This window comes from Benincasa hispida, chromosome 6, assembly GCF_027475165.1.
Source record: "Benincasa hispida cultivar pf3 chromosome 6, pf3_genome.v1.1, whole genome shotgun sequence".
Taxonomy (NCBI): Eukaryota; Viridiplantae; Streptophyta; class Magnoliopsida; order Cucurbitales; family Cucurbitaceae; genus Benincasa; species Benincasa hispida.
In genome coordinates this window covers 11270270-11342358 of record NC_143483.1, presented here as the reverse complement: position 1 = coordinate 11342358, position 72089 = coordinate 11270270, and the positions used below count along the sequence as shown (strand labels likewise).

Here is a 72089-nt window from a genome sequence, read left to right as displayed (position 1 = left end):
CCAACCTTATCCATCTACTACAGACCATTTAGGTTATCACTTAAACATGATCTACCTATATGTCTCTACATACATGTATAAACTACAAGATAAACTTGGATGTTAGTTTATTGGTTTGTGGTTAATGCAACTAACTTGGAAATAAAACATCACATATTTTAGTACATCAATAAAATGTTTGTACAATACAATTACAAACTATAGGACCCTACGAGATTTAGTGCATCAACCCAACAATAACATTCTAGCTCATGGCAGATCTCGAAATCTCACAGCAACCTGGACTTTTCTACTACTTGCAAAGGAAAACATAAGAGAAAAGCATGAACCTTTAGCTCAGTGAGTGGCAACATCATAAAGAGTCTCTTTAAACTTATAAACATAAAAGAAAATTACATGTAACGACTCGAGTTCAAAAAGGGTACATGAATGAACCGATATCACATCTAAATGAGAGGGATCCTGAGGACATGAAAGAATGGTTAAGAAAGACTTAAAAGAATTGAAAGCCACTACCTATACCAACAAGGTGCACCTTCTTTTTCGGTGGCTCAATCATAAGAACTCCAAAGTTAAGCGTGCTTACTTGGAGCAATCATATGTTGGGTGACCTCCTAGGAATTTTTCTAGGATGCATGTGAGTGAGGACACGATCGTTTAGAAAAACTCGCTTTCGTAGGTGATCTTTTAGAAAAAGCTACACGATTAGCTAACTAAACTCGTTAGCCACGAGATCCACCATCACATGTATGGAACAACTTCCAGGAACTTCCTGAGCCAAAGGCAATGCACCCCTGCTTAGTGCTTCGCAACACTACAACATAGAGATGTCTGGTTTAGTACAGAGCATCACATACATCAAACTGCCAACGACATATGCATAGGGGACCCGTCTCATCTCCTTAACCTCTTGAGGCGTCTTAGGACACATTTCCTTAGACAATGTAACTCAATGCCTGAAAGGCAGTAGGCTCCTTTTGGAGTTTTGCATCGAGTACTTGAGCAACATCTTGTCAATATACGATGCCTGAGACAGTACTAGCACTTTGTTCTTCTGATCCCAAAAAATCTGAATACCAAGAACAAACTGAGTTTCTCTCAAATCTTTCATTTGGAATTGGAATACTAGCCAGTTCTTAACTGCAGTCAATAGTCCTACATCATTCCCAATGAATAGGATATCGTCTACATACAACACTATGAAAACTACTGAACTGTGGATGATTTTCTTGTACACATAAGGCTCATCAACGTTTTGGTAAAAGATGTACGATTTGATCGCAGTATCAAACCGAATGTTCCAAGATCGAGACGCCTGTTTCAGCCCGTAAATGGACTAATTCAGTTTGTAAACTTTTTACTCTTGACCTTGGGCAATGAACCCCTCAGGCTGTACCATATAAATGGTCTCTTCAGGATTACTATTCAGAAAGGTAGTCTTGACGTCCATTTTTCATATCTCATAGTCATAAAATACAGCAATAGACAGGAGGATGCGGATAGACTTCAACATGACAACAGGTGAGAAAGTCTCCTCATAGTCGACTCCTTCCCTCTGGGTATAACCTTTTGGCACATGTCTAGTCTTGAAGGTTTCCACATTCCTATTGGCACCCTGTTTCCCCTTGTAGATTCATTTGCAACCTATAGGTTTTACCCCATCAGGCTGATCTACAAGATCCCACACTGAGTTGAAGTACATCGACTCCATCTCTAGATCCATGGCTTTGACCCATTCATCCCGGTTAATGGTGCGCGAAAATTGGAAGTCAATTTTTACTCGACAACCATCCCGTGGATGCATTATGCGATGCATGTTCCTAAGATATGCGTTGATAGTCACGCGTCGATGGTTATGCGTTGGAATGAAAATTGCATTAACGAATGTATGCGATGACCATGCGTCCTGCCACAAGTTTTCTTGCGTTCACGCCAAGTATAACATGAACGCAAGTTTCTTGGGTAATCCGAGGTCGAACATAAGAACTTATAACTATATGTTTGTGGTGATGTGCATGCGGCAGTATAAATAAAATAATGAAGGGGATGTTGCTATGTTAATCCCACTCCTACTCCTATCTAACAGACAACGCAATGAGAACATGCATGAAAGGTAGAGATGCGACAAACCTTGACATGAAATAAATGTGTGGGAAAATAGATAAAATGCAGAGATGTTTTCATTGCAAAACTTAAGAGTGATCGCAAGGGTAATCCTAGTCAACGGAATCCATGCAATCATGCTACAATCATACACGGCAAGACATTTTCCAATGGAAATGCGGTGCTCCTAATTCTAGGACGCATGTGTTGAATGCAAAAGTGTCCATAGAGCTTATTCCTAAGTCTCTACTATTTTCCTATGCGATGATGTAAAATACACAAAACACTGCGGTGATCGCATTCAATCGTATCCTATCTCTAGGATTCATGCGATGCGTTAATAACAAATAGTGTTCATTCCTAAGCGCCTATCTCTTGTATTATGTGTTCTAATCTGGCTCTCCTAAGCCTAGATTCTGACCTGATCTTCCCAAGCCTAGATCCTGTTCTTAGACTACCCTCCTGAGTATCCCTAATGGACGAATGAAGCATACATAATACAAGAAATAGCATAAACTTCGCTGATCTAAGATTGTTACTATCCCTAGTGAACAATGCATATCTTGCTTAATGCGTCCAACCACCGGGCAGTTGATTGTTGTTTTCACTCATAGACAAGCAATGTGTAACCCATAGACAGGCGTTGCAGTAGCTTCACACTAAGCAAATAAGATTATTCACATACTCGTACAACGCACACCTCTCGGTGGGTTGCTACATGCTTCATATTCCTAATCCACATGACTAAGTATGCAATACCCAAGCACTCCCACTAAGTGTTGCAATGAAAGTAAAGATACTAAACAAGAAGATGGAGATGAAGTCGAAGGAATAGAGAAATGCATTGAAAAACGCATTGTATCAATTTCTTAATTCAAAATGTCATACAATACAATATAGGAAAAGAAAGGAAAAAGAAATGATCGGCTGGAAGCAAAACTTTGCTTTTGCTTCCAGCGGATGTGCGTCAAGGTTGCCGGTTGTACCATGGATGGGTGGAGGAGCTGACTCTCTCGAGATCTAGCTCCAGTCGAAGGCTCCAGTTGTCATTCGGAATGGATGAAAGAGGTGAAAAACTCTCAGCTATCTTCTCACGCAATTTTCTGGATCACAAGGATCTGCCCCAGGCGAACTTCAGGCGAAAACCTTGGATAAAATGAATTTTAGCTCATCGGCTTCTATTTATAGAGCTTGGCCGCCGACAGCATTAATTGGACTGCTCTGAGTCTGACGTTCGACGCGTTCGTCCTTTCTAAACCTCTACCACCAACGGCGTGGTAGATGAAATGTCAGCATCAGCTTTGGATTTTTTCGAGGTAGATGCGTTGATGCGTTCATTCCACCAACCTTGCATTGATCCCATTAGAATGTGTTGTCGCGTAGCCGCAATCATTCCATGGCCGCATTCACTTAATACCGCAACTCTACATGATGACTGCAATCGCTTGACGAGCGCAACTCCCATGCAATGGACGTATACGGCTGATTATCGCAACATCCGTGCGTTGATCGATGTGTTTGCCTTGCGATGGAGTGTTTCTCCGCATGCAGTCGTCTATGCGATGGTATGGTTTTTGCGTTTGCGTTCATTTCCTGCATTGGCTACAAAAATAGAACATTGAACGCATAATTAACACAAAGTAATGGGTTAGCTGAGATTCGACATGCTGATCGACACAAACTCTTTTTCTCATGAATTCCTAACACGATCGACGCAATTTCTGCCTAACAACCTTCATAATTCTAAGTAAAAGGACTAAGATAGCATGCATTTCTGCATGTCATTAGTCAACATCCTCAATTGCCTTCTAATAAGACAACGGATCCTCAATGTCGCCATCAGCTATCATAGTCAAGATTTCCGTGAAAACCATATAGCGAACAGGTGGGTTTGCACCCTCTTACTACATTGAGGTTCCCTTAACTCTTGAGGTGGAACTGACCTACCAGATGAACTATCATCAACAACTCTTGCTGATGAAGCAGGCCCTTCAACAACTCATGTTGAAGTTTCTGTAGTTTTATTAGAAAGCTCACGCAACACGATCTTACTACGTGGGCTATTCTCCCTAATATGATCCTTTTCGAGGAAGGTAGCATTCGTAGACACAAACACTCCGTTTTCAATAGGATCATAAAAGTAACCCCCTCGTGTACCTTTGAGGTAGCCTACAAAAAGGAACAACCTCGACCGTGGTTCCAATTTCTTTGGATTAGCCTCAAGCACATGTGCTAGGCAACCCCATATGCGGAAGTGGCACAAATTAGCTTTACGCCCATTCCACAACTCCAAAGGTATTCTCGCAACACTCTTGGAAGGAACACAGTTGAGGATATACACTACAGTTTCCACTGCAAAACCCCAAAATGAGTTCGGTAAGAAAGGGTAACTCATCATCGATCGAACCATGTCCAATAAGGTTTTGTTTCTTTTCTCTGCTATACCATTCTGCTGAGGTGTACTCGACGCTGAGAGTTGGAAAACGATTCCATGTTCTATCAAATAGTTCTAGAACTTCAAATCCAAGAACTTTCCACTCTGATCCGATCAAAGTGTTTTAATCCGTCTATCCAATGCATTTTCAACTTTAGCCTTAAACTCTCTGAATATTTCAAAGGATTCAGACTTTCGTTGCATCAAATAAACATACCCATATTGAGAGTAATCATCAGTAAAAGTGATGAAATACTTATAGCCTCCCTTGTCTCTCATATTCATTGGACCACAAAGTTCAGAATGCACTAACTCTATAGGCTCTTTGGCTCGATAACCTTTTCCAGTAAAAGGTCTTTTAGTTCTCTTGCCCTCAAGGCAAGATTCACACACCGGTAAAGAATTTTCCTCTAACTTGCTTAGAAGTCCATTCTTCACCAACCTCTCAATCTTATTGAGATTGATGTGCCCTAATCGAAGGTGCCAAAGTTGGGTATTTTCTTTTGGAGAAACCTTTTGTCGTTTATTTTGAGTTACAACAGTTTTAAACATCTCTATGTTATGGAGGGAACTCGTTGCTAGCGGCCTTAGCACATACAAGTTATTTTCCAGATTTGCTGAACATAGTTCAACTTCATCTTTATGAATAAACACTTTATTCAAATTAAAATTTAGAGTATAATTACACTATATCAGACACTTTATAGAAATCAAGTTTCTCTTTAACTCAGGAACTACATAAACATCATTCAAAATGATAAACTTCTTCTGTAAAGTCAACTGAATCCTTCCAACTGCCACAACTGAGATGACGTGCCCGGTGTCTACTCACATTGTCATCTCTCCAGCCTTTAGTTGCCACCAGGATCTGATCCATTGAAAAGAAAAACAAACATGAATAGTGGCCCCAGAGTCAATAATCCAGGCAGAAACATCATTCTCCACTAAACAAGTTTCCAAAACTAGTAAATCATATTTACTTTGTTTGACCTTGGCCTTGGTCTTCTTCTTCTCCTTGATCTAGCAAGGACAATTCCTCTTCCAGTGCCCATCCTGGTTGTAGTGAAAACATTTTCCCTTGTCAACCGACGTTGGACACTTACCCCGTTGGCCGACAGGCTATGGGTTAGCGAGTGCCTTCCCCTTCCCCTTACCACTCTTCCTCTTCTTCCACTTGGAAATGTTAGAAGTAGAAGGTGCAGACTTCGTTCTTGAGGTTGAACCCTCATGGAACTTCTTTGATGACGAGGCAACATTTTCCTCACCAACCTTTTTCTCCTTACTTTTCAGTAAGGATTAGAAAGTATGCAACTCGTTGAGGAGAGTTGTAAGGGTATAGTCCACTTTGTTCAGAATCGCATTACTGACTAAGTGTAGAAAGCTATCTGACAACGAATATAGGATTATGCTAATCCGGTTGCCCTCATTGATTCGAGACACATTCATCTCCGTCACATTGAAGTGGACCATCATGTTGAACACATGTTCGCGAATAGAGGTGCCTTCCTCCATTTTGGAGTTGAAGATGCATTTTAGAGCCTCATGCTTGAGCTATTCAAATGGTTGTCCGAACATTCTCCGTAGAGACTCCATGATCTCATACCTGAGATCATAGGCTCATGCTTCTTGGCTAAAATGTCATTAAGACTAGCCAAGATATAGGCTCGGGCCTTCTCGTTCACCTGTGTCCAGTGCTCATAGGCCTTCCGAAAATTTCAAGTGGCGTTTTGAGGTGGAATAGGAGGACACTCCTCTGTAAGGAAAAACATCAAGTCATCGATGATTAATATAGTTGTGATCATATATTTCCAATTAGCGTAGTTTTTGCCAGTCAGTTTTTCAGCGCTTAAAAGAGCTAATGTGACTGTAGCCATAATTACGTTGCTGAAAAACGAACAAACTTAATAAGTCTACGCAATACCACATTTTAACACCAATTTTAATTTTAGTAAAATAGTTTCCAAGTTCCCTAAGTGAAAAGACTTCTATTTCGCAATGATGCCCCAGCAAGGCAGGATAAACATCATTAGGATGAGACACTCTCAACCATTAGGAAGAAACAACTCTTGTAACTGACCCTAACAGTCATCATTTGTTCGATCTAGAACTGTTAATCCTTAACAATTCCACGTAAGTGTAACCTCTCATTTTCGACCCTAGAGTCCCGCCCTAATGCTCCCACTGTAAAGAAAAAGCAAATTAGGACAAGAGACTAAAGCGACCTTATCCTATACAAAAGACCAGATAAAGAATCGTGCAAAACTGTCATCCTATAGGGGGACATTCCCAGGGTGCCTCGAGACGATGCACAGAAACGTTATCCAACCTAACGAGAGAGACCGTGGGATATGTTGTCATACGTCCCGCTCCCACTTACTATGAACATTCTCTCTGTCCACCTTGGTATTGACCTACCCAAACACTATCCTTTAGGGGGACACTCCCAGGGTGTCACGAGGTCGAGGATAGATCTCACATTGTGAACATAAATGGAGAAACGCTAAGAGGTTTAAATGAAGTATCATATACCCCAAGTACCTCCCATTGAATGTTCTACCTAGAGATTCATTAACTTAGACCATTCGGCTACTGATTTTATCTAAGTCAATTTAATTTGCTCAAAACCAACTCTTGTCTTTGAAATTAAACAAGTTCAAGTAGTCTTATTAAACTCTTTAACGAATTGTCCTCAAATTTGAATGCATGCATCAAATCTATTTAATTCATCTTTTCAGGTAGGAGTGTTCCATTTTCGTCAGCTTAAATACCCCAGCCTAGATAGAATCTGCCTTAGACAAAAGGTCCCTTATAGATAGATTTGCTACATATTTAATATTTTATTAGTCAATTTAATCCTATTATACTAATTAAAAGATTAAACCTTAGGTTGTTAATCTTATTAGAACCGTGATCTTAGGTCTATCTTCACCAAGTTTTAAAACACTCTTAAAACCATGATTCAAACCTAAGTTCACATGTGTGTCTTTCTTATAGATTTTAGGTCTAATTTCCTTATAACTCTTATAAAAGAAACAACTAAAAACCCATACATATTACCATGCACAACTAGGTATTTATAACACGTATAAATTTAATCTATGTGTCATGCTTCATGCAATGTCCATTCATTACTATATATAACTTTTATATACTTGGTAATGAACATAGCAAACATGCTTCCATACACCCTTAAACTATAACACTTATAATATAAAGATGATGCATGTTTATGCTTAATGCATGCATAAATATAACTCTTATATTATATGATGCATGAGCATGCTCTTATGTAATTTAAATCATGCAAACTCTAAATCATAACACTTACAATATAGAGATGATGCATGACCAATGCATAACCTAAGGTGGGATTTCAACTATATGGCATACCATGTGACATATAATCAAAACATACATCCTATGTACATTCACCAAATACTAATGGACTGAGAAGATTAAGCCTAAAAAATGGAAATAAAATTCTATTTATTACATTAACTCCATCAAGTAAATCGGTTTACAGGCAAACCGGGTCTTGAACCGCCCGGACAAAGCCTCCCCGATCGTTTAACAAACTGGTCGGGTATCCACAATCGTTTAGCTATGATTGAGTACCATTTACAATGCGATGAAGCATGAGGCACTCGATCGTTTAAAGCACCAAATACAAACACGCAAGTCTAAACGATTGTTTAGACGATGATGTTGCTGTGAAGCATGATCGTTTAGACGATCATAGAATAGGCGCTTAAGCAATAATTTACTCCGCGATATGTAGTCAATAACTAAGGAATGAAGCTTGCTGAGCTACATGTCATCTAGTGCACACGCGTTAACATGTTGTTGAGTATCCCATACTTAACGATTGCTTACCCCATCGTTTACACGACCTGACCAATGCTTGGTCGTGTTCATCCTCGAAGTACAATGCAACTCCTTACCTTGAAGCCTCATCACGAGTGGCTCACAGTGACTCAAACTCTTTGAATTACAGACTTGATAGTAAGTTAATATGCCCAGAAATGCAAAGGGCCTTACAATTAACTTTAAATGTAAAACAATTAAATAACCAAAGGCATCATCCCAGAAAACTCCATTAATCCACATCCATAAAACTATTTAACATTTAAACAGAGTGCAGACATGTTATACCCACTTAGAAAGTAAATGTTATTCTATACAACAATGGATTTGGAATATCATAACCTAGCTTTGATACCAATTGAAGGAACTCTTATCAAAGAGGACCTATGAGCGGAAGCAAGATCGTTCTAAATTCATTGTGACAGAAATATCGCATTCACAAATATACAACAAGTTATGCATCTAAGAATAAATTATGACATTATTTGAAAACTTAAATGCAAAGAACCGAAAGACTCACCTTTGAAGAACCTTTCTTCTGTGTATCTCTCGCTCTCGTCAAGATCAACAACTCACGTTGTCGCTGTGCAAGCTAAGCCAATCGTCAACCAAATCTTGCTGTCGCTTACCACCGAATGGTCTTCTACACGAACAAGTAGCAAGGAGGACACCACCACTCAGTAACCTCAGTATTCTCGGAGTGAGAATCCAGGAGGTGTGAGCTTTGTTGGATTTGGTAGAGAGAAGGAGGAAAGAACGATCACACACAACGACCAACCAAGTGGGAGAGGTTTGGAATCTATCGTATAGATGGGTGCTTGATCGTTAGAAACAGGTGCACGATCATTTAGTAAACAGGGCCGATCGTTTAGGAAAACTCGATCTCGCACGTGATCATTTAGAAAAAGCTACACGATCGTTTAGTTCGACTGCACATGTACACGATTGTTTAGGAAAACTTGAGCTATCATGTATGCTCTTATTAGCTAGACGATGGGCAGTATACAAATCAATGAAGCGATTAACCGATCTCTTTTCAAAATGAAAACTATTTTCATTTTATCCTTCAGTTACGAAAACTAAATACAACCTCCCATTATCACGTATGGTTATGGAGAAAAACCACCAACAATTATCTCATAATTGTTTAATTAAAAATAATATAATCATATTGTATTTATAACCTATAGTTTTAATATCACATCATATGCAACATATAAACTATAGTCCTTTTTGTCCTCCACTAGATATAAATAATATTTATATCATTTTTCTCTAATTAATGTATCTCATACATCATGTCAACTAGATCATATATAATTGACCAGTTTAAACATATCATATATAAACAAACTCCCTCTTGTCAATTTGAACACTTCAAATTGACCCAAAAACTGATTCTCAACTTGAATCCATTGAGCTACCAAGGGAACCTTATGGACTTGTGGCTTAAAGCTCCAACTGTATGTGAATAGTTGACTAAACTCTTTAGCCACGAGATCCACCATCCGTTAACTGCCAGACACTCCACTAAAGATCGACAGTTGTACTCTTTTCACCACATATATATTTTTATGTCCATTGGATATAACCAATCAATAGTACAATAATCTTTCACAAATGCTCGTAAATACAGTTGGGCCAATTTACCATTTTGCCCCTATAGTTACATCTAACTCCTTAAGTATCACTGATCCCTCTAATGAACAATACAACATAGTCCTACTATGAGTGAACACCTTTCGAGCCATGAGAAGGTATGTGGCGCCACATCGTTTAAGCCCCAGAATCAACCCTTAACGAAGCAATCTATCTAATTACCCCTACTTCGAGGAAGGAGTGAATTCCATCTTATGTAGCTGAGTTTCCAACTCCCAAATCAGATGAATCCCCAAAGTGGTAGGTTTGAGTCGAAAATCTGGCCACTCGCACCCATGCAAATCACAGGACCACCCTCAAAGGAAAGAGTTCCCAACTCACTCAGGATTGAGGTCATGTTACCTATGGTCATCCTAGTGAAGTGAAGTCTCTATCATGAACAACGATATATAACGAGACAAAAACACTTCATGGTCTGGTCTTATACAAACTCCTTTTTATAGAACGCCCCCGCTCGTATGTCTCTACATGAATGATCAGGATTAGACCATCTGTAGCAAGTTACAATACTTTAATTATCCTACAAAGCGGGCCGCATCCGTAGTGTCACTAGGATATGATTTCCCTCCTATATCCATATACTACAGACCATTTTGGTTATCATGTAAGGCATGATCCACCTATATGTCTCCACATACATGCTTAAGTTACAACGAAAACCAGGGATCTTAGTTTATTGGTTTGTGGTAAAGCAATTAAAACATCCTATGTTTCATAGACAATAGTGAAGAAAATATCATATATTATTATATCACAAGGGTTTGTTTAATACAGTGTTTACAAACTACAGGACCCAACGAGAGTTTAGGGCATCAACCCCAACACTCCCGACCATCCCTAGCCTCACATTCTCATTCTCGTTTAAGCTACTCATGTTATAACATAAACATAGAATCTAAAGGATATGCTTAAATTCCTTAAAAGAATACAGCTCACAGTTTAATCATATGAACCTTCTTCTTCTTGTAAGTTCCCTAGTTTCCCCTGGTTCTTTCTTAACTCTTGAGCTCGAACCAATTCATTTAGTTAGCTCAGAATCTCATGGTTAGGTTTAGAATAACCTTAGAATACCTTATTGGCCTTAAACTTAGCTTACCAACTCATATTGATATGAAACCAGGCTCTTGGACACCTTTGGACAACAGTTGGACGCAAGGCAAGCTTTTCTTAAGCTGTTAGATGCATGACAACACCTTCAGGAACCTTGGACAACACTTGATTAACGCATGGACAGTGTTAGGCACATGGCCTGCTTCTGATCAATGCAACCCTTTTATGGGCAACACATGATCTTCCCCCAAAAACTCTAATTTTCCCTCAAACACTCTCTTTTGAGTCCCTTTTGAAGGAAAATGTGTTATGAGCTGAAGTGAAACCTTGTTAGGGTATTTATATGCTTTAAGGAAGCTTCTTGGTCATCAACTACAAGCCTTCAATGCATGCCACATGTAATGCATGAAAATCCTAAGTGTCAATATCATGCAATGTCCTGCATAAGGGGTCTCCTTGACACTACCTCCTTACATGAGCTTGAGATGTCCTTCCCATGCCATGTCCAACGTATAGGTCTCCATTTGGTTTAGCTACGTACTATTAGGTTTGTCCGGTGCTACATTTGGTTGAGCCACGTACTCCATTGTGCTGTCAACCCGACCTTGTCCTCCAAGACTCCTCTTATCAATGCATATGACCTAGGTTGGGCGCATGGTTTCATCAACAGCTAACCTCCATGCATCCAACACCTTCCTCATGCATCTATGGTAGTACTTTCAACGTATGGCTTAATACCACCTTACTAATACATAGCAATCATCATTGCACAGTCCACCAGCCTTGGGATCGCATAGCCCACCGGCCTTGGCATCGCATAGGTTACCTTAAACACGTACACTACTCGACCGACGCATGCCTCAGCGCCTAACACACATCCTCGCCCGACCATCGCATACCATTGCACACTCAAGTCACATCGCCTATAGCATCTTTGTCTATGTGCATGTCCTTGTCCTACTATTAACGCATAGGCCAACGCTCACCGCATGGCATCCCTCTCGACCCTTGCTAACTCGTGCACGCATAAACCTTGCTCCCATCAACGCATGCCTTGCACCATACCTTTCCACCGTAGCTGCACATGGTTGTCGCGCTGACCTTAGTCCTCAACGCATCAAGGCTTCAACGAAAGGTTCACACTTAGGCAAATTTCCTTCTTCCTTCCAGGCGCACAAGCAAGTTCTTACCCGAGAGATCTATGCTTCAACCCTTAGAATATTTCCCTTTTCCTTATCATTCTCAAACCTTTTCCTTACCACATAATACTCTCTTAAACTTAGTCTTCATTATTCTACTTATTATCGTATCTAAGTAGGGAAAATAAGGTTCGGGGTTTACATACCATCACTTGACATCACTCATAAATTTACTAATGAATTAAAAATGTAAGGTTTCACTAGACATAAAATTCAATTTTATATTATAACAAAATAAAAAAAATAAAAAATTCAGTGGATTTGGATAAAAAAACCAAACCAAACCAAATTGAATTTAAATCGTTTAGTCCAAGATGGAGGGAGCGAAAATGGAAGTTCGGCGTCATATCAGATGATGTCGCTCGCAACTTTTTTCACCTGTTGATGAATTTCCCGCAGTAGGGACATTCCAACGACATTGATTCAACCTCTACACCATCCCACTTCCCATCAACAACTTCAACAACTCTTCTATTGTTTATCTTATTGTTTCTTAATCCAACCAATTCATATTCACAATCCCCAATTCGAATCTGGCCAAAGATTTTTTTATTCTCTGTTTCCATGATCCAAACGCTTCTTCACTTCACCCCCACATACCCTTTTCTTCATTTCACACTCTCTTTCTCTCTTCCTTAGCTTCCCTTTTCGACCCTTAACTCATTGCCCTCAGTTTCTCCGATGTATTACCGTCCGTCCGGTAATCGAGAGGAAGGGATTGATGAAAAGACGATGACCCTTTTCCCCCTTTGACTCCGTTCTTATCTGAACGATGAATAAATGGTAATTGAATTTATTAATTGTGTTTTATTAATATTACTCAGCTGCATCTAAGAAAAGATGGAGAATAACGAACCCGTCTTTCTTTGTTGCCGTTGTATAGGGAACTGGGAAATTAGATGTCTTATGGAATGAATTCATAGTTCGACCGGGGAATCAGCTAGACAGTGAAAAGGGTTGTGATTAGAATGTAAATGTATAAGAAACTGCTACCTAATCTGAAGCGAAATTCAAATTAGTAAATAGAACGCAATATTGTTTTAAGTAAATTGGAATTTTCTGGTTGTTTTTATGTGTTACCTTTGTTTTAGAGAAGGGATTAGTATTTCCTGAATACTTTATGCTTTTCCCTCCATTGAAATCCATAAGTCGTTTTGCAGATTGGAGAACATGAAGGTGCTGATCTCTGGTTCCCAGTCCATTGAATCTTTTGAACTGGTGAATGTGTTTTTGAGCTAGGTTGAATCCTCGAGATATTAGAGAACTTGGGGGTCATCTGGTAACCATGGTAGAAGGTGTAGATATCTTAATCTGAAAAGGATGTGTTAAACATTTCTGTCATGTAAAAACTAAAAATGTTTGTGGGTTTTGATTGGTGCTTTTGAAGGTAATGACACATTGAAAAGATCACAGACGGCCTATAAAGAGGCATTGGATGCATTATTCTCGTTGATTGTCAACCGGAGATGCTGTGATAAATCTGGGGATCGATTTTAGTTGATGTTTGAGTACGTAAAGGTATTACTGAAACTTAACACTTTATTATTGCTGGTATACTTGGGCTGATGATCATTGAGTTCATTCAATACAATAGATGCTTGATTTGGAGGAGTCCATGTCGCAAATGAAGGTCATTCATGCAGCTGGCACCAAAGGCAAGGTATCATCATTATTTATGCAAGAATTGTGAAATTACAACCCCTACTACATTATTTCCTTCACATTTCATGTTAATTATTCAATAATTCATGCAGGGGGATCTTTTGTTGATCTCTAAGGTACACATGGGGTGGAGTGTTGATAATATATTAAAAGGATTAACTTTACCTTAATATATCCATCTAAAATTTTGAACTAGGTGTAACTTAACAACTATCAGTATGTCTTCGATCATCATTAATGCTGCTTCATTGAAGTCCCTTCTTTTGCAGAGGATTTTCCTCAAACTTACTACCTTCTCTATTGTACTTTTTTTAACCTAATTTATATTGGATTGTTTTTAATTTCCTTTTTTTTTTTTACTTTAAATTGTAAATATCATTTTATTCGCTTGGATGGGTAACTAATTTGCATACTACATACTACTTCAAATGTAATTTGTTCTTCATCTATTTTAGGAAGTAAAAACCTCATATCAAGGTATAGCCATTTTCATAGATTCTAATGCCTTTCAGGTCCAGACGCCCATTGCGCTTGGTATAGCTTCTCTGGGTTATGATCACATGGAACTTCTTGGTTAGCCTTCTCTTAACCTTGAGAATTGTTTTTTTTTTTTTTTTTTTTTTTTTTTTTTTTTTTGGAAAAGAAACGTTTGTCAACCGTTTACGTTTACTTTGGCTTATGCATGAGTATAGATTGTTTGTATCATGTTTGATAATGTTAGGTATTTTCTACTTTTTGCAATCAGAAAATCCCAACAAGAGCTACAAAACAGGGGAATAGTATCCCTGATCGATATGTATATTCAACTAGGAACAAAATACACTAAATCACAATGTCTCAGGATCAACTTTAACAAGATGAAAGATAAAGAGCAAAAGAAAGAAGATAACTCCCCGGCACATTCGAGAGTGCCGGAATACTCTCCTAAACCACAGCCTTCAGCCAAAATTTCCGCCCCCACAATAGAGCCTTCAAACCCTACAAAAACCCTTGCACGGGTCCCCACTCGCCATGTAACAACTGTACAACTCCTGAGCTGATTATCAAGCACTAATTCTCCTTCCTATCTCTTCTCTCGGATGTATGGATGATAGGGGACCTCACAGATAAGTGCTTCTAGTTGGAAAGTGGACAAGAACTATGTAAGACCCCTAGTTATTGGAAATAGTAGGATTATTAGTAAATATTAGGATAGTTATTAGAAGGGGCATTTTGGTAATTAGATAGTGAACTTGTTAAGGCTTTTAGGTATAAATAGAGGGAGTGAGTTGAGAGAAAGGGCAAGAAGTATTTTGTAAGGAATTTTCTATGGGGAATTTAAGGAGAGATTAGCCCTCTCGAAAGACTAGAGGTTATCTTGTTACTTTGCTTATAAGTTGATAGTATACTTCAATACATTTTCCTATATTTCTATAATTGAACTGTTCTTGAGTTTATTCTGTATTCTTGAGTATTGTTCTTGTTAGGAGAGATCCTAACAAACTACTTGAACTTAGAAACGTTTATATCATTTATAATTGTGTTACAAGTAGAGCCTATATAATGGTTTTCATTACTTTGAAGAGGTTGCATATCCTAAACCACTCGCCTGAACAGAAAAAAAAGTATGTCAATGGCAAGGCTTCATTTGTTCCCAACACTTTCAAGCATTGTCTAGCATGTGTCAGCTAACTACCAGTTGTTGGCTCAAATAATAATCTGATTATGGAGTGCTGTGTGCATAGGGTGGGAGGTCACTCAGTGGGACTTTTGGATACTAGAAAAGCAAAAGAGAAGGACTCACTAGTTGTCTAAGTTTAATAGGAAGCAGTTATTTTGTCAACCTTGAACGAATGTAATACCAAGGGTGAAGAAATTAAGGTAATGAAGAGAAAGCTAGTATCTTTAAGGCTTCAAACGACTTTCCTCAAAGTATGACCGTCTAGGAATAATAAATTTAATGTTTGTTGTTTCTCTTTCACTTTGGTGCAGCATGAGACTCCGGCTTTTACTGTGTTTCAACCTGATGAAGCCATGCATATGCTTAGAGATAAAGCTTCCCAGTTGGATGTATGTGCAGAGATCTTCTTCATTCGTATAATCACCATAAGACCTGACCCTTCCCATAATGTTTGAATTTTATTTTATTACACTATGACATGCATTGTTCATTACTACCTTATATTTGAAACAATGTCATGTTAACTTCGTACAATCTGAATTTTCTATTACTTGCTATTATAGATGTGAGCTTAAATTATTTCTCGTAGTGATCTATGCTTTTTTGCGTCTACATGACTACATGGTTGAACCTGAAACTAGATAATGAACTGCAACAATTTTGCACATCACACATACAACTTAACTTACCGTAGTGCTGCCATTGGACCCTGAGCTACTACATGGTCGTAAACTTGGGCTTGAAGGCGAGCACCAGTATCAAAATGCTGGTCTTGCTGTTGCCCTATCCTCCACATGGCTTCACAGGGCTAGCCATTCCAAACTGCCATACGTAGAACAAAGTGTAAGTTCTACATAGAGATTTGTCTTCAGTCTTCATAACATTATCTTGTGTTTTCTGATTCTTTTTTTTAAAAAAAAGAATATATATATATATATATGTTGTCAGAGGTCTTTGCCTGAGCAGTTCATAGAAGGGCTTACCACTGCCAACTTTGAAGGACGAGCACAGATTGTTCCTGACAGATCTGTTGATATCGAATCCCGAACATCTTGTATTTTATTTGGATGGAGCCCATAGTCCTTAGAGGATGGAGGTTTGAGGTTGATGGTTTTCTGCTGCAATAAGTCATAACCAGCCAGGGATTTTAAATCATCAGTCGGCAGGATAATGGTATATCTTCAAATAAGCTTCGAGATAACGATGAAGCAAGGAAGAAATCTCTGCAGGTGGATTTCAACTTTAGTTCAACTTTTCCTAGTTCATTTATTGCTTGTCAAGGAAAGATGGATTACACATAACTAAATTAGATAATTTCATTGTGAGAACTTGTAGAAATGGCATTGTTGGCCTGCAATCAATGTATCAAAGATGAGGAACAATGAAAGTTTCCTTTGATGACATTAACAAAGCATAACTCCCCCGGCATGGTCTCCCTCGCCTTCAAAGTGTTACGACGGTCCATTTCTCACAACACAAGACTGGTTTTTTTGGGAACAAGAAACATTTTTATTGATTAACGAAATAGAGGGGGAAATTCCAAAAACAAATAGGTAAGTACAAGCAACATTCCAATTGGAGACTAAATAAAATGATTGAAAAGGTACTTATACTTGCACCCATGAAAAGCAGTAGACAAAATCAAATCCATAAATCTATAAAAAAAGGAAAAAGAATCACCGGAGATACGGCCATTGTGCTTACACTAAAAGTCCAAAAGAAAGCATGCGTAAGAGCCAATCAAATCATCTTTTTTGTACCATCAAAACGATGACCAATCAAAAGAGACGCTAAAATATATAAGATCGATGCATGTCAAAGACCAACTAAAAGCATCCAAAACAAGTGTGCCAGAAATGTGAAGCAAAAAAGCAATGCATGAAAAGGTGAGCTGGAGATTCACAATTGCATTGACACATAATACATGAAGAGGGCGAGAGAGACGTGTAAGACATTCAACGTTCCAAACAATCAACAATATTAACAGCACCAAGACTAAACTCTTAGAGGAAGATTTATCTTCCTAGTGTAAAAATCCTACTAGATAGCGGAATAAAAATCCTTAATAATAGGCTCAGCTACCACCCACCAAATCATTCAAAAGGGATTTAATAGAGAAAGACGAAGAAGCACAAGAGACTACAATTAAGAATTAAGTGTCAAAATTCAGATAGGACCAATTGTTGTCTTCCTTTTTAGTTCTACCTTTCATAAAGAGAAGGTATTTAACTCTTAATTCATTTGTGCAGTGCTTCAACTTCTTTAGATGTAGTTTAACCTAGTATTATTGGACACTGTACGTACTACTGTTCAACTGTATGTCCGTGCGAGATCTACAATTGCTTCTTCCGCCTCTGATCAAAACGTGCGCAAATATCGGTATGTATTTGTCAAATTTTTGGAACTAAATAGTCAGGTGTTCTAAAAGGGTTCATACATAGTTATTTCTACATCAACGTGTGTGTGTATTTTTTTAATGTAAAGCCAATATAAAAAAGGCTCAACCTATACATGGTTTTTGGATCAATTCTCATTCTTGTTGCTCAAGGTATTCATGTATTTAAACTTTTCATTTATTGCAAGAAGATTCTTTTCTCCAATTTGATCATCCCTGTTAACTTTCTTTATTGATTGTCAATGGTAAAGAGAAACGCCAAGCTAAAATAAAATGGATCAAGGATAAGGATTGATATTTCAGGATTTAAAAGAGTGATCTATAGTTTATGACCTTAGGTACTAAATATAACATTACTCATAGACAAATAAAATAAGTTTGCTTGTATAATTGCCAATGGCAGTTTCATGTTCGAAGGGTATGGGAAAACACCATGCAATATGACAAGGTATTGTTTTTAGTGACTATGCAGACTTATTTGGGAATAGTAAATGTAAGTCCAAGTACTAAACTTGGTTTTTGTTCCATTTGTTCTTATAGATCATTATCCCCAATATAAATTTTTTTAGGCTAAAGGTATACTTTTACTAGTCAAAGTTTAAAATGGGAATGTAATAAGTGTCTCTAAGATTTCTCTTCTTGTTTAGATGGTTTCATGGATTTGGTTCTGTCTACTAGGTTGTACGGTTGCAAAACTAAGCACCTTTTTTAGAGTTTTTATCTTTCTTATTTAGTTTCCAATTGGAAATCTTTATTGTAATCACCTATTAATGCTTGAGGTCTCCCCTTATTTTAATTTTCCAATGAAATGATTCTTCTCTAAAAAAAAGTACCTAAAACCAATTGAGAAAAAGAATGGAAGTAAACTTCGGTTTCCAAAAATTTTCAGCCATTTTAAAATGACTTTTTATATGCTTAAAATGTACTTTTTAGCACTTATAAACTCTTCTTTTAAGCACTTGGAGGGTCATTCCAACCCGACCCTTTAGCATTAAACTTAGATGCAGCCTCGTGTAATGAGGAAACTTTCGTGCTTTCTATTTTTCAGGTTCTTTTAACTGATTGCATACATCTGGTGGGAAATGTGTTGAAATTAATCAAGTGAAGGATGTGATCTGTTTGGAGTTCATTGTGATGGGGACTAGGCTTTTGCTTGAACAATGGCATTGGGGCAAGAACCTGGCTAGATTCTCTTGAACATTCATCTTCTCAGACTTGCAGCCACAAGTCCACAACACCATCTTTGTTTTATAATTAGACCACAAGACTTCAAGTAATATTGTTCAACAGGGTTACATTTGTTCTCTATTTCATTAATTATTCTTATGCTTCAGAACTGAGCAATAATGAAGATTGGCAATATTGAAACTATTCTTTATGCATCATATTCTTAGATATTATATTATCATTATAATAATTGATAAATTTATTGAAATAAATTTATAAAAGTTCACAAGATCTAAATCTGACACAACCTTGAGTTCTTTAACATCCTCAAGAATTCAGCATCTTATCAGTAAGATGACTAAATTGCCTAGGTAGTTGTGCTGGTTATTATTTTATCATTTTATTTATTATTTGTTTTTTGAGTTTGAGTAAGTGATTCGAGTATGTGATCTCTTTGATGAAGGTATGTCGTAACCAATTAGCTAATGTTGAGGTTGACCTTGAATGATTGATCTGATTGAGCTAAATATCAGACGATGTAATGTTTTACATTTATAAGTATTAAATCACCAATTGATTCAAAAGCTTAAGTTGATGGATAAACGTAAATTTAATATATAGCATAATCTAATACTCTCCGTCATTATTAGACTTGAAATATGTAGAAGACCCAACAAGTGGATATCAATATTAATTGGGAAAGAAATAACATTGTAGAAATTTGATTATATGACCTCTTGGACTTTCTATTTTGATACCATATTAAATCACTAATTGACAAAAAAAAATTGAATTAAGATATTATTTAACACCAAGAAATAGTGCAACAACTGTATGGTGATTATGACATAGTTATCGTGTTAATCTAAACATAGTTTAATAAAATAGTTTTGAGATCGTGTTATGAAAGTTCAGTTGGTAAAATTCAAATTGGTGATGTGTTCGACTCAAATCTTCAACTCTCAAAAAAAAAAAAAAGAAGAAGAACATATATTTCTATCTATAAACTATAATGTAATCAACAAAACAACCAATTTCTATATTGCTGTGTGATGTTAATTAATGGAAAATTTTGACCTTTACAAAAATTGTAAAGCATTTGTTAAGAGAGATGAGACAAGGCCCATCATTTAAACAAAAATATATCCATATCAATGAAAAAAATCGTTTTTTCCCTTCTGTTTACATATTTTTATTCAAAACTACAGAATTTGATATCTAATTATTATTGTTTTTTCTGACAAATAAACTTTGGAAATTATATTAATTTAAACCCTAAAATAATAATTGTATCAATTTAAGTCTCGAATTTTCTAAAGTGTATCAACTTAAACTCGGCATTATGTGTTATTTGGATAAACATTATGTGAAACTTGTAATTTTATCAATTAAATCTCTAAACTTATATAATCAAATAATTTAGTCTCTCGATTAATATTTATTTGAAAATTGTCCATTCAAATTATAATCATCAGTTTTGTTAAATCGACATTTGTAGAAGTCTATACACCTATAAGAATTTATGCATGGATGATTTTCACATGTAATCCTAATAAATCTTCTAAATTGATTCATTTATAAAAGTTTAATTGATAACATTAAATATTTTGCATGATATTTTTCAAACTAAATTAGAAGGAAGGTTTAAATTGATATACTTATTAAAGTTTGGAGTTCGAATTGATACACTTATGAAAGTTCAAGGTTTAAATTAACCATATTTAGTTTAAGGTTTAAATTGGTATAACTGTCAAAGTTCAAAAGTATAAATTGGTATTTACTCTTAATTTTTTTTTTATTATGATAAAATGTTGAGTTGTAATAATTAAAATATGAGATGCTAAAATAAGTTCAATTAACATCAAACATGTATTATGAATTCTAGATTTTCAATTTTTTCACACCATATATTGTTGAGATGAAGTATTTTATCACTCCCCAATTTCAAGATAAATGATTATTGTACAACAACCCTCATCAATCAACATTAATGACAAATATAATTAGAAATATACATAATAGTCTTTAATCTTTTGAAAATAGAAATTTGTAAAGAAAGAGTTTCATTGAAAACAAATTTTTTTTTTTTCATATTTTCATATATATATATATTTGGTAACATATTCAAAACTTAAATTACAATTTAAATAAATTTTCAAAATATAATTGAAAATATATTTAATTATTCACTAAATACTAAGTAAATATAAACCATTACTAATTAATTTCTGAACTTGTTTTATATTAAGCTTTTTGTATAATTGTTATTTTGTAATATCATATAATATCATATAATATATTACATACTTTAAATTTAACAAAAATAGTTGATTTTATAACATGAAATAGTATAATCATTATTGTTTTTATTATTTTTAATATAGTTCTCCATTTTAAAATTTTGAATTCAAAATTTGGATGTACCGAAAAAAAAAAAAAACTGTTTTCAAGATTTGTATAAATACGCCAACTAAACCTATTCACTAAACTCAATGAATATGAAAGCATAAAACAAAATTGAGTTTCCTATTAAATAGACCCTAATATCAACTTTTAATGTACTAAAAATTCATACTCTGATAATTTCATAAACATAAATATAATTTTGTTGTCATATTCAAACACGGAGAAAAATTATTAAAATACTAATGAATACAAGAGTCCCTACGAGAATAATAATAAAATAATGGATACAAGAAATTCAACTGACCCATCAACAAAATTATTTTTATTTCACCTAGCACGTTCAAATATGTTAAATAAAACTATAATTTTATGAGTTCTTTTTCAAATATAAGAAAACAAGGGAAAAATTAAAAGGATATTGTCCATTTAGAAACTATTTAGGAAAATATTGTTGTTTTCAAACTATTTGTAAAAATATTATTGTTTATTTTTTTTAAATAAGTCGAGGGTAGAAAATTCGACTTAGATAGGTCGAATTTTGAACCCTCGACCTTCCTTTCATTTGTACGTCGAACTTTGAACATTCGACCTTGCCCTTCCTAACATTATTATTGAGTCGGTTTAATTATCATTCCGGAAACCTTCTTCTATCAAAAGATCATATTTCTAAATTTTCATAAGATCCCCTGGAATTCCTTCCAAAGTTTGTTGAATAATTTTTACGAATTCTGTCATCTCAGCAAGTCTGACTAAATAACGAGCTAATGAATCTCTTTCTTTTTGCCACTGAACTTCCCTATCAAATTCGAGAGCGAGATTTTGATAGCGAGAGTTTGAGAGAGCAAGATTTTGAGAGCGAGAGCGAGAATACCGTACAAATTTTTCTTTTTTTTCTTTTTTAATTATTACACATTCCACCTTCTTCTTTCTTTTTTTCTTTTTTTTTTTTTAAATTTTCTATTTTATAAAAACAATTTCTAAAAATATTTTATTATTTTATTTAAACTCTAAAAAGAATAAATTAAAAAAATAATAACTCATAAAAATAAAAATAAAAATGTAAATTAAATATCTCATTTATATAAAAATCAATGTGTCCCACAAGGCGGACGTCGTCGATTTCAAACTGGTTGTCGTCGTCGACTTCGAACTTGAGGTTGCTTGGGTTCTTCTTGATATTGCTCTGGTACCACTGTAGGCGCTTCATAATATAAATATTCATTATGCTCTCCACGATCCCGACCATGTCCATGCACGTATGAAGACAAAGGACCAACCTCTGAGTCATAATGTCCTGAACCAAATGCTGACATCATCATCATCGGACTATACATAATCAGTTTGACTCTGCGTCTGCATCATAGGGGGCAACTCTTCCACATTATGTGTAACCTCATCAAACTCATCCTCTTCTCGAACAGGTCCTCTACGTCCAGGAGCTGGTGGAGGAACAACAAGTATATCGTACATATAATGAATTTCCTCTATATAGCTTTGGTTGTCACTACATATAGCAAGAACTTGGTTCGGATCATTCGCAACCTCACGGAGTCTACTATTGTTCGATCTCTATGAATTATAAAACAATTAGACAATTTTAAAATAAATTTAAATTAAAAATAATTAGATAATATTCATTCATTTACCAGATGACCCACAGCTACTCCCGGACGAGTGACGTAACGTCTTGTGATATTATTATATCAATGAATATATTCTGGAGTGACATCTGTGTCAAACTGTTTAAAAAAAACCCCACTGCAATAAACCTTGCACGATAGTGTCATTGCACTACCAAGTGTGCTACTTTTTCGGACCAATCTCCAGTCCTTAGGTCAATATCATGCAGTACGGGTTCAGTATTATAAGGCGATGGGACATCCTGCTGAAAACCGAATTGTCTCATCACCCTGTCAGCCACTCACCAATGTGAAAATATATGAGAGGAACTCATCGTCCGCCATATGTTTTGACCATTCATACAAAAATTAGACAAAGTATGCATAATAATTTTGTACGACTCCCAAATAACCTGAAACACAAAATATTATATTAGAGAATATTAAAGACAAATACAATAAAAATGTGAATAAAATAATCAATTAGGTTTAGTGTAATGTACCTGTTCAGGTTGAAGCAGATCAAACATGTATCTATATTGGTTGATTGCATGTGTGGCTGTCCTAGTCACACAAAATTTGTCTCTCCACCTAAATTTTTAAATTGATAATTTAGAATTTAAATTAACTAGATCAATGATATAAAAATTAAATTGAATTAAAACAACATACCGAGAACCGTAGGCTCGTCCAACTAACTGAGCGTCATTAACATGATGTAGCTGTGGAACCATTGTTGGAAATCACTCCCAAGCCCATAGTTGCAAAAGTATGAGAGACCCAGCTATCTCTTGAACCTCAGGTCTGGTTGCTTTGCGTAGTTGTCTACAACCATGCCAAGCATGCTCCACCCCACGAATACCGCCCCGCATCATGGAGGTTAGCTAACAGTGGCAGGAACATCAAGTGAACAAAATGACTTGATTTATCTGAAAACAGACTTCCACCCATCATTTGTAGTATATATGCTCGCGCATATCTTATGACGGTTTCCTCGTCTGCATCATCTGTGAGCTCACGAAATTGTGTTCCTAACCATATTAAACTTAACCTCGATCCTTTAATCTTGTCAGCAGGTGGGGTCGCACCGAGGTAAAGTTGACAAACTTCTAACCAGTCATCGTACATCACTCCAGTGACCGGCTCACTGTCAACAGGTAACCCTAATAACACTTCTATGTCTTGTAGAGTGATAGTGCACTCTCCAACAAACATATAGAATGTATGCGTCTCGGGCCTCCATCTCTCGACCAAGGTTGTGATCAGATGCTAGTCCAACTGAATAAATCCTAATCTGGCAACCCCATAGAATCCAGATGTGCACAGTAGTGGTAGTATTCGAGGGTGGAGCGGGATAGTGCGCTGGAGAATTGCCTCTCGACGTCTGCAAGATATTTGTAAAAAACTCACGCATTTAAAGAATGTTATCTTCTTTTCTCAAAAAACTCACGCTCCAATGCATCCCTTATTTCTTCTCTTTTTTTCTCGAAATAGTTCACGCATTTGAAGAATGTTATCTAAGCAAGAGCATTTATAGGCAACATTCGAGCTCCTTTGAGGATTCCATTTATGCACTCTGATAGATTTGTCGTCATCCATCCATATCTGAATCCTCCATCATGTGCTTGAGTCCATTGCTCTAAACTAATGTTGTCAAAAAAACTCAGATAGCTCCGATTTATTCCTTTAATATCTTCAATTGCTTTGTTGAACTTTCGAATTTGAAATTAACACTCGGCACGATAAACATAATTTTTCAATGAATTAAATTTATACTTTTATTGAAGTTACTGACGATATGTCGTAAGCAGAAACGATGGTGACATTTTGGTCCCGTCCAACCATTTGCTGGGTTGTTCACTACTGTAATATACCAGCATGTCGATCTGAAATTAAACACACATCTTTGTGTGTTACAATTTCTCTCAGGTGTTTCATACTTAGTGATCTCAAACAAGTCATCATACCGAGCGGTACTGTTCATGTAACAAGTGACAAGCATTCGACATTCCATGCTCGCATTTTATGGCCATTTGCTCACATTTTAACATGAACTACGAATATTTTATTGAGGACTACTACAAATTGTCAACGTATGCTGAATGTTACTCTCCTTAATTTCAACCTGTACCGCATGAAGATTACTGGATCACGCACCTTAATATGCCCGTCTTACATCTTGATCTATCGTTGTTGAGAAGACCTGGCAGACTGAAAAGTTCACGTTATCACAACGAGATGGATTGAACATAATCAGCCACTCGACAACGATGTGGATTTTGTAACCAGTTAGGACATAATCGAAGGACATAATCGAAGGAAGTGTCCTTCGTTATTAAGACGGGCTCCAGATAGTTAGGGATTGAATAATAAATAACTTTTTTATTATATATTCATTTTATTGTATATTCAATTTTTTTATTATAATTTATTGCATATTCAATTTTTTTATAATAATTTATGGTATATTCAATATTTTTTTTTTTTTGTAATCAATACATTATAATAATCTAATATATTCAATTTATTGTCTAATGATTATTCAATTATAGTATAATAATCTAATATATTCAATTTGTTGTCTAATGATAATTCAATTATAGTATAATAATCTAATATATTCAATTTGTTGTCTAATGATAATTCAATTATAGTATAATAATCTAATATATTCAATTTATTGTCTAATGATTATTCAATTATAGTCTAATATATTCAATTTGTTGTCTAATGATATTCAATTATAGTATAATAATCTAATATAATTCTAATTTGTTGTCTAATATATTCAATTTGTTGTCTAATGATATTCAATTATAGTATAATAATCTAATATATTCAATTTATTGTCTAATGATTATTCAATTATAGTATAATAATCTAATATATTCAATTATAGTCTAATGATTATTCAATTATAGTATGATTATTAGCTTTTTTTTTCTCTTTTTTTTTTATATATATTTATATGGAAAGTTCAAATAAAGTGAACTCTCGCTCTCTTAGTCTCGCTCTCTCAATCTCGCTCTCTCCTAAGATCTGGCTCTCTCACTCTCACTCTCTTAGTATCGCTCTCTCCTAAGATCTCGCTCTCGCTCTCTCTCAATATCTCACTCTCTCTGTTATTGTTGTTATTTTTCCATTAATGATTACTAGCTTTCATTTCTTCTGGAACAATCACAAACACTTTGATTATGGATCTACTACCAGAAACTAAATACGTAATCTTAGCATTCAATGTGTATTCCTGAATAATCTCATTTTTCAATTATTCAACCATTTCATTTTAGCAAGTTCAATGTTAGTCAGATTAGTCAATATAAACTAAATCTCGCTCTCTCCAACATTCTCGCTTTGAATCTCGCTCTCTCCTAAAATCTCACTTTGAATCTCGCTCCCTCTTAAAATCTCGTTTAACATCTCGCTCTCTCCTACTATCTCGCTTTGAATCTTGCTCTCTCAGCCCACTTATCTCCTTAATCGCTTTGAAGTTTCGACATGTGTGTAACCTTTGACAACCTAATATACAAAATTTTGTTCGTAGACAAAGCTAATTCGGAATTGTCTTTCATTCCAAGGCATAACTTGTATCCATGTGCTTCATATTCGCCTGGAGTTAGCTCCCAGAAATATAGTCATCCCCACCCCCTCACGTCAATCCCACAAACCTCCGTCTAATTCGAAATGATAACAAAATGCATAGGTTCGAAATGATAACAAAATGCATAGGTTGTTAGAAGCAGCTTGAGTACACAGACACATATAGTATACCATCTCATTACTTTATTTCCTCTATGAGGGAAAAAAAATGTAATAAACCTGCAATCTCGATGGTGGATGTGTGTCGAAACTTCAACCTTCGACAACCTAAGTGAGATTCGCGAGATTTTCCTTGTCGAGGGTTGAAGTTTCGTCTATGTATTGTTTCCAAGTTTTTCTTTGTTCGTCGAGTTCTCAACGTTCGACCTCCACATTAGTCAAGTTCTCAACGTTCGACCTCTAGCCTCAAACTCTCAAAACAACAATATTTCTCTATTGTAAATTTTTCCAATAAATTCTAACCCATTGATTTTTTTTTAATTTTACAAAATAAGAATTCTTAATAAATAAAAAATCTCAAAAAACAATCAACAATTTCAAATCCCTAACCTAGATTATGCAATTGGATTTGTAAAACGAAAAGGCCATTTCTTTTCTTTTCTTTTCCTTTTTAACTAAAATAGAGCAATTTAGACCTAAAAACAATAAAAAGACAGAAAAAAAACATCTGGCAGAGTGGCATTTAGCGTAATAAGGATTCATTTTCCAGCGTATTTTCCGTTTCTATTTTCCCTTAATTCTCTCATTTTGCACATATAATTATAATTATATAATTACCGAATGACACCCTCTCCCAAAAAAAAAAAAAAAGAAAAGAAAAAAAAAACCCCAGAAGGGAGAATCTCTGTGTAAATTGATTTGCAGAAAAGTTGAAACTTTTCTGCAAATCAATTCCAACAGAATCGAATTACCTCTTTTTTGATGTCTCTTGCTCAATCTCCCGATCTCTCTTCCGACGAAAATGCCTTCCACGGCGATGATCTTCACGACGCCGCCTTCGTCAGCCGCGGCTGTTGCCTCTGGCTCCCTTGCCTGAGATCCAATCCCTCGCAGTCTTGGTGGGAGCGGATTAGGGCAGCCGATAACGACGATGAATGGTGGCTTAGAGGCTGGAAGAGATTTCGCGAATGGTCAGAAATCATCGCTGGCCCTAAATGGAAGACATTCATTCGTCAATTCAATAAGAATCGCAATCGTCAATCTACTTTCCGTTACGATCCTCTCAGTTATTCTCTTAATTTCGACGAAGGTCCAGCTCACGACGATCCTTTCAGCGACGATTTAGTCCGCCGTGATTTCTCCACTCGATTCGCTGCCATTCCGGCCTCCGCTAAATCGTCAATGGATCTAGGTAAGGACGGTCCGCCTTTCATTTGATTCCGGAGCTACGGCGGAGTAGATGGATGCAGAGTCGTGTGGCTCCGGAATCTCGGTTGCCGATCGCCGGAGCCCCCCTACGCGGTGGTTGTCGGTAGTGATTCCGGCGAAGGAGGAGCGGAGGGGAGATTAGCGTTTTGGGGACGATGGAAACGGTGAATCTGAATCGGTTTAATTTCTAGCCAGCGTTAAAAATTAAAAAGTCGTTTTTTCTATTTTTTTTCCCCTTATGTTTTTCAATTTTTTTGAAGATTATTTTATTTTTTTATATAAATATATATATTTTTCAAATGAAGATTATAATGATTTTGTAAAATTTGGGATTGTAATTTGTTGTATATGATTATTGATTATTGTGTCTGGTGAATCCTTTGGTAGAAAGTTTAGTAGAAGCCTTAGGCTCACAATTTTTGGATTCTGTATTTTCCAATTGCAAATTTTGAGTTCCATTATAAATTTAATCATCTCGTAGTTGACACATATATATTCAATATATCTCGAACATACACAATTTACGAAATTTAAAGACCTAAAATAAGTCTCCAAATTATTAATTTCGTGTCTAATAGGTATGACATATTTTAAATTATTGTAATAAACTTGCAATATTAATATTGTTGTTTTCAAAATTTATTAGATAAATATTGTTGTTTTGAAACTTATTAGAGAAATATTGTTGTTTTAGGAGTTTTAGGCTAGAAGTCGAGAGTTGAGGATTCGACTAATGTAGAGGTCGAACAACAAACAAAGAAAAATTTGGAAACAGTACGTAAATTAGGGTTGTCGGAAATCTGACAAGGAAGATAAGTAGGTGAAACAGATTCTAAGAGAGAGCGAGATTGTAAGAGAGAGCGAGATTGAAAGCGAGATTGTAAGAGAGAGCGAGATTGAAAGCGAGATTTTAGGAGAGAGCGAGATTGTAGGATGGGACAATCTCCAACATCTATGGAATGTATGCGTCTCGCTCTCTCCTATAATCTCACTCTCAATCTCGCTTTCTCTTACAATCTCGCTCAGAATCTCGCTCTCTCTTACAATTCAAAATTCTGTTATTGTTGTTATTTTTTCATTAATGATTACTAGCTTTTTTTCTCATTGGTCATGTATGTATATATATATATATATATATCTATGGAAAATAAATAAATTTATTGTATATTCAATTTTTTTTATTATAAAGTTGTACATTATTCTTTTAATTAAGTTGTACATTATTCTTTTAATTAAGTTGTAAATTATTCTTCTAATTAAGTTGTACATTATTCTTCTAATTAAGTTGTACATTATTCTTTTAATTGAGAAACATAAGTATTTTTTTAATTGAGAAATAAATATTTTTTTTTTTTCAGATCATGGCTTTAAACCCAGGACCTGTTGATCCCGATGTTTTGTACGACCAGTCCATTCATCGATCATCTGTTGTATGGCGAGATCGTACTACTGGAGAAATATCTTGCAGGCGTCAAGAGGCAGTTCTCCAGGGCACTATCCCGCTCCACCCTCGAATACTACCACTACAGTGCACATCTGGACTCAAATACTACCACTACTGCGCACATCTGGATTCTATGAGATTGCCAGATTAGGATTTATTCAGTTGGACTGGCATCTGATCACAGATGGAGGCCCAAGACGCATACATTCTATATGTCTGTTGGCATACATTCTATATGTCTGTTGGAGAGTGCACTATCACTCTATAAGACATAGAAGTGTTGTTAGGGTTACCTGTTGACAGTGAGTCGGTCACCGGAGTGATGTACGATTTCCAACAATGGCTCCACAGCTATAACATGTTAATGACGCTCAATTGGTTGGATGAGCCTCCGGTTCTCGGTATGTTGTTTTAATTCAATTTAATTTTTATATCACTGATCTAGTTAATTTAAATTATAAATTATCAATTTAAAAATTTAGGTGGAGAGACGAATTTTGTGTGACTAGGACAGCCACACATGTAGTTAGCTTTGATCTGCTTCAACCTGAACAAATACATTACACTAAACCTAATTGATTATTTTATACACGTTTTTATTGTATTTGTCTTTAATATTCTCTAATATAATATTTTGTGTTTCAGGTTATTTGGGAACCGTACAAAATTATTATGCATACTTTGCCTAATTTTTGTACGAATGATTAAAACATATGGTGGACGATGAGTCCTCTCATATGTTTTCACATTGGTGAGTGGCATCTTCTTGACAGGGTGATGAGACAATTCGATTTTCAGCAGAATGTCCCATCGCCTTGTAATACTGAACCCGTACTACATGATATTGACCTAAAGACTGAAGATTGGTCTGAAAAAGTTGCACATTTGGTCGTACAAGGTTTATTGTAATGGGGATTTCTCTTGAACAGTCCAAAATATATTCATTGGTATAATATTATATCACAAGACGCTATGTCACTCGTCCGGGAGCAGTTGTGGGTCATCTGGTAAATTAATATTATCTAATTATTTTTAATTTAAATTTATTTTAAATATTGTCTAATTGTTTTATAATTCACAGAGATCAACAACCGTAGACTCCGTGAGGTTGCGAATGATCCGAACCAGGTTCTTACTATATGTAGTGACAACCAAAGCTATATGGAGGAAATTCATTATATGTACGATATACCTATTGTTCCTCCACCAGCTCCTAGACGTAGAGGACCTGTTCGGGAATAGGATGAGTTTGATGAGGTTGCACATAATATGGAAGAGTTGCCCCCTATGATGCAGACGCAGAGTCAAACTGATTATGTTAGTCCGATGATGATGATGCCAGCATTTGGTTCAGAACATTATGACTCAAAGGCTGGTCCTTCGTCTTCATACGTGCATGGACATGGTCGGGGTCGTGGAGAGCATAATGAATATTTATATTATAAAGCGCCTGCAGAGGTACCAGAGCAACATCAAGAAGAACCCGAGCAATCTCAAGTTCGAAATCGACGACGACAACCAGCTCGAAATCGACAACGTCTACCTTGTGGGACACATTGATTTTTGTAATTATTTTTATATAAATGTGATATTTAATTTACATTTTTTTATTTTTATGAGATATTATTTTTTTAATTTATTCTTTTTATATATTATGAATATTAATTATTTTAATATAGAAGCTTTTAAATGTCATTGACATAAATAATAACATCAGATAGTCTAAATCTAAAAAGTTAGGTAAAAAAAACTTCAAAATCAACACTCAAAACTTTCACATGAAAGTCTATAAATAAGACTTTATTATTGATATAAAGAACAGAAATTTTAATCCCAGTAGTGAGGTCAATAGTTTAAAAGATTTTACAATAATGATCTTGAATTTCTTTTGTACATTTGGTACCAAGATTTTGATGAAGTTTTTTTTTCTTTTTTCTTTTTTAAATTATAAATAATAATAAAAATTTTTTAGAATTTTTTTTATAACATGAAAAATTAAAAAAAAAAAAAAAGAAAGGAAGGAAGAAAGAAAGAAGTGGAATGTGTAATAATTAAAAAAAGAAAAAAAAAAGAAATTTGTACGGATATCTCGCTCTCGCTCTTTAAATCTCATTCTCTCAAACTATCGCTCTCTCAAAATCTCTCTCTCTTAAAATCTCGCTCTCTCTCTTACTCTTTCCTCTTCCGTTCTCTCCCAATACAAAATTATTTTTAACACATCAAATAATTATGAGTGTTATGAGGAAGGTCTTCGGAATGAGAAAGATCTTTCGTTCTCTCCACATCAAATAATTATGTGGAAGGTCTCCAGAATGATAATTAAACAGACTCAATAATAATGTTAGGGCAAGGTCGAGGGTTCAAAGTTCGACATTCAAATGTAAAGTGAAAGGGGAAGGTCGAGGGTTCAAAATTTGACCTATCTAGGTCAAATTTTTAACCCTCGACTTATTTAAAAAAATATATATATATTTTTACAAATAGTTTGAAAACAATAATATTTTCCTAAATAGTTTCTAAAAGGACAATATCCTTTTAATTTTTCCTCTTAAAACACTAAATCCCAAAAAAATTAAATAGATTCATTTCAAGCATGTGGGTAAAAAAAAAAAAAAAAACTAGGTTTGTTCACTTTCAATTACTTTAAGGCCAATGTATAGTTTGAAGACATTTTAAACATACAACTCTACAAATTTTAGCAATATATCATAAAATCAGTTAGATTCACTTTGAGAAAATAATAATAATAAACTTGACTCAGTTCAAATACGTGGTTAAAAAAACTCGTTATGAAAAGAAAAAAAATGCTTGTTTGAATAATATGAACCAATTTTTTGAGTTTTTTTTTTTTTTTTTTCAAAGAAAGAAAGAAAGAAAGAAATTGTGTATCTATTATTTGAAGAATTTCAGAAAATGGTCATATTGGTTTAAAAGTTCCTTTTTTCTTTATAATATCCTAAAACTCTAATCCCAAAAAATTATAGTTGGTTGAAAAAATTGTTAAGTTCACGATTGGTTAATGCTAAGGAAGAAAATGTGCACGTTTCATTAATATGAATCTATTTGTTTGGGAAAATTTTCAAAAAAAAAAAAAAAAAAAAAAAAATCAAGTATCTAGAAACTATAAGATTATCTAAAAAGGTCAGATTGAACATTTTTCAACAAAGAAAGTTTTTCTTTTTCTTTTTCTAATTGATAGATCCTTTTTAACATATAACCCTAAGACTTACAAGTAATAAGTATGCAATTGTTGTGAAAAAATGATTGGTGACCAAATAAAGTAAAATCGTAGCTAGATTGAGAATAATAGTGATAATAATTGATGACCAAATAGGGTAAGATCACAACTAAATTAGATTGAGAATAATAATGATGAAGAAGAAAGGGGAGTGACACACAATGATTTTATATGGAAGACTTCTAAACAAATAGGGTAAAAAGTACGGGCAAAGATAGGAGAATTCCACTATATAATATAAAAGTTACAAACCTTCTTTCTTATTGAGAAATATCAAGCTCTCTTATAAGAAGAAATTCTCTCTATTTTTCTCTCACACACTTTGTTCACTTGATGGAGCTTTTGAAATGGTTTGGCAACACCGAATCCGCATCTATTAATAGCCCAAAGAAACTTGGTCACCAAGAAAATCTAATGGGTCCAAATTGGACTTGATAAATGTAAAGAATCTAATGGCTCCAATTTATCCTTAATGTGGAAGATCCAATTTGTTCGAGCTTTCATTTACAGTACTATCATTTACTACTTATTATTGCATCCCCATTGATGATAACCTTGTGGGCAGTAGGATCCCACAGACGATATCCCTTCACACCATCAACATTCCCCAATAGTAGACATCTCCTGGATTTTGGATTTGACTTTGTAGTTTCTTGGGCATTGTACACTAGACTTCTGAATATATTGAGGTTCAAATAATTAGTTGGCTTGTCAGTCCAGATTTGCATTGATGTCTTCAACTCAATTGCATTTTATTGAGTACAATTCGCAATATAACAAGCGATACTGACTGCTTCTACCCAGAAAGTCTTCTTTAGGCTTGTAGCTCTGCATTGCACTTATTTTCTCGAACGAGGTTCTATTCCTCTGCTCTGCTGCTCCATTTTGCTAAGGAGTATAACCCGTAGTGATTCACCTTTTAATGTCTTCTTGATTACAGAATTCTACCAACTCGTTGCTTGTATATTCTCCTCCATTATCTGTTTGCAAACAATTAATCTTCTTGTCAGATTGGAGTTCTACTTGCGTTTTGAATACTTTGAAGACTGACCACACATGTCTTCTTCTTGATAGGATACACCCAACACCTTTTGGAGTAATCATCTATGAAGGTTACAAAGTACCTTATCCCTCCCAAAAATGTAATTGGTGCTTGCCATACATTAGAATGAACCATTTCTAGAATCACTTTACTTCTAGATTTTGATGTGTTGAACTTTAATTTGTGTTGCTTACTTGTAACATAATGCTCACAAAAGGGAAGAGACACCTTAGTTAGCCCTACGAGTAGATTCCACTCTGCAAGAATTTTGTTCAGACACATGTCCAAGTTTTTTATGAGAGCTTTTCACATGGACTACTTGAAGCAACTGATGCTTCTCCTTTTTGCAAAGTTTCTTCCTCAGCATGTACAAGTTTGCATTCACCTTTTCTTCCTTCATATGTGTTACGAAATTGACAATTAAAGAACAGAAAAAGGAACGTAGAGATAGAGAAGATCGACACACAGATATACGTGGTTCACTAACAGTGTGTTAGCTACGTCCACGGGCAGAGGGAGAACAATATTATTAGAGAGAATGTTTTTAGAAATTACATCATAACCAATGCCTCTAAGGTTAGAGAGTTTATATAGCGCACTAATCTAAACCCTAGGGTCATAATTGTAAATAACTACAAATAAATAAATATGCTTAATACGATTCAAGACATTTCAGCGAGATCCTCGTACTTGGTTGTTCGAAGTGCGCATTTCAACAATAAGTATAAGTGCACCTCAAATCACCTTCATGATTCCATTCTCAATTACAACTTTGCTATCAAGATCTTCAAGTTGACCTAATGACAGTAAGTTCTTTTTCAAGCTTTCTACATGTTGCACTCATGCAAACTATATTATCATGGAACTTCGACTTAATAGTTCTAATATGAACGATCTTCAAGGCATGATCATCACAACTAAACACAAATCCTCCAGAGATAGGCTCATAATGATGGAACCATTCTCGACGAGAAGTCATGTGATAAGTGGCTCTTGAGTCGAAGAACCATACTTTAGTAGTTCTTTTTTTCCCTTCTATAGCTGTCACTACTTCATAAGACAAGGAACCACTTTCATTTAGGGTGTTTGCTACATTTCCCTACAAATTGGAATCTTTCTTGTTTAAATTTTGATAACATTTCTTCAAATGTCCCTTTTTTCCACAATTATAGCACTTCATGTTCTTCTTATTTCTTGATTTTGACCTTCCTTGATTTTAACTCTCACTTGAGCCACGTTCTACTGACCTGCCTCCTGTATCGCCAGTGCTTCTGCTTCTTATGAATTTACCAACTTATCTTATTTGTTCTTGCATCGATTTTCCTCTTCTAGTACAAAAAGTGTAAGATCATCAAAGCTTAGCCAATCAATGTGAACATTATTTGTCAAATTGATGATAAGTTAAATATATGAATCAGGAAAACTTCAAAGTAGAAGTTTAGCACGTTTATTTGATTCTATTTCAGAACCAAACGATGTGAATTGAGAAAATAGAGTATGCATCATGTTCATGTGCTCCGTCATTGACGTGGACTCTTAACACCTAAAAAGTATACAACTTCCTCTTAAGAAAAATCTTGTTGTGAAGTGATTTGGCTTCGTAAATTTGGTGAGATGAACCCAAATCTCCTATGTGATTTTCTTCTCCTCAATGCTTGTACATTATCTATCAATGTTAGATGAATATTTGCAATAGCATTCCCATCCATCTCGTTCCACTTGTTATCATCAGCAATCTCCATTGGCCTTTCATCAATGACTACAAAAAATTATCTTTTCTCAAGAAAACCTTCATCTTCAACTTCCATAACGAGAAATTAGTTTCGTTGAACTTCTCAATCTCGAACTTTGCCACCATTACATCCTATCATGAACTATAAACAATCATCGATCGTGCCTTTTAATTCAAGTGTAAAATATCTAACTTATTTTTTGATGTGGAGGATCCACTTATTAGTGACAACCACAAAGCATACAATAAGTAAATATTCACACTCAAAATTAAACCTTACTCTGATACCACTTGGTGCGGAAAAATGATTGGTGACCAAATAGAGTAAAATCGCAGCTAAATTAGATTGAAAATAATAATGATGAAGAAGAAGAAAGGAAAGAATAACACACAGTGATTTTACGTGAAGAAACCCCTAAACAAATTTGGGTAAAAATCATGAGTAAGGATAAAAGAATTCCACAATATAAAATAGAAGTTACAAACATTCTTTCTTACAGAGGAATTTCAAGCTCTCTTATAAGAAGAAACTCTCTATTTTTCTCTCGCACATTTTGTTCACTTGTTGGAGATTTTGGAATGGTTTATCAACTATGGGTCTCCACCTATTTATAGCCAAAAGAAACTTGATAATCAAGTAAATTCAATGGCTCCAAATTGTCCTTGATAGATGTAAAGGATCCAATAGCTCTAATTTTTCCTTAATCAATGTGAAAGATCCAAGGGCTACAAATTGGTCTTGGACAAAGTGGTGTAAGATCCAAAGCCCTAAACTGTCTTCCAAGAAACTTTTTAAATAATAAATAAACTTCTTGAAAAATCTTTATTATTTAATAACAATGTACGGAGGTCGCACAAGTATGTGCAGCATGGTACTTTTGGTCATTATGTTAATAGTGTTGGATTGGAAAACTTGAGGGGTGCTCCTCTTCAGCACCCCCAGCTCCCTCTGGTGTTGGTTCGGTCCTTACCCTTGTTAAGGGGCCAAGTCTTTCTGAAGGGGTGATTTTTAAAGTTGCTAAAAGTGATTCAAGGGTGGGAGCTTATGGTTCTACTTTTGGGTCCATTCATGCGACTGATCCTCCAGTGTTATTCACTCAAGATGATGTTTCTCCTTTGGTGGTAATTTGTCGCAATGTGGCTATTGAATCTAAACTTTTGGTAGACCTCTAAGACCCTTTTGATTTTTCAATTTTTTTATGATGTGTTTTCATTGGTTGCATCTAGCACGAGCTGTGAGCTTGTCTTTTACATCTGCTTCTTTGCTATGCTTGTTTGTTTTATTTGTGAGCTCTAACTCTTGTACTTTTATTTTGCATTATTTGTATCTTGACGTTAAGCTAATAGATTCTCCTTTTGCAATAGATTATCACCTTCATCCAAAAAAAAAAAAATGCAATGTAACATCTTACAACTCTAAAATCCAAACAAATCAGCCTATTCTAATTTCGAGCCAAAAATGAATGAGCTTGACAACTAGTTAATGTCAATGAAAAAGATTATGTATGTTTCATAAATATAAACCCATTTTGCAAGGAAAAAAATTAAAAACAAATCTAGTCTTACGATATTACATATTCTTCCATTTCATACTTGACATATATTATTTTATTTCATAGATTTCTACCATTCTTAAATACTTATTTTATGACTTTAGGAATGAAATACAATTTATATATACCCCTTTTTCACCTAAGTCACTTGGTTCACACTAATCCCACCTTTTCTCCTACCTTTAATAATGTAATCCAACAAGACCAAATCTACTTTTCCAACATCTATCAAATATACTAATTTTATTTTCAATTTCCTTTTCCCCACCAATCTTTAACTTAATTGATAAGAACTCAAAGGTTTTTTCTAAAATTATTGTTAAACAGCCCTAAGTTTTTTAATGCAAAATAATTATTAAGGGAAAAAAGGTGTCAAGAAAAAGGACAAATTCAAACTCAGCTGACTTTTTCACCCATTCAAAATTAGACACCTCAAGGTATAGCTCAACTAATCACATTTAAGACAGAGAGAAAGAAAGAGAGAGTGTGTGTGTGTTGGCATTCAATTAACTACATGAATATGTATTTAGTTATATCAACATCTTCACATGGGAAACATAGAAAAAGAAATAGGACCCCATTTACTCCTAATACTAATAAACACCCACTTTTTGAATAACAAACCTATTTCATAACAAACTCAGAGCATTGCTCAAACTAGTTTAGGCTGTATATTTTAGAGTTTAAGGTGCAATAATCATATGAGACTTAAGCACAAGGCACAAAAAAAACGTGTTTTTTTTATGTGCATTATATATAAAAGTACTACATAAGTAAGAAAAAGCATAGCTAAAGTGGAAATACGAAAGACACTAAACACAAGAAGTTTGCATTTAGGGTTAGTAAATTTGATTTTTTTTTTCAAGTTAACAAGGAAAAATCATAATTATTACTATTTTTAAAAAATATGAAAAAGCTCCAAGGCTTATTTTGTGAGCCTCGCCTTTTCAAGATAAGGCACCAGACTTGCGCCTTGAGCCTAGGCACACTCCCGAGAGAACTTTTTAAAACAATCAGTTTAGGCATATACCTTCAATCAATAAGACAAATGCTTAACTGGTTTAATCATATACTTTCGATCAATAAGACCTCTAATTGGAATCCTCGAAACCCATGTTGTTGGAGGGAAAAAAAAAAAAAAAGCTTCTTACATTCACAAGAGTGATGCATAATCATTCTATCAAACCTCAAAACTTTTATGGATCCCACCACCACTCTCCCTATCCCCTTCAAAACCACATTATTTTTCAAAGCAAGAGGGGCCTCATAAAAGAAAAGCTTCTTCCAATCAACATAAAAAAATATATGAGAGCGAAAGAGAGAAAGGGAAAGTGCTTCAAAAGCTATGAAAAAAGTAAAAGGACATGGTCCACTCATTGGCACATCTTAGACAGATGATAATGCTAAGGGCAGGGCAGTGAGAGACAAAGTGCTTTTGGAGCCTTCTCCTCCTCTGTTTTGGAAGATTTTAACAAACCTCTAAATATGCAAATGTTACAAGAAAGTTCTTTGGAGATTTGAAATAACCCAAAATAAAGAAAAAAAAAAAAAAAAAAAAAACCCAATATGTACAAATTTCAGAATCTGAAACAAAAGTGATTGAATGATGAGATGTGTTTGTACAATAAATTATAGAGACATGGAAATATCGATGGAAAAAATTAAAACGAAACGTACAAAGAAAAAGAAAAAGAACAGGTATTATGATCTTTGTAGGCCTTCAAATACAAACATCAAAATGAATGAATCAAGAGATCTACCACACTAGCGGAGTTCATATCGACTGCTCCAACTTTCTTCGAATCATGTTTATTGTATCATCATTCAAGACATCACTGCTCTTCCTATTCTAGAAATCCTATATTCACATCGTCCGAAAAGTCGAAAATAGTTCAGAAGAAAAGGATGTGATTTCTGGTTTCAACGGTAGGAGGATGGACTACTGGATTATGGATGCTAACACTTTTGTAATAGTCAATAACTCACAAATTAGCACCAAGGAAATTTCATAGACAAAAATCTAAATAGATACAACAAACATTAATAAGGATCATTTTCAACTCAAAAAAAGAGAAAAAAAACAGTTTTGAGGCCATTTTTATCATGGCCCTTGTGTTTGCCTCAACCATGGCAAGTCTGTATTTAGAGAAGAAGGCATACCTATCTGCGGTTCAGTAGAACTTGAGAACTTCCCCTTTTTAGACCAAAGCCAGATCTTCGAAACAGAATAACTCTCTCCTTTAGCTACACTACTAAGCTTCTTTCCATCCAAATCTGCTTGGATTGGAGAGATGCTGTTTGATTCCGTCTCTTTCGAGGGCTGTTTATTATCACCCTCTCGTCGAGCTTTAGACAAGGCAATTCTGAGGTCAGCATCTATAACAACATATTGATACGACCCCATCGAATAACATCTCCTAGCATCCAAATTACTACTACTGGTCTCACCAACTTCAGTCTCTACAGCCTCCGCCACATCCATCCTCCTGAATTTCCCTAATCTCACTGGAAAAACCCCCTTCTCATTCACTACCTCTTGAATTTCCATTGTTTTCTGACAATTAGGTAACCTGTGGTCTGCATTACCAGCACATTCATCTTCTTCTCCAAGATCGTCGAAATCATACATCGGATTTTCAATCGAAAAACCAGGATTGAAAAGAGTTCCTCGACAAAGAGGACATGTCGAATTCGACAGGAGCCAAGTGTCTATACAATTGACATGGAAAGCATGGCTGCACATAGGAAGTAATCTGAGTTGGTCTTTCTCAGAAAACTCACACAAACAAACAGCACAATCAAATGGCTCCTTGAGACCCACAATTTCTTTATACTGAAAAACAGGAAGTGCATCTATAAAAGCTTGATCTAAACCAGAATCATGAAGATGGAAGAGCTGCTGCAGCTGTCTCTGAAGTGCATCAGAAGGAGAAAGTTCTGGGTTTCTGTTAGATTGAGAGGAAGCTGAAGAAGATGGGTGTTTTATAAGGAATCTAACAAGAAGATGAAGCAGACCAGAGATGAAAAACAAAACAGCCAAAATAACTATGATAAAAAGAACTGCTGGACTTATCCTCGTACCAGACGAGGTTGGAGATGACACTGCTGGTGGAGTTGGTTCCTTATTGTAAATTCCATCAAAAGGGGTTGAAGAAGAAGTACCCAAAGGAGGAGGGTAACTCAAAAACCCATCATTTTGAAAGATTTGATGTCGAATCCGAGCCATTTTTCAAATGGGGTTTCTCCAAAAACCACTTTTGACATTCCACAGATCAAAATACTAAAACTCAAACCATACCCTTCGAATTCCAAAATCAGTATAACTCCAACAATGCAAAAACAAATAAACCCCCAAAACTCTCGTACCCAGATTTGCAAAAGTAGAAGTAGCAACAGCAATAGCAAAAGGAAGTGTCACAAACAACAGAACCGACCACTTTTACCGATAATAAAATGACAATAGCTCCAGGCAAAGGCCAAAGTAGCGACAGAAAAATAATGAGAAAGAAAATAATCAATAAAATATTGAAAACTCACCAAACTGAGTCCTCACCGCTTGTGTAAATTTAAAATTTGAAGCCCTTATTTCACCCAAAAGAAAGCATTTGAAATAGAAGGATGAACAAAGGAAACCCCAAAACAGAGGAGTTTGAAGAAGAAAGAGGAGAAAAGAGAAGATGGGTTTTTAGGGGGATGGAGCCTTTTTTTTCTATTGTTTCTTTTGGAGAGAATGAGAGAAACCCAGAAGAGTGAGCGTGACAAGTTCAGAAGGGCAAAAGGAAAAGAGGCGGTGGATTGAGACACACGCGCGAGAAAAGCGAGTGGGGGAGGTATTGGTCAACCATAAGAGACAAAGGGCTGTGTGAAAGAGTTGGAGAGAGAGAGAAGGGGTGAAGTAGATTCAAGTTCAACCATGTTGTCCGTTTGTAGCGTGGTGCATTTCTAGATTTTAACCAATGTCTAATAATTCCCGCTCAAGGTTTAAAATGTCGATAGAAATATTGAAGTCGGTTTATATAAAATTATTGATTAAAATATTAATTTAATATCGATAACAATAAGTATTTTTAAAAGATATTTGAGGGGAAAAAGCTTTTTGATCTTTAAATTCTAAGTTTAGTTTTTAATTGGTCTTTAAATTTTAAAATGTTATTTTTTAGGTCCCGTTTTTGTTTTTGTTTTTTTTAATTTAGTCTATTTCTTTTCCATTTTTTTAGTATGTTTTGCATCTTTTTCAAGTATAATAGTTGAATTCTTAACCAAATTTTAAACACAACAGCAAGTTTTTAAAAACTACTTTTTTTAGTTTCAAAAGTTAGTTTGATTTTTTAAACCGTTTGTTAAAAATAGATAACAAATAGATAACAAATGAAGAAATTTGGAGGTGTAAGTGAGGTCTATAGGCTTAATTTCAAAGATCAAAAACAAAAAATAAAATAGTTACCAAACGAGGCCTGAAGTTTTAACTTTGAGTTTGATTTCAATCTAGTTCTTATGTTTCCAAATGTTACACTTTTAGTCCTTAAATTTTGGATTTTGTTTCAATTTCGTCTCTAAGTTGCAAGATTTACATTTTAATATCAACTTTTCTAGTTGTGTACTCACTTTAGCCTTTGGTTTTAGTGTCTATTAATTAATTTTAAATAATTAGAAAGAGAAATTTTAAAATTAATTTTAATAGTAATGAAAAAATAATGAAACTTAATTAATTATAATTTTTTCAATTCTTTTAGAATTAATGTTTGACTGTGAGTATTTAATGAAAAATCGATGTTAAAAGTGTAAAACTTCTATTAATTAAAGTTTGTTAATTTTTTTTTTTTTTTTTTACGTTTCATAGATAATTTTTACAACAAAATAAAAAGTTCAATTCATCCTTTATATCGATGTGAAACTCAAAAAAATGTGTAAATATCGATGAAAATGTCAACATGACAACGAAAAGTTAATGCCATAGTTCTATTTGATATTTCTTTTTAATTTATAAATTAGCTAAACACAAAATTGAAAGTTATGGATTTTATTAGACATAAATTTAAATTTATACCTAATAGATTAATTAATTATTTGAAAAAGTTAATAGGTTAGGAACCAATGACAGGAGACAGAAATTTTATTTAGGGGCACTATATGTACAAGTCTAATAAAGAAATTCTAAAGGAATATATAAAAAAAAAAAGTATTCATAACTTCATATATTAACTAATTTATTACATTACAATTGTCATCTACAAGTTTTCATGTTTTGAAACCGATCCTGACTCTTCACTTACTTCTGGTTTGAATAGATAGCAACATAAACAAAATGCAACATTCTTTAAAATGCTATATTCTAACTAATTAGAATATTCACTTAACCAAGCTATATTAAATCATCTTGACTTTGTACCAAAAATCTTAAGTGGAAAATTACGATTGCGAGGTTGACAGTGGCCTTTTAGTAAATATGCTATATGAACTTGATCTAAAAAATTTTGGTTCTTAGACCAAAATGTGCAAGTAGTTTTTCTAGATTGATTTCTGTATAAGATCGATCAAAATCTAAAACATTTTTCTTCTTTGAAGATGATACCTCTACAATCTCTATTGTTATTTTTCTTTTATAATATCTCTCCATATTAATTTTGAATTAACTCTACAAAAGTACTAATAATAAGAATATTACATTCTATTATATAGATTTAAAGGCATAAAAACCTAAAGTCTAAGAAGATTTTAAAACTTACTTGTTAAGTTTGTATATCTAAACAAGTGACAGCAAATAATCCTCTTAAACTTTGAAATTAATTTTAAAAATCTATGCAAGTAAATGTGAATGTAAAAATAATATGGAAATAAACAAAAATATGTAAAGTGTAATGTAAATATGAAAATTGTATAAAAAAATGAACAATACCTTTTTAATCGAATGTTCTTAAGATTGAAAAATAAATTTCGAAAAGAAGAAAAAAAGGCTATAAACTTTCCAGTCTTGTTGTTGATAAAAAAAAAATATATCATTTGATTATTTATTAAAAAAAGGTAAAAACTCATATAAAAATCTAAAATAAAATGTTGAATGTAATAAGAGACAAACTCCTATCTACTACCATCAAACAAACCTATACACCAATAAGCCAACATTTTTATTACTCAATTCGAACTTTTATATATATATTAATATATAGTACTTTATAATTTATATTAAAAATACAAAAGATAGATAAATTAAGGGAAGTACGTGCTTCTGGCCCCTACGTAGCCCCGTCTATGTTAGGAATATATTAGATGAAAAAAAAGTTGAAAAATCTATGAAAAATTTATAAATTTTGAGAATTTATTAAACAAATTTGAAAATTTAAGAAGCATAATTGACAAGGTTGAGAGGGTAAAATTAAAATTTAACCAGGACCAATTAGTAAAGACAGAGGAAAAAAATGATATAATATTTGAAGAACAAAACTTACAGCCAAATTGAGAGAGAGATTTGTGGCCTTTATTTGAAGTTATTTATCACCTAAAATTGTCTATTGCTTTGGTTCAATACATTACTTGAAGTTTGGGTTAGTAATTGTTGCTTTCAAGGATGTAACATGTGAAAGGGTTTAAAAAAAAAGGAAATATAAGAAAATTTTGAGCTTAATGTATCTTTGACTAAATTACATTTTTAGTCCATGATTTTTAAATTTTTTTTTTTATATTTAAAAGATGTCTACTACTTATTCAAGTGTGTTCTTTTCAAATATAGCAAAATGAGACAAATTATTTACAAATATAACAAAATTGTCACTGTCTATCACTGACATTTTGCTATATTGAAAAATATTTTCAACAGTTTTATCATTTAAAATAATTATCCTATTCAAATTTTGGGTGTTTAATTCTTAAACAAAAAGTTTCTAACGTTAAAATGTGTCTAATAAATCTATCAATTTTTAGTTGTGTACCATTAATTTTTGAGCTATTCAGCATTTCTTTTTTTTTTTTTAAAAAAAAAAAAGAAATCATAGCATTTTAGTACAACAAACATGGAGGTATATGGATTTGAACTTTCGACTCCAAGAGGAGTATGCAAATCATCACAGAATTATGCTCATGTTAGCAAAATTCTTAGATCTATTGGATATAAAATTAGAAGTTTAGGACTCTATTAAACACATAATTAAATTTTATGTTTGATACATTTGTTACTCTTAAAAACTTTTTCTTTTAAAATATGAAACATATCATAACATTTTAAAATTATAAATTAACATCGAGGTTAGTGGTTCAAAATTTTCACCGAATTAATTTTATTTTCATTTTTATTGATAAGGGGTTAAAGTTTTGAAGCTTGAGTTTATATTGTTTTAATGATTTTTTTTTTTATTGATAATTACACCTTAGTTGGTTGTTTTAAAAAAGACAATCAAGGAATTTGAATGTCATCCTTCACAAGCAATCATGTGCCTTTTTTTAGGCAATTAGGCACTTTTAAAGTTGATAATATTTGTAATGCATTATGGTTTTCTTTTTTGTATGAGTTGGATACATATCCTTTTGTAATTGCCTAATTGAAAGTAAGTTGGGAGGGAAAGTAAATGAACAATAATTTGATTACAAGTTTGATTTCTTTGCTTCCTTTCAATGCAATTTTTTGTAAATGTAGTGCTTGAAAAATGTCAATAAAAGTTAAAGCCAAAAGTTTTTACTTTTTTCTTCCTTTTTTCAACAAAAAGTTTTGAACTTTTTTCTTTCATTAACATCTTCATATAGTTTTTGTTGATTGAAATATCCTTTACTTAATAAAACATTAGTCCTAAGAAAACAATCAATCTCAACTCTACCTATATTCATTATAATTTTATAAATAATTGTTTGGTGAATAGACCAAAGTTTTGAATCTATATGAGGTGTGCAATGATTGGTTTATCAACTATTATACTATACAAACTTACAAGAAAAATTATAATACAACACTTCAAAAAGTAAAACAACAGTTAACGATGATTCGTGTTCGTGGATTGGGTTTGATTGGGTTAAAGGACATTTTAGATCCAACCTAATTGTTCGGGTTATAAATTTCTTTAACCAAAATAACCCTTATTAAAAAATGAATCCAACCCAACCCAAACGTTTTATGCTTGGTTCGGGTTACTCGAGTCATTTGTTTAATTTTTTGTTCTAAATAAAAGTTAAATGTTAACACGTAAAAATTTGATTTAATTATTTTCATATATTGAATTAAGACTAGCCACTCAATTTCAATTTATATAATATAAAATATATTTTCAAAGCACTGAAAAATTACTTTTAGGAGTCATTGAAGAATAAATTTTAAAAAAACTAATGAAATTAAATAAAAGTAAAATAAATATATTCATACCTAATTGTAATAAATAAAAAAATATATATCTTTAAAGTTTATAATAAGTTAGATTGATTTGAGTTCTTTTAGTTGAATCTACGAACAAACTCAATTCATAACTTTATCATTTATTTGAACCAAATCCAACTCAAAAGAGTTGATAACCCAAACCAAATCGTACAAATTGGATTGAATTGATAGGTTTTTTCGGGTCTATCGTTTTTTTTTTAACACTCTAGTCATTAATGTAATTACTTAATGGTGGAGTTTATACTTTTGAAATATAAAAAAGAAGTTCATTAATGTAATTCCCAATTATGTCTATCATCTAAATTATAGTCAGATTTTTATTATTTATTTTTTAAGTTCAACCATAGGTTGGTTGATACAGGGAGATAAAAAATGTATTTAATTCAAATAATATAATTAAATCGTATTTAATTCAAATAATATAATTAAATCGTATTTAATTCAAATATAATTGAATCAATACCTCATTATTCTCTTTTGCCACCTCGGCCAACTATTTTATTTAGTTTTTTAAAAATGTTACACCAAAATTACTTAATTTTATTAATAGATTTCTAATTAAGAATTTCTACTTTAAAAATGAAAGAAAAAACAGCCCAAAATATGTGAGCGGGAGAAGGTATTCGATTTTCTAATAACTTTACCGTAATTACATGCCTTAATAATTTTCTAAATCGAAGGAAATAAATTGAGAAAATAATGAATAAATAACAAAGAAATTGACAATATAACGATAGAAATTGTTCTATTTTATGTGTGTGTATTATTATTATTATGTTTGGTACTTAATGTATATTTTATAGAAAAAAGTTTAGGTGTGGGAAAAATTACCACGTAGTAATTAATTATTTTAACATAATATAAAAATATATTATTATTATTATTTATAGAAAAAAGAAGAATATATATATATATATATATATATATATATAACAATTTGAATGACATGAATTTAAAATTTAGATAGTGAAGTAGATAGAAGATAAATAAACAAGTAGGCAACTTGAAAAATACAAATGAATCAAAATGTAAAGTAATTGATAGTGTCTTATACAACTGTATCACTTTTATGAATTACATGTTCGAATTGCAATTCTAAAATTTAAAATAGAGCAAATATCAATTTATATCTCTGAACTTTAGGTGTTGTATTAATTTAAACCTAAAGTAATAGTTGTATTCATTTAAACCCTAAATTTTGGGGTTGTATCAATTTAAACCTAAACTTTTATAAATGTATAAACTTAAACCATAAACTTTCATAACTATATCAACTTAAATCTTATGTTTTATTTGGATAAATCCATAAAAGTTCAGAGTTTAAATTGATATATTTATGAAAATTTAGGGTTTAAATTAATACACTTACGAAAGTTCAAGATTTAAGTTGATAGTTTGGAGTTTAAATTGATATAAGTCTCAAAGTTCAGGGTTTAGATTGATGCATCCCAAAATTTGGAGTTTAAATTAATACAGATCCTAGTTTAGGGTTTAAATTCATACAACTCAAAATTTAGGAGTGCAAATTGATATTTTTCCTTTAAAATAATAAATAATATGTCAATTTAACTAAAATTGGTTATTCATTTATATCTTTTTTTTAAGAGTCATATATTCCAATCTCAACTCCTAATCACGATTTTAATTAGCAAAATATCAACATATATTTGATAATATAGTTGGATAAAAACTTCCTACTTTTTGTCAACAATAATTAAAAAAAAAAACAAAAGGAATTATGTTTAATATAAATGAGGTAGGAAAATTTCAACCTGGAACTTTGGGTTCTCGACACATACTAATGCCAATTTAGCTAAGTTCTTTTTGGCAAATTATGCTTCTATGTGTGAGGATATGTACAAAACTTAAAAAGGAAAATTGCACAAACCACTCCTAAATTATTAGAACCTATTACAATTACATTCAAGAATTTTTATTCGATTCATCACTTCGTTGAATTTTGTAATTTTTTATGCTTACACCTCTAAATTTTTAATTTGATAAATCAACATCGTTTACTTTGTTAATTGTTGCCATCAATCCCATGTAGTTTGCTAATGTTTTAATTTATATTTTTATTGAGATAACATTGGATGAAATTTAAAATTTATAAAGAAAATAATAATAATAATAAAAAGAATTGAGCTAAAATATAAAAGCGTTGTTTTCAAAAATAAGAAAATTGGTCATTTCATTTACAAATATAGCAAAATGTCACTGTCTTTTATAGACAATAACAGACATCTGTCAAGGCTGTGTGCATAGGTGCACAAGCACACACGACAGATAGTGTGGTTGGTGAGGAGGTGTCAAGGTTGTGTGCATGGGTACACAAGCACGCACGACAGATAGTGTGGTTGGTGAGGAGGTAAATAGAACATTGTGTGGATGACGTGAACGACTGAAGCCTAATCTCTTCTCCATACTTTGTGGTCATTCTAGAGAAGGAAAATGATCAAGTATGTGGCATGCTAAGAAACTTGGAGTAAGGAAGCTTGAGTTGGAAACAAGTCAAGAGTTCCTAAGGTTTAGAAACTTGACTTGGTCATTTACTATTATTAGTGAGTGGAATTACTTGAGGCAAAATAATAGGTAAATTGGATTTTATATTCTTAGGTAGTACACTTCCCCAAGTATCTCAACTACTCCTTAAAGAATAGAAGTTGTTAATTATAATTTGTATAAATAAGGGTGAGGTCCACACTTGGAACCATCCCATTCATTCTCACACATGGGTGATTGTAATTATTCTTAGAGTGAATAGAGAGAAAAGCAAAGCATTTGATCCTTTGGCCAAACATGGATGTGTTGTTGTGTGATGAGCATTACAAGTGTTATTCAAGCAAAAGTGTCTAAAACGATCTCGGGATTTGAGTAGACTGACTAAGAGCAAGAACCTCTTAGGTCGCATTAAATAATAATTAATTTTCAGTTTTGTCATTTAAAACAATCACTCATATAAAAATAAGTCGAAATTTGTAATTAAATAATAATTAATTTCTTTTTGAATTAATATTAAAATTTTACATTTACACTTGTTCCTCAGTTACAAATATATTTTAAATTTTTTATTGAAGTGAAATTCAATAGAATTTAAAATGTTTAAAAAGTTAGCAAATTGATCGAATTAAAGGCTCATAGTTCAGAGGTGATTTGTACAAATTAAAAAAAAAAAAACTTATTTACAAATCATCATCTTATAGATATATGTTTGAAATTATTCCATACATTAAATGTATCTTCGTAGTTAGATTATAAGTTTGGTCAATAGACTATAAAACCGTCATTTATATAGTCTATAATTTTTTTTTTTCTTTTTGAAAGAAAAGTTATAACAAGTTTTAAAATTTTCAATTTCTGTAATTAATTCACAAAATTATCAACCTTTAGATATAAAATTGAAAGTTGATTAGATATAGATAGAGTTATGGTAATATTAGTCTTAGAGATCAAACTTTGTATGTTGTCAACAACTTCTCCAAATAAAAAATTTCAATGAACAGAAATGATAGAACTTTCCTCTTCATCCTCCTTGATTGAATCAATCATGGCAACAACTTGGTCCATATTGGGCCTTGCACTAGGAGAATTCTCAACACATTTAACAGCAACCACCAACAAATTGACCATCCTCTCTTCACTTGCAGCTTCAGCCATTAAAGATCTGTCCAAAACTTCAGCTGTCCATTCTTCTCTAAGAATAGTTTTAACCCAATTTGCCAAACAAATTCCTTCCTCATCTTTTACTAGCTTCCCTGTTAGCAGTTCAAGGAGGATTAGCCCAAATCCATAAACATCTGATTTGAAGGAGGAGTTGGTAATTTTATGGCTATGAATCTCCATGAGCCCATATTCACTTATGCAAGGCTCCATGTTCAAATTGATGAGTATGTTTGAAGATTTCAAGTTTCCATGAGGTATTTCATCTTGTTCTAAGGCCTTGTGCATGTGTGCTAATGCCTTGGCTATTCTGCTTCCTATCTCCAGCCTGCTGATCCATGGGAATGGTTTCTCGTTTTGGCTTGATCCTGAGATTTCAAATGAGAAACTAGGTAATTTTGGACCAAAAGAATAAATTCTTAAAGAAGGAAACAGGAATGAGACAATGGTAAGATCATGATGGGTCAAGGAAGGGGAGTTGAACCTTGGGCCCAACTCTCCTGCGGCCACTTATGTTATCGATCACTTCTGATAGTTTGGCTTGAGACAAATTCTAAGACATCCTTCTTATTTATACTAATTGACACCCTAAATTTATGATTAGGATTTTGTAACACATTCATGGTCTAGTAGTGGCTGCAAATGACTTTCTAGACTATTCTTTATGATTACACATTTTCTCATCTATTCAAAAGAGTTCTACAATATACTCTAAGCATCTACTACAAGTAATTTCTTTAGAATGGTAATTCTAGACATTGAGCTTTTGTTTGGATTAGGCCCAAATACTTCTAACCCAAAATCAAGTTTATATTTCAACACAATCACCAAGTCAGGCCTTTGGGTCAACCCACCCCTCAACTCCTCCTCATCCTTCAAGGCAAATCTCGTCCTTAGAGGACGAGAAGCCTAATCATCATACGGATGTCCAACATGCCCCCAATCCAATAACAAATTATCATATCAGATTATGAGATAATCGGTTTCTAAAAGGGAATATGAGAAGACTTAAATCAACCTCCTCTATAAATACATTATTATAGCTCCATATAAGATAACTTAAATCTTGCTCTCAAACTCCCCAATTTTCACACTCTTTCACTCTCTAACTTAAGCATCACTTCGGTGTGCAAGTTCTCTTTTGTATGCTACGTTCTACTCTTCAAACAAATTCAATACTAGGGTCACACGAAGGTTAGGTGCACTTCTCCCGTTCGAATTTTGGCTTCAACATTATTGATGGATTATGAAACACATATGGGATTGATTTAAACAAGAAAAAACAAAGAAACCAGTTAGGTTAAAGTGAAAATGACCATATTAAAAGGTTCAAATCTTACCGTGGAGAAGGCTGAATAGGCTTCCATTCGGCTGAAATTCATAGACCAAAAGCTTCTCATGATCTGAACTATAGAAGGCAAGTGGTGGAAGTACATTAGGATGCTTCACTCTATCAATCTTCCACATTCTTCTCATAAACTCATCAGTTGAAATCCCCCAATCCTTAAACCTCTTTACAGCAAATACCATTCCATAATCAAACATAACCTTGTAAAGACTCCCATGATTCCCTCTACCAATCAACTCTGCAGGAGCCTTAAGCAAATCCTCAAACTTCAAACCATTCACCACTGAAGTTGTTAGCACAATCAGTGATGATGACAACCCTCCACTCTCATTTGAAAGCATTGAGAACTCTGGCTTGCTTGTTTTGTACTCACTTGACAAAGAAACAGAACTGAAATTGTTGTTAATTCCATCGTCATCCACTGCTACAATTCTGTTGCTCGAAATCCTTGAATCCTCTTTGCTTTCTTTTTTCCTCCTTTTGCATATCATGAAAATGACTATAACTGTTAACAAAACACCAATTATTACGTATCCTGAGTATATCAAGATACGGTTTTTATTGTTGTGCTTTGATTCTTCAACTTCTGGTTTGACTTCTTGTAGCTTGAGTGAGTGATATTTTCTTGGTAATGGTTCACCATAAAGCAGAGGATTTCCCATGAAGCTGTTTGAAGTAAAGTAGCTACTGCCGTCAGTTGGAATCGGACCGGAGAAATTGTTGAAGGAAACATTGAATCTCTCTAAATTGGAGAATTCAAACCGAGGTATCTCTCCAGAGAACATGTTGTTCTCAGCAAGAAACATGGTAAGGCCTGAAATCCTAGACAAATCTGGTAAGTTCCCAGATAAGTTGTTGTTTGAAAGTTCAAGTCTTTTAAGTTTCACTAATTTAGATAAAGAACTTGGGAGATTTCCATGGAATTTGTTTCCTCTTACATGAAAGCTGGTTAGTTGCTTACAATTCTCAATATCAGCTGGGATTTCTCCAGAGATGTTGTTGTAATTGATGCTGAGAACATTGAGGGAGTCCATTAGAGGCTTTGAATTGCAAAGAAAGCTTGTTTCAAGAGTTCCTGAAAGATTCAACCCATCAAGAAGCAGTTTCTTTACAGAAACATTTCTTCCATCACAGACTACACTAACCCATCCATCCTTGCAAGGATCAGAAGAAATGTTCCATCCAAGATTTTTGTTCTGTTGACCATTTTGAGAACTGAGTTTTGCAAGAAACTGAATCAGTGAGCTCTTCGCAGAATCATCCACAGCATCAGAATTGGGAAGGAGGATTAGAAATGAACAAACAAGGAACACCCAGATGGAAATTTGATTCATTTTTTCAATTTGTTTGGGGAAAATCAAAGTGGAGAAGTTAACAAAAGAAGGGTTTCAAAGAATACTGGCTAGTAAGAAGCAGAGAGGATAAAAGTTAAAAGGGTGTGCATAATAAAGCCATTGTTGGAGTTCTCTAATCTTCCAATTGGCTAAGGATTGCTATTCTATAGAAAAAAGCTGGAATCTTTTTGTTATGATTTGCAATATAAAGCTGAAGAAAATGCCATTTTTTTTTCCTTATTGATAGAATTTGAAAATATACAAGCCGGCAGCTCCAAAGAAGTTAGCTGTTGTTTTGTTATATATATATCAGTAAATGGAAACTCAGAAGAATGCTTCTGATATAATGTCAAGTCAAAACTCATTCATTTTGTTCATCATTTGAATAAGTCTTTCAGCTCTTGATCAGTGGTGACATCAATCCAATATTTTGATCCTATATGATTGGACTTATTCTCGAGCATATCGATATGATATCTTCGCTATGCGAACAATAACCCATGTCTCCTAAAAAAAGAAGGTAAAGTAAGGGTCTATTTGGAATGACTTTCCAAGTATTTTAAAAACACTTTTTAGCACTTGAAAAGTCGTTTCAAAGAGATCCTAAATCTACTTAGGATTTAGGCTTAAAATCGGTATTATCTTAACACGCGATGAACTTCTCCAAAGAACTCAGGGTCTTACAGCCTCATGGGGAGGACTAGACTGCAAAAAAGAAAAAGAAAAGATGGACCACTTTGGGATGTTCTAAAGTTCCAATGTGTTGTTGAGCAATAAAAACAAAAGGGATTTGGTATGTGATGTGATGTAATTATATCTTTGTTTCTCTTTGGCTGTCTTCGAAATATTCAAGCCTGCTGATAAAGAAGCCAATCAAATTGACTCAGAATCTGATGTTTTGCAAGGATTAAGTTGAGAAAGAATGAAGCATATGAGACAAAGAGACAGGTCCCAAAACATTTGGAATTCTTCCTTTGTTATCAAATCTCTCATTGACATATGTGGAGATCTTTGGTATTTTTTTTTCAAGTAATTTCCTTTTGTTTAATCATTTTGGACATCACAATGGTCTACCCTTTCGAAACTTAAGGGGTGTTTGATGGTGGGCTTGAGTTGGGTTGGGTGGACTTAAAAAGTCCACCCGATGTTTGATGGTCGTGAAACTTAAAACTAGTGGGTTTGAAACCCACCGTTTTACCCCCTCGTTTATTTCCCTCGTTTCACGCCCCATTTGCAGGTGCATTATTCTTCCCCCCCTCTCTCTTTCTCCTGTCATGCGTAATTAATCACCACTCTCTCTTTCTCTTCATTTTCTCCTCCTTTCTTTCGCCGTTTGGTTTCTCTTCTTCGTCTGGTCTCTTCGTTCTCCCTCCGGTTGGAATGGGTTGTATGTCTCTTCGTTTCTCTAGCTGGAATTGGTTGTATTTCTCTTCATCTCTTCGTTCTCTACTTTGGTTCCTTCGTATATATTTTTTTTTGTTTCTCTGTACGTCTCTTTGTTTCTCTAATTTTGATTGGGTTTTTTTGGCTTCTCTGTATGTCTATTCTCCGATTTCAAACGATTTTGTTGTAGATCTAACGATACTTCGATTTTTTTTTAAAATTTTATAGTAGATCTATGTTTTTTTTGTTCATATATACTTTTTTTTTTGCTATTACCTTGTTCTACGCTGATGATTAGTGTTAAATCCGTATTGATTTCTTGATGCATGTTTGATATTATTTTTTGATTCCGATTGCTATTGTCCAAAGGAAAACCCTGATAATTTTTTTTTTATCTATTTATATATTATTAGATTCGTCTCTGTTCTTCCTCATGCATGTTTAATGTTCTTCCTTCGTTGTTTGATTTTCTGGTTTAGGACTGTTTAATGTTCTATTTTGCGATTCCGATTCCAGACTGTCCAAATCAAACCTTGATGATTTTGATTTTCTACTGTCTACTGTTCCACTTGCTTGAATGAGTTTTTTTAAAATCAATTTATATGTTATTAAATCTGTCTTTATTCTTCCTCATGCATGTTTGATATTTTTCCTTGCATGTTTGATGTTCTTCCTTCGTTGTTTGATTTTCTAATTCGGGACTGTTGCATGTTCTATTTTGCGATTCCTATTCTAGACTGTCCAAAGCAAACCTTGATGTTTTTTATCTTCCTACTGTCTACTGTTCCACTTGCTTGAATGAGTTTTTTTTTAATCAATTTATATGTTATTAAATTCGTCTCTGTTCTTCCTTATGCATGTTTCATATTCTTCCTTGCATGTTTGATGTTCTTCCTTCCATATTTGTTTTCTTCCTTGCAAACCTTTATAATTTTTATAATATTTTTCTTCCTCTTACAACTACTGTCTATTGTTCTGATCTGCTTCCTAACTGTTTTCCATACTTTTTTTTATCCAGATTTTCTCTTGCCGCTTCAATATTAAATCATGTGTCCTTCCCTTTTCGTTTTTCTCATGCTTTTCCATGTAAATTGGAGGCATGTTAACTCCTGATAGAGGATGCAGACTGTGTTATTAGAGCTTGGTGGGGGTCAATCCACCCAAGAACATGTTGAGATTGGTTATTTCATGTAACTTAAGCATGCATGTGGGACATACAAGTGGATTATGCCTTAAGTAATAACTTAAATGATATGTAGTATAAGAATAAAAGAGGGATACCTTATCCTTGTGACACTACAAATATGACCCGCTTTGTAGATATTTACAAGTTGTAAAGTGCTACAGATGGTCTGATCCTGACCATTCATTGGAGACATGCGAGCGGAGGTGTCCTATACAAAGAGTTTGTATAAGACTGGACCACGAGATGATTAGTATCTTTATATAACACCGTTGATAATTGAGACTTACATTTCACTAAAATGACCATAGGTGAACATGGTCTTAATCCTGAGTGTTTTGGGAACTCCTGCCTGTGAGGTGGTCCTCGATTAGTATGGGTGAGAATGACCAGATTGCTAACTCAACAAGCTTACCTTTTTGGGGTTTCGTCTGATTTGGGGAGCTAGGAACTCAGTTACACAAAACGTAATTCACTCCTTCCCTGAAGCAGGGGTAAGTAGATAAATTGCTCCCTTAAGGGCTGATTTCGGGTCTTGAACATAGTGGCCATACCCTCCCTTTAGAAGAGAAGACTCAGTCATAGTACGACTATAACTTATTGTTCATTAAAGGAATCAGTGGTACTTAAGAAGTTAGATGTAACTACAGAGGCGAAACGGTAAATTGACCTAACTGTACTTACGAGCGATTTGTGAAGGGTTATCACATTGTTGATTGGTTATATGGACATAAAAATATATCTGTAGTGAAAAGAGTTCAACTGTCGGTCTTTAGTGGAGTGTTCGGCAGTTAACGAATGGTGGATCTCGTGACTAAAGAGTTTAGTTAGTTATCTCATACCGTTAGAGCTTCAAGCTACAGGTTCACAAGGTCCCCTTGGTAGTTCAATGGGTTCAAGTTGAAAATCAGATTTTGAAGTTGATTTGAAGTGTTCAAATTAACAAGAGAAAATTCAATTATATATGATATAATTGGTGTGATGTATGAAATATATTAATTGGAGGAATTAATATAAATACGATTTATATTAAGTACCATAAAATAGAAAAAGAACTATGGTTTATATATTTCATATAATGAAATATTAAAACTATAGGTTATAAATATAATATGATAAGTTGGTTATCATATTTATTTATAATATATTAATTATATGATAATTAATTCTTTTTCTCTAATAATCGATTGAGCGGGAGGTTATTGGAAGTTTTATGATAACCGTGAGATAAAAGAAAAATTATTTTCCAAAATTAGAAGGTGATCCATTCGGATAATTCTCACAGAAATGGCTATCAAGTGAAAATTGTTTTTACTGAGTGATAGCCGTTGAGAGACTAAACCATCCTTTAAGAGTTGATTATACGATAGTTACTCAACTGATCGTTGCTAAACGATCGAGTAGCAAAATCTATGCGATAGGCTTCAGTTTACTAAACGATTGAGTATATCGTCTATGCGATAGATAATGTTTCTTATCTCCTACTTACTCGATCGTCTACTTGATCGTAGACCTCTTCTCTTCCTCAAGCCAAGAGATCATGCAGAGCCCACAACTTCTAGATTCTCACACCGAGAATACCAAGGTAATACTTGAGGTGGTGTTCTACATCTATTCGTGAATCGAGTTGGACTTGATTGGGTTTGAGGAGTATCAAGTTGTTCATGTTGTTGGTGGTTAGTTCGTTGTGTTCGATAGGAGTGTTCATTCAAACCCTTCACAGATCAACCAATCAACAGTGTGATAACCCTTCATAGATCGCTCGTAAGTATAGCTGGGCCAATTTATTGTTTTGCCCCTGTAGTTAAATCTAACTTCTTAAGTACCATTGATTTCTCTAATGAAAAATAAGTCATAGTCCTACTATGGCTGGGTCCTCTCCTCCAAAGAGAGGATGTGACCATTATGTTCAAGACCCGGAATTAGCCCTTAAGGGAGCAATCTATCTACTTACCTCTGCTTTGGGGAAGGAGTGAATTCCATTTTGTATAACTGAGTTCCCAGCTCCCCAATCAGACAAATCCCCAAAATGGTAGGCTTGTTGATTTGGCAATCTGGCCACTCTCACCCATACTAATCAAAGGACCGTCCTCATAGACAGAAGTTCCCAAAACACTCAGGATTAAGGTCATGTCACCTATGGTCATTTAAGTGAGATGTAAGTCTCAATTATCAACGACGTTATATAAAGAGACTAATCATCTCATGGTCCGGTATTATACAAACTCTTTGTATATGACACCCATGTTCACATGTCTCCACATGAATGGTCAAGATCAAACCATCTATAGTAGTTCACAATACTTGTAAACCTCTACAAAGTAGACCGTATCCATAGTGTCACAAGGATAAAGTATCCCTCTTTTATCCTTATACTACAGACCTTTTAGGTTATTACTTAAGGCATGATCCACTTGTATATCTCATATACATGCTTAAATTTACATACAATAACCACGGATATTTGTTTATTGGATATGAGTAAATACAAATAAAATAACTCTTATTTTATTAATAACAATGTGTACAGTAACACCCCGCACATTTTTATTTAATAATAATGTAATTTTCAGTAACTTTATTATTTGGAAATTCAGTAATTGTCCTTAGTTGGAGGGCATTTTTGGAATTTTGGATATGAAGTATAAGTGCGAGAATTTAAGTGTTGGCGTGAAAATTATTCAATTTTGAAATTCAATTTGAAAATTAATGGCAGGAATTAATTTTCTTTGGAAAATGAAAGGAATTAAATAATATAAAATGGAATAAGAAAATGATTTAATTATAATTATACTATTTTCCTTTTTTAATAATAATTATTATTATTACATTTAAATTCTCGCCTCCCTCACTGCCCAGACTCGAACGTCGCCGCTGCATCCCTTACTGCCCAGACCCGAACGTCTCCACCGCCTCCCTCACTGCCCAAGCCCGACCTCGCCGCCGCTTGCCCAACAGGAGAGCCGTTTGAGTTGCCACTGATCCAGCATCTGACCACCACGCGCCGAGCCGTCTTCCAGCAGCTTGACTTTTCGTTTTTGGTAAGATCTATTTTGGTGGTTAGGTTTCTTGAAAGATTTTGGATGCCCACTAAGTTGGATTAAGGATTAAATTAGTCGCATTATTTAATTTTATATTTGAACTTGGGAAATCACAGCAACAACTGTCCAGCGGATTCAAGATCGTTCTGCAAGAGTGTTGGTAAGAGTTATGGTCCTTATTGTTGGTTTGTGGGCACGCTTTGATTACTGAATTAAGTTTGACTTAACCCTTGTATCTTTAAGGTTCTAAGTCGTCGTCCATTGGGATTTAAAATCTATTAGCAGGAGATTTTGGAGCCGAAATCGTGGGAGTGGTTGTTGATCAAGTTCTTTGGGTAAGCATTTGGGTATTGTGGATTTGAATTTGAGATTTCGCAATTATTCTTAGACTGAAATTTAATGGTTGTATTCGTATGTTAGAGCTGTTACTTCAAACCGCGGTCATCATTTGGTTGTCTGATTTTATTTGTGGAATTTTGATTAAAGTAAGTAATCTTACTACTGGAATCGCTTTTGTGCCAAGCGATACACTGTAGATTTAACATTGAGGATCCTACAATAGTTTTTCTTTGAATAATTTTGATTGTTTTGAGGTTGTGTGGACTGCTTATGAAGGATATATGAGCATGTGGTAATATATCGAAATATGATTACGTATGAGCTTGATTTGGAATTTTATTAGTTATATTAAATGAAGATTGAGCATGACCCTTAAATTATGAGTTAAGAAGCACTCCTATTAGAGTGCCTTAAAGCTAGATTAGCATTAGACATTTACTGATCTATATAGTTATGCGATTTATTATGAGAATGCGTAGACTGTATGATATATTACGAAATCCCGAATACTGTATTGTTTACATGATTTAGTGCATGAAAGTGATATGTTACAGTTGATCCATTTAAAACTAGATTAAATACGTTTGTTGAGGTTAATTAACATGAGGTTTACGATGAGAAGATTTTAGAGGATTCATGATTAGGTGAATGTTATATGTAATATGAAGTTAGATGCAATCTCCTTTCCTTTCCAGACTATGTGACTGCATGAAAGTAATGCACGTCCAAGGGCGCTAGTACATGAAAGAGATGTACTAGGGCTGGTGTGTATGAAAGTGATACATACCCAGAGGATATTGGGGTGTACGAAAGAGGTACATACTCAGTGGGTTATGTGTATACGAAAGAGGTGTATGCCTAACCATGTATACGAAAAAGGTACGCATCCCTACATTTATAGAGAGGATCTGAGGTGTACGAAAGAGGTACATACTCAGTGGGTTATGTGTATACGAAAGAGGTGTATACATAATTAGATGTACGAAAGAGGTACATACTTAGTAGGATAGGTGTATACGAAAGAGGTGTATACTTAACCAGGTGTACGAAAGAGGTACACCTTCAGTGGGTTATGTATATACGAAAGGGGTGTATACGTAACCATGTGTACGAAAGAGGTACACATTAAGTGGGTTTATGTGTATACAAAAAAGGTGTATGCATAACCATGCGTATGTAAGAGATTGTGTTTCCTTCGGGATTCACCAGAGGTTGTGGGTCCTACGGGACTTACTAGAGGTAGTGGACATACTCAACTACAGTAGGATAGAAATAAGTTTTTCATGTATATATGTGTCCCATGAGGACTAGAGTAGTTTATATGTTCCACTAAAGGTAGGCATCTAGAGGACATAGATGCCTAGCCTGACCCTAGTAGTGGGGTTACTTATTGAGTATTTTATACTCACCCTTTTTATCATGTTTATGTTTCAGGTAAGAGTAGGGACGCGCCGACGAATGACAAGCGGATTCGTGATCGAGCCACTGGGACCAGTTTTATGCTTCCGCTCATGAGATTTAAACTTCTTTTTATGTTTTTCTTAGCTTTCAGTGTTGATGTTTAAAACTTACTATTTAGAATCGCTTCCAGATTTATTTATTATCATTTATGATTTATGGGTACTCTACCGTTGTTTTTAATATTTGAAATTAAATGCATAAGTCTTTTAAATTTACCCTATTTAATTAGAATTTATTTCACCACAACAGAGTGTCGTTTTAAGTTCCACGCATGCATGTGTTTAGTAACGGCCTAACTTAAGTCCTAGGGGGTCGGGTCATTACATGTACAATGTTTACAAACTGCGAGACTCCGAGAGAATTACGACACCAATCCCAACACTTAAACTTTGTTAATTACTTCCATTATAACTTATAACTTTGTTAATTAATTATTATGTTTTCAAATATTAGTCCAACATAATTCTAATTGTTCACTTTATTAATCTAAACATAATTATATGTTTTGAGTGATTTTTAAAATAAGTCTAAGAAGTATTAAATAGTACACATATGAGAAATCTTTTTTTTTTTTTACAAGTTTATAAATTTAGTAAGTCTAAAAATAAGTCTAATAAGTTTCAAACGGTATTTTTATAAATGGTGAAATAAAAGTTTGAAATGTACAAATGCAAAATTTATTAATAGTCAAATAAGTATTCTTTTATTAACAGTGAAATAAAAGTTTTATTAATAGTGAACTAAGTTAAAAATGTACAAACTGAAATAAGTTTATAAGTTTGAAACTATACTTTTATTTATAGTGCACTAAACGTTTCAAATGTACAAACGTAATATTGATTAATAGTGAACTAACTATACTTTTATTATTAGTGAAATAGAAGTTTGAAATAAAAGTTTTATTAATATTGAAATAAGTTGAAAATGTACAAATTAAAATAAGTTTATAAGTTTGAAAGTATACTTTTATTTATAGTGCAATAAACGTTTGAAATAGCGAAATAACTATACTTTTATTAATAGTGATGTTTTTACTTATATACTTTTTAAGTTAAATAAAATGAAAAAGTTCTTACAATGAAATTTGAAAATTAACTAGACACATGAAAATCCAAAAATATCAAGTACTATAATACTTATGTCAACTTCTGTCACTATTACGCTAGAGACATTTATAATGTGTCAACTACCATACCTAGTTGCACATTTTAGTTTTTTTATAGGTAGTAATAGATTGTATGAGGGGCTCTTATACCATAATATCTACATCCTAACTCCCCAAAAAATCATTCATTTCAACGTTGATTACTGGTATTGACTACCTATGTCCTAAAATTATAGGTAGATGGGAAAACACAAATTTTATGCCGTTTTCGTTGGTCGTATCCCAGGGATCTACCTATCTTGACATGAATGTCATGGACAAGTCAGTGGGTACAAGGGGGCATTATACAAGTCCTATGAAACATTCAATGCAGTAAAGCACACATATAGGTCTTACAATACAATACACATTGGACAAGTTAGCGATCAGGGTGCAGGACAATGTAGCACAATTATTGCAACTGTAATAAGCTTCATTTTTTGGATGATCGTAATGTATACTTGGCTCGGGATAGTCGAATGAGTGATGTACTAGGTTGTCACGACTTGTCATTGTGTAACTAAACAAAGTTCACTGATTATAAGCGTAATCATCCTTTCAGGATCTATATACTTCCCCCATTGCCCTAGTAAGATGGAGACTATTTAGGAGTTGTTTAAAATCATAACAAGTATTACTGAGTCTTAAAAACAATTGTTCTTCACTTTGACAACGCTACTTAACAGTAATAGAAGGATAGAACAACAACCAGCGAACGTTAGACACTTCATTCGACAATTGACGTTCTTCCGCCTCATTTACGAGAGTGACTTGACGTGTCGTGAGAGTACTCGAATGGATAGAAGGATGTTCATGATTTTATGCAATATGATTAGAACGACGGGATGTTTGGAGCCAGTAGATTGGTATTGAACGACGGTAGTACGAACACATTTTTCGAGATCCAACGAGACAGTTTCGAGATATTTCAATGCAATGTTGTTGAAAACCCCCGAACCAGTTACAAGTGCATGTACCAATGGATGATGGAATGGTTTACAGTAGAAAAAAGTTCCAGTACCGTTCCATAAATGCATCCAAAATAGATTGTGCTGACATCTTCTCGAATTTTCACGATTAAACAATTTGAACAGAACTACCTGGGGGTATTGGACAGCACGTACGTGAAAGTGAATGTTAGTGTCGTAGATCGATCACAATATAGGACGAGGAAGGGGGAAATCGCCACAAACGTTCTTATAGTATGTGACCAAAACGGAGAATTCATCTTTGTTATGCTAGGCTGGGAGGGCTCGGTCGCCGACTTTGGGGTCCCGATTGATGCAGTTGCGCGACCACATGGATTGAGGGTTCCAAAGGGTATAAAAATCACTCATGTACATAAGCAACATTCAGTTACTCCATTAAATAGACATGTATTACAATCCCGAAAAAGGTAAAGGTTACTATATGCGTGATGTTGGCTTCCCTAATGCTGAAGGATTTTTGGCCCCGTATAAAGGAGAACGCTACCATCTCTCAAGCTGGCGTGGAAAGGGCAATGCACCAACAACACCGAGAGAATTTTTCAACATGAAGAAGACCAATGTCGAACAATAATGTCAACAAAAATATTATCGAGCGAGCAATCAGACTTCTGAAGGACCGATGGAAATTCTTAGGTGCAAATCCTTCTATCCGGTACAAGTCCAATGTCGAACGATAACTGTGTGTTGCCTGATTCACGACTTAATCACAAGGAAGATGGGGATCAGTGCTTCACTTGATGATTCGCTGTACGAGAATCATGCGTTTACTGTTATGGGGGGAGAGAATATTGAATTTATTGAAACCTCAGATGAATGGACCGATGATTTGGCTGTCGAAATGTTTTCTCAATGGCAAAGATCATGATTTTGTTTTTTTAAGAAAGACATATTATCTATCTGTTGAACAATATTTCTATGCTTTATTTATCTCATGAACATTTTTAATTCGACTATTTCAATCCATGGTTTTAGTTTTTTATTTTATAACATATTGCACGAAGTTGTTTAATTTTCAGTAATGTCTTTATGATGTATGCATGGATGAATTAGAATAGCAGGCAATGGAAAATGATTGAAAAATACATGGACAAAAGCCGAGGACGTTGGGTTGGTCAATGCCCTAACCTCTTTAGTGGAGTCTGGATGGAAGTCTGAAATGGGACCTTCCGACCGGGATATCTACAACACTTGGAACGCATAATGAATGAGAAGTTTCTGAGGTGTGGCCTAAACCAGAACACTATCGAATGTAAGATTAGAAGTCTAAAGAAACAATATTCGACAGTAATAGAGATGTTAAATCAATCAGGGTTCGGATGGAACGAGGAGTTTAAGTGCATTCAAGTGGAAAGGGAGATATCCGACGTCTAGGTTCGAGTAAGTTTTTTAAAATATTAAACAATGTACACTGAACCTATTATTGTATAATTTATAATATCGCTCCCATATACGAATGCAGAGTCATCCTAACATGAAGGGTTTGTGGAATAAACCATTCCCTCATTATGATGAACTATCAAATATGTTTGGGAAGGATAGGGCAACCGGACACTATTGCAAGCCACCAGTGGTGATGGCGTCAAATTTGTTCCGTCACAAGAATATCCTACCCCTGATAATGAACAAACACAACTGCCTAAGGATGCAATGGAAGAAGACCAAAGAGATATGTCCATGGGGAGAGCAAGTGTACCAGATATTTTCACCGGTAGAGCGAGCGTATCAGCGAGAGATCTAAAGGGAGTAAGAGGAAACAACTCACCTTCTAGAATGAAATGATCGAGATCATGCGATCAACTGCAGATATGCAGTCAACACGGGCAGACTCGTTGTGTGGAAAATCGAGAAATGTGAGATGGAATTTGGGCATCGGAAGGAGGTAGCTCAGGCCATATTTGGTATTGAAGGGCTCACTAAGGATGATAGATGTGACCTGATTGATATCATTGGCATGGACATACAAAAAACAGACCTCTTCCTAGCTGTATAGTATTGTACATGCCTACTTGCTCGGACCCACTAGACTAACCACCTAATATTTCAACCCTAAAAAACATATCTTTTGTGATTTTTTTGAAATGGCCACATGTTCGGTCAGATCATATTATTTTTGAGATCTTCTGAAAAATATTACTATACTACATCACATTCTCACCATCATAATCAAATGAAAGGTAATTATCTTATGTACAATTTCAATTCCAGATACACTATCCATATTATATAAAAATAAACTGTATGATATGTGAAATAATAATATTAAGTTAGCAAGATTCAATATATATACATACAATATACCAATTCATTAGTAATTGGGATAATCACCTTCAATATATATACATACATTCAATATATATACATACAATATACAATATACCAATTAGTTGAGCAGTAATATGAAATGTATTTTGTTGGTATGTTTTACAGATTGAAGAGAATTAGAATTATTACAGTTTTTTAGAAGAATATATGAAAAATAATCTATTATGTTCTACAAATTGAGGGAAAAATTTGAGATTGTCCTGTTTATATCATAAATGATTTGAGAAAATATGTGTATATTTGAAAATCAATCAATAATAGCAAAGCATAAAACTAAAAAATGAAAAATAAAATAAAAAAACAAACAGAAAAAAATAGAACTAATCTCATTCACAAAAAACTACATCAGATACCCCAACTCAACTCAACTCTGCACAACAAACACGGACAATAATTACCAACTCAACTCAACTCTGCACAACAAGCATAGACAATTAACTCTCCACATAATTTAACTCTCTAGATAATAATTACCAACTCAACTCAACTCAACTCTTTGCTTTTATCACACACCAAATACCCCCTTATAGAATTGTTCTCAGTTCTTGATTGCTTGAGAGCTTTCTCAATCTTCTTCTTCCTCCACCCAAACTATCCCTTCTAACCAAAATAGTTAGAGCCCACCACTCATGGATTCTCACATCGAGAATACCAATGACTCTTTGTGGTAATGTCCGGGTTACTGTTCAAGGATTCTTGAAGAAGGTCTTCAAGAAGTTGTTGAGTTCGTGATTGTTCGAGGGATACGTGAAGAAAAATGTTCTTCAAAGACAATGTATCTTGAACCCTTTTTTTGTAAAAAGAATTTTGAATGCATATATCTTGTATGTTTACTCTAAATTTAATTTTCAATTATAAATGTAATTTGGACGATCCGCTTTCACTTAAGGATCTCCTGAGTCGAGTTCCTTCAATTGGTATTAGAGCCAGGTTGTTGGTTTCTGATTCCAAATTCCATTATTGTATTGAATTTATTTATAGTAGTGGTGGGTTTTACAATATGAAGATCCTAACCCTCTACATATTCCAAGATAAAATTAAAATTCCCCAAAGGCAAATTACCAAAACTTCCCTTTAACAACCAACTACAACTGGGTTATTAGCGATGTTCTGCCCACAAATATAAGATGCATCGGTAAGTTTGAGGTTGTTTTTTCTAAGCCAAACTCTAAGTTCCTTTTTGAACTCTTCCTTCGGGATGCTACTCTCTAAATCTTCCACTAATAGATTTTTTTTTTTTTTTGCAATGATTGTAACTAATTGTAATAGTGACAAATTATGATTGGAAAATTTGGAGAGGATGCACAAAGATAGGTGCAGTTAAGTATTTTTCTTATCATATTTTTATTGTTGGAAAGTACCTGGGCAAGAAAATGACAAATGTGTTCTTCACATTATTAGTGGCAATCCAAACGGCAACCTTCACCGTCATCGTCAAAAGAAACCCAATTGTTTGGCAGCTCCAATCGAACATCGAAATGGTCACCATCATATTCTTGGTAAGAAAAACGGCACTAACACACAAATTTAAAATTAAAAGCATGTTTAGAATGACTTTTTTAAGTTGTTAGAGATTTTTTTTTTCCAACATTAAGAGTCAATCAAAATCGACTATAGATTCCAATCTAATTAATTACTTTTGTGGTTAATATCATTAGACAAACATGAGGTTTTATCACAAAATCAAAAGGAGTAAATAATAATTTATATATCTTGTAAAGAGTGTGAAGTTTATTCATTTTTTCAACGTGGGATCATATCAACATTTCCCTCAAGTTTGAGAGACATCATTCTTGGGTGAGATCCCTAATCCTATTTGGACTTCATGGGCTTATAAACACAAGGTCCCATCTCAAAAAACTAAATAATCACTTGTGTATAAATTAGATTTTTTTTTTTATCGAATACATATTTGTGTTTTAGGTTTCATCTCAAAATCAATTGGTCGTAAGAAAAGTAATTCATATATTTTATAAACAAAAATACGATCCTTCATATTTTCAACGTCAGGTCCTCTTATTAATAAGTTTGGGCGGACATATTTGAGAGTGTGGTTCATATTGTTGGAGTTCACATATGGTGGTTAGAAATGAAGGGTCAAGTTTATGTTGCAATGTTGAAGCCCTTTGGCATGGTCGTCCCCATTCCCTTGGTTGTCACCTTTCTTCATGAACCGCTTCATCTTGGCAGGTCTTTAAACTCTTAAACCCCTTATTCCAAAAAAAAAAAAAAAAAAAAGGGAAAAAAAAAAACTCCAACCCCACCATCACTTTCTTTAGGAAAAATATCTTTTTCATAGTTTTAATTTCTATTTTATCTCTAAATTTTAAAATGTTATAATTTTAGTCTTTAAATTTAGAGTTAGTTTCAATTTAATCACTAACGGGCCGTTCAGCTTAAGATTTTATTGATGTATGAAAATAAAAGATGCTTGGAAATGAGATACTTGGAAATGAGATGCCTGAAAATAGGATGTCTGGAAAATAAAAGATGAATGTGTTTGGTTGTGCACGTGAATACTATCAGAATTTTATGAACAAAAATTGTGTTTGCATTTTGTTTATGAAATTAAGCATAAAATTCTTATTATAATTGTAGTAGATTAATAAACTAAAGAATAAAAAATATTTAATATATCGATAAAAAAAATTAATTGATTATGAATCAATAGTAATTTTAAGTATGAATATTTAAAGATTGAGTGATTTATGATTAGAATTAACCAATTAATGCATTTAATGAATGTCACTATAATCTAATACGTAATCATTTTTATAATTAATTAAGTACAACATTTATAATTTTAATTCTAATTAAATAATATAAGAAATAATAAACAATATATTATATAAAAAGAGAAAAAAAGTGAGATAAAAATATGATATATTAATAAAGAATACTAAAAAGTGTTTTGTAAATATTCTGCTAATAATGAATTGAGTAATAAAAATTAATCACAATAAATAATTAAATTATTATAAATAATCAATAATTTTATATGTTCATAATGAACGATCAAAATAAAATTAATCTCAATAAATAATTATTTGATTATTCAAAAAATAATAAATTAATAAATTATTATAATTGAAGAAAATGAAGTTTTATACTAACTAAATTTAACTAATCCTAGTTTATTGATTAAATATATTTAAGACATTATTGGCTAATAAATTAGTAATTTATATATATAAAAAAATAATTCCATTCACTTAATAAATTTTTATTATAAAAATAAGTTAATGAAATATTTTAATAGATTATTATTCATTTATCAAAATAACTATTTATATTATTTTTATTAAATTAATATTAATTAATTAATCAATTAACTATATTGAAAGGGAAATTATATATAAAATGAAAAATAGAAGGAAAAAGAGAAAATCCACCGTTTTGGAAGGGAATAAAAATCCCTTGTGAGAGATGAGGATACCTAAGAATAGCTTATTTCCAGGTAAAGAGTTGAAGACCGTGAAACAAACATGAGATTTGAATGTATGTGCCAATTCCTATGCGGAAAATCTTCCAACCAACCAAACGAAGATTTGGAGTTAGTAAGTTTGTGTTTGAGGTATAGAGTTGTAAAATAAAGTTTTTCCATATTGTGAAAAATATTGATAATAGAAAAGATGAAGTTTCTCGATAAATGTGAAAAATTGAAAAAAATAGAAATATGAAATTACTCGGTAAATGTGCAAACTTCAATAGTATTTACTATTGAAATTAGTTGTTTAAACCAACTTAAGAAGTTGGTGGGCCGATCGACCCATAGGTTTCAAACTATTATAATCTCACCCTTAAGATTTGACTTTTATTTCAATTTGGTCTCCATAGGTTTCAAAATTTATTGATTTTTCACTAAATAATCATTTTTAGTCTTTAATGGTAATATCTATTAGTTAATTCAAAAGAGTATGATTAAATAAGTTTCACTATTTTTCTTGCTTTTATTTGGCTTTGGATCATATACTCTTGAACTCCTTCCCATGTTCTTTACTGATTATTTTAATTAATGGGAGTAGGGTACTATGAATGTACCAAACTAATTGTGATATTCTAGTGTAGATCCACATATCTTATCTTTCTCTAAAAGAAAAATAATAGTTTCACTATTTTTCATCATTATTAAAATTAAATTAAAAATTTTACTTCATAATTATTTAAAATTAACTAATAGAGATTAACACCAAAGATTGAAATTGAATATCTAGTGAAAAATTGAGATTATAAATGTAATTTTTGAAACTTAGTTGAAGATCAAATTGAAACAAAACTTAAATTTCAAAGGTAAAATTGTAATATTTTAAAATTAAAGAATAAATTGAATTGAAACTCAGAATCGAAGAACTAGAACGGTAATATTTTACAACTTATTCACTAAACAAAAATTAGATCCAAAATTTAGTCACTAAATTTTTCTCTCTCTCTTTTTTTTATCTATTTTAAAATCCGATAAATTTCTAAAAAGTGTATAATAAATTATTAGTTTTTCAATTTTATGGAACTAAATATTTTGTTGTTGGGATTTGGCAGTGTGATGTGTTTGATTGTGATTGGTTGAGGGTTTTATAGTGTGATATGGGGTCAGATCAAACAATTGGACTTGCCCTTACTCTCTTTTGCTCAACCAAGACTCTTAAATCCATGTATCCATTCCCATTTGGATGTGGTAAATATTTAGTTAATTAAAAAGAGTAATATATATTTTAAACTTTCGATTTTAAGTTTAGTTTCTATTTTAGTTCTTAAATTTCGAAAATATTGTGGTCATGTTTATTTCACTTAAATCGTAATCCATGAATAACAATCTAAAAAATTGTCTCATTTAATTAGTTAATTAAAAGAATTAGTTAGGATTTTTGTTTTTAAATTAACTATTTAAAATCCTTATGTATTCTTTTAAAAAAAGAAACATGTTTTATTATTTATCTTAATCTTTTTTACTGTTACCTAATATAGTAACAATATATATGAAAATTTTGAATGAGAAATTTTGGATCAATCACTCAAATTAATGACAAAATTACAAGTTATCCCATTAGGACTAGTTGAAAGTCGACATGTGTCCCAAATTGAAATTGAAGACAAGAGCTAATAGATCCGGATGATACCACATATTTTTCATCTTGATTCTTCAATCAAACTAATTATTTTGGTTCAATGAATTATTAATATTTAGGCTCATGTCCAATTGAGTCTGCTTAATTTGGCAGAAAGACCAACTAAAACCCAATACAATTAGTTGGGTCCAAGGGTCAAGTCCATGGACTAGCCAATCCAAAGTCCATAAAATCCATCTGAAAACTCTACAAATTGAAGAGTTCCCCTTCATTTGAAAGGTTGAAAAACTCTGCATATGAAAGAGCTGCAAAAAGAATTCTCCCAACACCTAGGGTGTGAATTGAAATTATGGACTTAAAATAGATAGACAACTAAAGAATTATATGGGTATTGTATAAATTTTTTTTCTTAAGCTGAAAAAATAAATGTACCGATCAAACTATGTATATTATTAGAGATTCAACAAACATCTACTAATAGAATATAATTATTAAATTAAGAATAATTGAAATGGTTAGTTGTTTTTAAAATAATTTGTTGATTATCTGTTTTTTAAGCAAAATATTTCTTTTATTGAAAAAAAGATATATCATTTTTTTTTTTTTTGGTACCAACCAAATCTTACGGAAGTAGTTAACCGTTTTCCAAATATTTTTTAAGATTTTTTTTTGCTTAAAACTTTGTAAATTTACCAGACCAGAGGATGTTATTGTATATTTTTTAACGAATATGATTTAGTTATACTTAATATTTTTGAAATACCTTTTTAGAATTTCTAAATACCTTTTATTTTTTTAAGGTAATTACTTGCTTCTCCCAAATTTTTTCTAAAATGTAATTCAAACCAAAATAAAAGAATGGAAAAAGAATAATTTTGAAATTGTGGTTTTGGAATTCAACACTTCCTTATAACATAATTAATAATTATAATTATACAAAAAAAAGATAGTTTAAGTAATAATTGAACCTACTCTCTTTGAGTGATCATTGACATTTATTGGGACAGCTATTCTCCTTCAAATTCATTTTTCGGTTCACGACCTTTAAAAAATTAGAAAAGGTATCTAAATATGAATCTTAACAAAGTCGAAATGTCTTAGGAATACCAAAAAATCTTATCGAGTTATATTAGTTCTATAAAGAATCCATAATCAAATGAAAATAGAAAGATTTACAGTGATCAACTTAATATTTAGGGACCATTTGTTTTTGGAGAATATAAATAACTAGAATATTTAGATGTCCAGAATTATAGATGTCCGGAATTATAAATTTCGGATACATATTTTAAAAAAAAGATATTTAGAAATATTTTGACAACTGTATTTATTTTATAGGACTTCTACCCAAGAACGACTAATCATTAATTTAATATAAATTGAACTTACATAACATATTTGTTTTTATTAATTTGTATTTCTTTTAAAGTTGATATAGTTTTATTGTTATTTACTAATTTTCTTACCAAAATAATATATATTAATTTAAGATTTTTTCTCTAAAATATGTATTATTTAAATTTAAATTTCAATATCATTTAAAAAAAAATAAAAACAAAAACAACTACAATATAATCAAAGAAAGTAAAATATATAGTTGACAATATTTATTTTTATTATAAAATTAAAATAAAGAATGGTGAATTTTATATTTATATGAAAAAAGAAGGTTAAAAAAGTAAAAAGTAGATGACATGGGAATCTAAAAAAGACATGTTTCAGGAGGTCATCCAAAACTCTCGAGATACCCACCGTACAGATGCTCGAAAATCTCCAAATGCCTTGGCATCGTACATTACCACAAAACAAATGTGGTAATACAGATACTCACTCCATAGAAATATTAGATTCCCACGAAACAAACAATGCCTTCGTATACTTATAAAAAAATCTTAGTGGGTAACTACGACTAATTTAAATATAGTCTCAAACAAATTTAAATACAATTTCTTTTAGTACAACAAAAAGATAAACAAATCTAAAGATAATGGAAATAGGTAAAAAAAAAAAAAGCATAGAAGCTACACAATGAGGATAAAACAAATTTAAATACAATTTTCATTTCATCAAAATTAATTTTGAACGATTAAACATATGTTTTTATAGTGATTTCGAAAATAATAAAAGTGATTTAACCAACACACCATTAGACTACTTCACTCAAATTGAACATAAACAATTTCAATATAAGAACAAAAACTAACAAGTCATGCACAAAACGAAATTACAGCATGCTAAACGATAGAATCAAGGGATAAAATATATATACCTTTGAAGAACCATTCTTCAAACTCCATCAATCAATCTACAAGCATCCACAACACAACAACACGAACGCAACGACCGGTACACAACATCAAGACAATGAACACAACGATTCCGAACCCAACGAACAACCTCCACGAACCAATCGAGTCACACTCGATTCGCGAAGTGAGTGAGGACAACACCACAATGGTTACCTTGGTATTCTTGGTGTGAGAATTCAGGAGTTGTGGGCTCAGTATGATCTTGGTTTAAGGAAGAGACTAGAGGACAACGATCGTGTAGACGATCAAGCAAGTGGGGATAGGAAGTTGTCTATCGTATAGACAATGTGCTCGATCGTTTAGTAAATGGAAGCCTATCGTATAGACTTAGCCACTCGATCGTTTAGCTACGATCAGCTGATGAACTACCGTATAGTCAAACTCCACGATCGTTTAGTCTCTGCACAACTATCGCTTGGTGAAACACTTTTACTTGATAGCTTTCTCTGTGAATTCTTTCTGAAAGTGGCAACTCTCTAATTTTAGGAAAACAATTTTCCTTTTTATCTCACGGTTACCGTAAAACCACCAATAACCTCCCACTCAGTTGATTATTAAAGAAAAAGATTTAATTGTCATATAATTAATATATTATAAATAAATATGATAACCAACTTACCATATTTTATTTATAACCTATAGTTTTAATATTTCATCTCATAAAATATACAAATCATAGTTCTTTTTCTATTTTATGGTACTTAATGTAAATCATATTTACATTAATTTATCCACTTGATGTATCTTATACATCACACCAATTATATCATATATAATTGAATTTCCTCTTGTTAATTTGAACACTTCAAATCAACCCCAAGAACTTATTCTCAACTTGAATCCATTGAGCTACCAAGACCTTATGAACCTGTAGCTTGAAGCTCAAACGGTACATGAATAGCTGACTAAACTCTTTAATCACGAGATCCACCATCCATTATCTATCGGGCACTCCACTAAAG

The 72089-nt window shown here is 33.4% G+C and overlaps 2 protein-coding genes and 3 long non-coding RNA genes across 9 annotated transcripts; 2 read left to right on the top strand and 3 right to left on the bottom strand.

The window, feature by feature from the left end:
* Nucleotides 1-12628: 12628 nt before the first annotated feature.
* On the top strand, nt 12629-16768 carry LOC120080579 (uncharacterized). Of its 3 annotated transcripts, XR_016529978.1 has the most exons (9): nt 12805-13092; nt 13470-13597; nt 13697-13827; nt 13904-13969; nt 14484-14544; nt 15696-15831; nt 15943-16020; nt 16273-16474; nt 16580-16768. It is a non-coding gene; the product is annotated as an uncharacterized LOC120080579 (long non-coding RNA). The 3 variants fall into 3 exon arrangements; XR_005482566.2 differs by lacking the exons at nt 16273-16474; nt 16580-16768 and having other exon boundaries at nt 12629-13092; nt 13470-13604; nt 15943-16210; XR_016529979.1 differs by lacking the exons at nt 16273-16474; nt 16580-16768 and having other exon boundaries at nt 12790-13092; nt 13470-13588; nt 15943-16210.
* Nucleotides 16769-22620: 5852 nt separating this feature from the next.
* LOC150035412 (uncharacterized) lies at nt 22621-25062 on the bottom strand. Its single transcript, XR_016530279.1, has 4 exons — nt 23891-25062; nt 23722-23809; nt 23246-23631; nt 22621-23168 (listed from the first exon to the last, which is right to left on the bottom strand). It is a non-coding gene; the product is annotated as an uncharacterized LOC150035412 (long non-coding RNA).
* Nucleotides 25063-27575: 2513 nt separating this feature from the next.
* Nucleotides 27576-30637, top strand: LOC120079097 (uncharacterized). The gene is made up of 3 exons (XR_016530280.1): nt 27576-28350; nt 29545-30031; nt 30276-30637. It is a non-coding gene; the product is annotated as an uncharacterized LOC120079097 (long non-coding RNA).
* A 4639-nt stretch (nt 30638-35276) lies between these two features.
* LOC120080045 (RING/U-box superfamily protein) lies at nt 35277-41112 on the bottom strand. 3 transcript variants are annotated; one of them, XM_039034586.2, is made up of 2 exons: nt 39356-41012; nt 35277-35784 (listed from the first exon to the last, which is right to left on the bottom strand). In XM_039034586.2, exons 1-2 carry the CDS (start codon nt 40419-40421, stop codon nt 35768-35770), a joined length of 1083 nt encoding a protein of 360 aa, XP_038890514.1. In that variant the 5' UTR covers nt 40422-41012; the 3' UTR covers nt 35277-35767. The 3 variants fall into 3 exon arrangements, with proteins under 3 accessions (XP_038890514.1, XP_038890513.1, XP_090171065.1); XM_039034585.2 differs by having other exon boundaries at nt 35277-35774; XM_090314939.1 differs by lacking the exon at nt 35277-35784 and having other exon boundaries at nt 39185-41112.
* A 7810-nt stretch (nt 41113-48922) lies between these two features.
* Nucleotides 48923-52219, bottom strand: LOC120080382 (putative inactive receptor kinase At2g26730). Its single transcript, XM_039035028.2, has 2 exons — nt 50552-52219; nt 48923-49579 (listed from the first exon to the last, which is right to left on the bottom strand). Exons 1-2 carry the CDS (start codon nt 51891-51893, stop codon nt 49044-49046), a joined length of 1878 nt encoding a protein of 625 aa, XP_038890956.1. The 5' UTR covers nt 51894-52219; the 3' UTR covers nt 48923-49043.
* Nucleotides 52220-72089: the final 19870 nt, after the last annotated feature.

What these genes read in the sequence shown, in the direction of transcription:
- LOC120080045 (XM_090314939.1), bottom strand. Translation starts at nt 40,421, where the DNA reads ATGGCTCGGATTCGACATCAAATCTTTCAAAATGATGGGTTTTTGAGT.
- LOC120080382 (XM_039035028.2), bottom strand. Translation starts at nt 51,893, where the DNA reads ATGAATCAAATTTCCATCTGGGTGTTCCTTGTTTGTTCATTTCTAATC. An exon ending in CCTATTCAGCCTTCTCCACG is followed by an intron (nt 49,580 to 50,551) that starts GTAAGATTTGAA and finishes TTGAAATCTCAG; the next exon opens with GATCAAGCCAAAACGAGAAA.